Source organism: Nicotiana tabacum, chromosome 23 (assembly GCF_000715075.1).
Source record: "Nicotiana tabacum cultivar K326 chromosome 23, ASM71507v2, whole genome shotgun sequence".
In the NCBI taxonomy this organism is placed as follows: domain Eukaryota; kingdom Viridiplantae; phylum Streptophyta; class Magnoliopsida; order Solanales; family Solanaceae; genus Nicotiana; species Nicotiana tabacum.
Genome location: NC_134102.1, coordinates 68,554,989 through 68,627,077, shown reverse-complemented (window position 1 = coordinate 68,627,077; position 72,089 = coordinate 68,554,989). Strand labels below are relative to the sequence as shown.

The 72,089-nt window shown below is 39.0% G+C and overlaps 2 protein-coding genes across 3 annotated transcripts; both read right to left on the bottom strand.

Annotated features, from left to right (window-relative positions):
- Nucleotides 1-22,392: 22,392 nt before the first annotated feature.
- Nucleotides 22,393-22,815, bottom strand: LOC142177203 (uncharacterized). The gene has a single exon (XM_075245669.1). The coding sequence runs from the start codon at nucleotides 22,813-22,815 to the stop codon at nucleotides 22,393-22,395; it is 423 nt and encodes a 140-aa protein (XP_075101770.1).
- Nucleotides 22,816-38,177: 15,362 nt separating this feature from the next.
- LOC107793031 (hyperosmolality-gated Ca2+ permeable channel 1.8) lies at nucleotides 38,178-47,976 on the bottom strand. 2 transcript variants are annotated; one of them, XM_016615303.2, is made up of 11 exons: nucleotides 47,277-47,976; nucleotides 46,313-46,465; nucleotides 44,357-44,492; nucleotides 44,083-44,184; nucleotides 43,835-43,954; nucleotides 43,594-43,674; nucleotides 42,630-42,970; nucleotides 41,339-41,584; nucleotides 39,851-40,175; nucleotides 39,273-39,506; nucleotides 38,178-38,735 (listed from the first exon to the last, which is right to left on the bottom strand). In XM_016615303.2, exons 1-11 carry the CDS (start codon nucleotides 47,588-47,590, stop codon nucleotides 38,358-38,360), a joined length of 2,430 nt encoding a protein of 809 aa, XP_016470789.2. In that variant the 5' UTR covers nucleotides 47,591-47,976; the 3' UTR covers nucleotides 38,178-38,357. The 2 variants fall into 2 exon arrangements, with proteins under 2 accessions (XP_016470789.2, XP_016470790.2); XM_016615304.2 differs by lacking the exon at nucleotides 43,835-43,954 and having other exon boundaries at nucleotides 47,277-47,970.
- Nucleotides 47,977-72,089: the final 24,113 nt, after the last annotated feature.

The window sequence follows — 72,089 nt, the reverse complement described above, 5'->3', positions numbered from 1 at the left end:
AAACTAGGTGGCAATGCGAGCTTGTAAGCCACCTCACCCACTCTCTCCAGAATCTCAAAGGGTCTGATGTACCTAGGGCTCAACTAGCCCTTCTTTCCGAACCTCATCACACCCTTCATGTGTGAAACCCGGAGCAACACCCTCTCCAACCATGAATGCAATATGACGAACTCAACGATCGGCATAACTCTTCTGCCTAGACTGAGCTGTGTGAAGTCGATCCTGAATAATCTTGACCTTATCCAAGGCATCCTGTACCAAATCTGTACCCAACAACCGAGCCTCCCCCAGCTCAAACCATCCAACTGGCGATCGGCACCACCTCCCGTATAATGCCTCATAGGGAGCCATCTGAATGCTCGACTGGTGACTATTGTAGTAGGCAAACTCTGCAAGTGACAAGAACTGATCCCAAGAACCCCTGAAATCTATAACACAAGCACGGAGCATATCCTCCAATATCTGAATAGTGCACTCGGACTGTCCGTCCATCTGAGGATGATATGTTATGCTCAACTCAACCTGTGTGCCTAACTCACGCTGTACCACTCTCCAGAAGTGCATGGTAAACTGCGTACCTCGATCCGAGATGATAGACACAGGCACACCGTGAAGACGAACAATTTTGCGGATGTAAATCTCAGCCAACCGCTCTGACGAATAGGTAACCACCATAGGAATAAAATGCGTTGACTTGGTCAGCCTATCCACAATAACCCATACCGCATCGAACTTCCTCTTAGTCCGTGGAAGTCCAACAACAAAATCCATAGTGATACGCTCCCACTTCTACTTGGGAATCTCAAACTTCTGAAGCAACCCACCAGGTTTTTGATGCTCACACTTTACTTGCTGACAATTTAAACACCGAGCTACATAAGCAACTATGTCCTTCTTTATTCTCCTCCACCAATACTGTTGCCGCAAATTTTGATACATTTTGGCGGCACATGGATGAATAGAATACCGGGAACTGTGGGCCTCCTCAAGAATCAACTCACGAAGTCCATCTACATTGGGCACACAAATACGACCCTGCATCCTCAAAACTTCATCATCTCAAACAGTAACCTGCATGGCACCACCGTGCCGCACTGTGTTCTTAAGGACAAGCAAATGAGGATCATCATATTGTCACTCCCTGATGTGCTCAAACAAAGAAGACCAAGCGATTGTACAAGCTAGAACACGACTGGGCTCTGAAACATCCAACCTCACGAACTGATTGGCCAAAGCCTGAACATCTGATGCAAACGGTCTCTCACCAACTGGAATGTACACAAGGCTGCCCATACTCGCTGCCTTTCTACTCAAGGCGTCGGCCACCATATTAGCCTTCCTGGGATAATAAAAGATGGTGATATCATAGTCTTTCAATAGCTCCAACCACCTCCTCTGCCTCAAATTGAGATCTTTTTATTTGAACAAATACTGTAGACTCCGATGATCCGTGAAAACCTCGCACGACACGCCGTAAAGGTAATGCCTCCAGATCTTTAGCTCGTGAATAATGGCTGCCAGCTCTAGATCGTGAACATGGTAATTCTTATCATGGACCTTCAACGAGCGCAATGCATATGCGATCACCCTGCCATCCTGCATCAATATTGCTCTGAGCCCAACACGAGATGCATCATAATATACCGTATAAGATCATGAACTTGTGGGCAACACCAACACCGACGTTGTAGTCAAAGCAGTCTCGAGCTTCTGGAAGATTGCCTCACACTCGTCTGACCATCTGAACGGGGCACCCTTTTGGGTCAATCTCGCCAATGGGGCTGCTATAGATGAAAACCCCTCCACAAACCAATGACAATAACTTGCCAAACCCAAGAAACTCTGGATTTTTGTAGCTGAAGTAGGTCTAGGCCAGTTCTGAACTGCCTCAATCTTCTTAGGAATCCACCTAAATTCCCTCTGCTGATACTACGTGCCCCAAGAAAGGGACCGAGTCCAACCAAAACTCTCACTTTGAAAACTTGGCATACAACTTGCTATCTCTCAGAGTCTAAAGTACAATCCGAAGATGTTGCTCGTGCTCCTCTCGAAAGTAGGAGTAGATCAAGATATCATCAATAAACATAATCATGAAAGAATCCAGTTAGGGCTTGAACACCCGGTTCATCAAATCCATAAATGATGTTGGGGCATTTGTCAGCCCAAATGACATCACTAGAAACTGATAATGCCCATATCGAGTCTGAAAATCTATCTTAGGGACCTCAACTGATGGTAGCCATACCTCAAATCAATCTTCGAAAACACCTTGGCACCCTGAAGTTGATCAAATAAGTCACCAATTATCGGCAATGGATACTTGTTCTTGATTGTGACTTTGTTCAACTGCTGATAATCTATGCACATCCTCATTGACCCATACTTCTTCTTCACGAACAACACAGGCGCACCCCAGGATGAGACACTAGGTCTAATGAAGCCCTTATCAAGCAAATCTTGCAATTGCTCCTACAATTCTTTCAACTCTGGCGGGTCCATATGGTATGGCGGAATAGAAATGGGCTGAGTGCCCAAAGCCAAATCAATACATAAGTCAACATCTCTATCGGGTGGCATCCCCGGCAGATCTACAAGAAACATCTCTGGAAATTCACAAAAAACTGGTACTGAATCCATGGAAGGAACCTCCGCATTAGAATCACGGACATAAGCCAAATAAGCTAGACTCCTCTTCTCGACCATATGTTGAGCCTTCACATAAGAGATAACCCTGCTGGTAGAATGGCCAGGAGTCCCCCTCCACTCTAATCGAGGCAACCCCGGCAAGGCTAAGGTCACCGTCTTGGCGTGACAATCCAATATAGCATGATAAGGTGACAGCCAATCCATACCCAAGATAACATCAAAGTCTACCATATCGAGAAGTAGAAGATCTACACAAGTCTCAAGACTCCCAATGTTAACCTCACACGAACGATAGACACAATCTACAATAATAGAATCTCCCACATGTGTGGACACATAGACAGGAGCACTCAAAGAATCATGAGGCACAACCAGATATGAAGCAAAGTAGGATGACATGTAAGAATAAATAGAGCCCGGATCAAATAGAACTGAAGCATCCCTATGGCAAAGTGAAACAATACCTGTGATAACAGCGTCAGATGAATCAGGCTCAGGCTTGGATGGGAAAGCATAACATCGGGGCTAGGCCCCACCACTCTGAACCTCATCTTTGGGATGACCTCTAACTGGCTGGCCTCCACCTCTAACGGCCTGAACTCTACCTCTAACATCCTGACCTCCACCTCTGGTTTCCTGACCCCTACCTCTAGCTGGCTGAGCAGGCGGTGAAGCAACCAGTGCCGGAACCATGGCACAAGAACCCTACTACTATGAGCTGCCCGGTGCCCGAGGGCAAAATCTAGCAATGTGCCTTGGGTCACCACAAGTATAATAGAATCTCGACTGCTGTGACTACTGACCCTGAAACTGACCGTGTCGACCTGAGTAACCACCCTGAACACTCTAGAGCAGAGGTGCACTAATAGGAGTTGGTGGTGCATTGTAGGCTAGCTGATCGGGATGAGACATATGAGGGCCGCGACCACCTGAAGCACTATGAGATGCCTGGAGCGCTGAATGATACGGCCTGGGAGGATGGCCTCTACCAAAAGTACCCATGCCTCCAGATAAGGCGCCACTGAACCCACCGGAATGACAAGGCCTCTTATCATACCCCTACCCTCTCTCCTGAGCAAGAACCACCTCGATCCGTCTGGCGACATTGGTAGCTGCCTGAAAAGATATCTCACCCCCAGTCTCCTTGGCCATATGAAGCCTGATAGGGTGAGCGAGTCCATCAATAAACATCCTCGGCCTCTCTCTCTCTCTCTCTCTCTCTCTCTCTCTCTCAGTAGGAAGCAAAATAAGAGCATGACGGGCTAGATCCACAAAACGTGACTCGTACTGAGTAACAGTCATACTGCCCTGCTGGAGACGCTCGAACTAACGATGATACTCTTATCTCAATATGATAGGGAGGAACTTCTCTAGGAAGAGCTGAGAGAACTGGTCCCAAGTAAGAACAGGCGACCCAGCTGGTCTGGTCAACATGAAATCCCTCCACCACCTCTTGGCGGAACCCGTCATCTGAAATACAGCAAAATCGACCCCATTGGTCTCAACTATCCCCATGTTCCACAGCACCTCATGGCAACGACCAAGATAATCCTGTGGGTCCTCAGAAGGTGCACCACTGAAGTGAAATGGGAAGAGCTTTGTGAACTTGTCCAATCTCAATGAGCCCTCAGAAGACATGGCGGGCCTATCACTGGCCTGTACCGTAACAACTAACTGAACTACCCCAACTGGCGGAGCTGCTGGAGACTGATACTGGGGAGACATCTACTCCAGAGTGTGAGTAGTGGGAGTCTGTGCTCCTCCCCCAGCCTGAGAGACGGCTGGCGCCACAGGAAATGCACCGGCATGGGCCACACTCCCCATAAGGCCCACCAAACAGACTAGAGCGTCCTGAAGCACTGGGGTGGCGATGAACCCCTTCGGGACCTGAGCTAGTCCAACAGGTACAGTCTGAACTGGAACCTCCTCATCAAAATCTACCTGAGACTCCACTACTGGTGCTGCTGCTCGAGCACTAGGCTGAGCTCTGCCTCTGCCTCGGCCTCTGACGCGACCTCGGCCTCGTCCTCTGCCCCTAGCAGGAGCTGCCACTAGGGGCTCCGGCTGCTGTCCAGCTGAAGATGTTGCACGTGTTCTCGCCATCTGCGAGAGGACAAGAATAGAAGAGTTCAATCAACAATGATAGAATAAGACCGCACGACAGAGAAGAATAGAAGTGAAATTTGTTCTTAACTTCATAGCCTCTAGAAGATAAGCTCCGTACCTATCTTTCAGACTCTATTAAGCTTGCTTGTAACTTGTGAGACCTAGGCAACTTAGTGCTTTGATACCAACTTGTCACGACCCGGAATTTCCACCTTCGGGGCCATGATGGCGCCTAACATTTCACTTGCTAGGCAAGCCAACGTTAGAGGATCTTTAAGCCAATTTTTAATCAATTCAATTAAGTAAAACCAATTAAGTTGAAAAGAAACTAAAACAGAATACAAATTACATAAAACCAATAATATCTAAGTACAACCTGGATCTGGAGTCACAAGTTCATGAGCTTCTAGAATCTCTACAAAATAGGGTTTGAAATAAATACAACTGTCTCGAATGAAAAGAAAAGTAAATAGGGGAAATGGAATGGGACTTTAAGGTCTGCAGATGCCAGCAAATCTATTTCGAGTCTCTAAATGCCAATCTGAGCTGGTACGCCTCACAGATAGCTAGGACCAGTACCAAAATCTACATAAGAAGTGCAGAGTGTAGTATGAGTACAACCGACCCAATGTACTCCGTAAGTGTCGAGCCTAACCTCAACGAGGTAGTGACGAGGCTATGACAGACACCCACGTAATTAAACCTGCACAGACGGAAATATATGTACAACATAACAACAAATAAAGAATTAACAAGTACTATTTGGAGGGAACACGCTAAAGGGGTACAAGATACGATAACTACAACAGGGAATGATTATAAGAAACAGTCAATAAACCTTCAACCAACAAAATGAACAAACATATTGAATAAAATGGCACGGCATCACCCTTCGTGCTTTTACTCTCAGCCTCACCATGAAACAGTAATAATGGCACGGCATCACCCTTCGTGCTTTTATTCTCAATCTCACCATAAAATGATAAATACGGCACGGTATCACCCTTCGTGCTTTTACTCTCAATTTCATCATGAACAATAGATACGGCACAGCATCACCCTTCATGCATTAACTCTTAAATATGGCATGGCATCACCCTTCGTGCATTAATACCCAAATATGACACGACATCACCCTTCGTGCATTAACAATCTCCCTTACTATGTAACAATAAACATATAACAACAGGGAGATAGAATAAGCAAGATCAAGTCTTATGTCAACAATGGTTCCACTATACCAATCTCTACTTCAAAAACAATGCTCAATTATCACAGATAGTCCATAAGTGCGGAAAGAACAATCAATTTAGTAATTAACTAGTCTAAGCATGGATATTAAGATCAAATAAAGAAATAAATTACAAGGAACAAGTCCCACCCTCATGCCTTAACCCAACAACAATGCATAAGTACTCGTCACCTCACATATACGTTGTACCCTAAGATTTGAACAAGTAGCACATAACAAACAAGTCTTAATCCCTCAAGTCAAGGTTAACCACGACACTTACCTCGCTCCCAAAGATCAACTCAAAGCTCAACCACGGCTTTGCCTTTCAAACAAGCCTCCAAACCAACCAAATATAGCAAATAACAATCAAAAGATTCAAAATAAGCCTTAGGAACTACCCACGAATAAAAAAGGTTCAATTTAGGTAATTATTGAAAAACAACAACAAAAGTCAACTCCCAGGCCCTCTTGGTCCAAACCTGAAATTAGGACCAAAACCCGATTAACCATTCACCCCCGAGCCTGGTTATGTAATTTGTTTCGAAATCCGACCTCAATTTGAGGTCTAAATTCCAATTTTACAAAAATCACTAATTCTTCCCAAACCCCCAATTTCCACCATGAAAATCCTATATTTTAGGATGAAATCTTATGAAATGTAATGGAAAATTGAAACAAAGTAGGTTAGGATCACTTAACAATGAATTGGGGAAGAAGAACTCTTGGGAAAATCGCCTCTAGGATTTCTAAGTTTGAAAATTTGAAGAATGAGAGAAAATCCCGTCTAACTCAGATTTTGATCAGGCGCAGATGTCGCAAATGCGAAAGTCCACCCCCCCAACCCCTGCTCGAAAATGCGAAGACTTCTTCGCAAATTCGAGGCTCGCAATTGCGAGCCAGACCTCGCAAATGCGAGATCTGCAGACAACACCAGAAAACACTCATGCACCAGCTATGATTCCAAGTCCAAATTCACTCCGTAGCCTATCCGAAACTCACCCGAGCCCTAAGGGCTCCAAACCAAATATGCACAAAAGTCCAAAAACATCATAAGAACTTGCTCACGCGATCAAATAGCCAAAATAACACCTAGAACTATGAATCGGACACCACATCAAATGAAATTTTCAAGAAAACTTTAAAACTTCTATTTTAACCACTGGACGTCCGAATTACGTCAAACCAACTCCTTTTCTCACCAAATTTGATAGACAAGTTATAAATATGGTAATGGACCTATACCGAGTTCCAGAACCAAAATACAGACCCGGTATCAACACGTCAAACACTGGTCAATTCTTAAAAGTCATTAAGCCTTTAAACTTTAAAATTTCAAGAAAAAGCGATAACTCGAGCTAGGGACCTATGAGTTTGATTCCGAATATACGCCCAGGTCCCAAATAACGATACGGACCCACCGGAATTGTCAAAATACAGATCCGGGTCTGTTTGCTCAAAATGTTGACCGAAGTCAACTCAAATAAATTTTATGGAAAAATTTCATATTTTAATAATTTTTAACATAAAAGCATTCCGGAAAAACACTCGGACTGAGCACGCAAATCGAAAAAAGCTTAAGGAAGCTATTGGAGGCTTCAAACACACATAATTAAGATTTAATACTCTAGATGACCTATCGGGTCATCACAACCTCGGAACTCGACAAAACTCTTAAATTCCGAACACTCATTCTAATATGAGTCCAGATATATGTGTTTCATCCAATTTCAACCTCAAATCGACCCTTAAATCATCAAATCTCACTCTCCAAAATTATAATCCAAAACCTCCAAATTTCACCTTTAATTCATATACATTAGGTGTAATAATCTATGGGTAATCAATATCTAACACCAAAATCAAGTAAGGATTAGTTTCCCCTTCAATTGTGATGAAAAGCCATCCAAATATGGCCTCCAACCAAGCTCCATAACTCCAAAATTGAGAAAATAGACAAACCCTTCAATATAAAACCTGCCTAGCTAAATGCATATGCGGTTACTTGACCGTATATGTGGCTCCTCTTTTGCGGACAGAAGCCCTCATCTGTGGTCTAACTCAATTCCCAGACCTTCTGCTTCTGCGGCCAACACTTTGCACCTATGCTCACGCATCTGCGATCCTTCTCCGCAGATATTACCTCGCACATGTGCCCTGCCTTCCGTATCTGCGGACCCATCTCCCAGCCTTCTCCTTTATATCTGCGCTCAAATATTCTGCACATACGCTATCGCATCTACGAACCCCTAACCTCAGGTGCGATTTCACCAAACTTGAAATCTTCAACCAAGTTCAACATAACCAAAATGATTCGAAACTTATTCGAAATACACCCGGGGCCCCCGGGACCCTGTCCAAACACACCAACCAATCCCAAAATATAACACGGTCCTACTCGAGGCCGAAAATCATGCAAAACAATATAAAAACTATGAATCGTACCTCAATTCAAGCTTAAGAAAACTAATGAATTTACAACTTTCTAAACCCATGCTGAACCTCATCAAATCAACTTGGAATGACCTCAAATTTTGCATGCAAGTTCCAAATGACACAATGAACCTCTCCCAACTTCCGAAACCAAAACTGGAACCCGATATCAACAAAATCAACTCCCGATCAAACCCATCAACTTTCCAAACCTTCCGACTTTTGCCAATTCAGGCCAAAATGAACTAGAAACCTCCAAATCCAAATCTGGATATATGCCTAAGTCCAGAATCACCATATGAAGCTATTTGGATCTTCAAAATACTATTTTGAAATCGTCTATACAAAAGTCAAACTCCGATCAACTCTGATAACTTAAGCATCTAACCTTGATACTAATGTCCCAATTCAATTCAAAACTTTCCCAAAACCAAACTAACCACCCGACAAGTCACATATCCACCAATACACATGTAAATCATCAAATAGGAGAAACGGGACTGAAATACTCAAAACGGCCGGCGGGGTTGTGACAGTTAAGGATATAGCATCCTCTTTTTCTCCAAACTGTGCCACTTACGTCGCATATAGGTGTAAAACTCATCCACGGACATATTCAGTATATGTCCTAGCATCTTGGCATCAAGAACTAGGCCCTCTCCTTTTATCTTAGAACTCACTTTGTAATCGTCAAGCGCCTTAAAATTCTTGTAAAAATGAAGCATTGCTTCACCGTACATTACTGAGAATATGCATAACAACAAATGTGTCCACTTCTGATTCTCAGTTCTCTCCATCAAATCCTTCATCACAAACATCTCAATAGTTGTTAGGCCAATGACTCTTCCTTTTAAAATTATCAGCCCCAAAAACCAGTTTTCCCTGCCCACAATAGCAACTTTCCTTTAGGTTTTCTTTCAGCATTTGGATTTGGTTCCTTTCCCCTTTGATTCATCTGCCTTCCTCTTTCTAGAAGTCCTCTTCTTCTTATGTGTGGCTAAGGATGATCCATCATTCTCTTTTTCCTTTCTCTAAAGAGGAACCTCCTCCTCCTTTTTTCTTCTTCTTTATCATCCTCTTTATCTTCCTAACTTACCAAGTCTACTTCCTCCACATCCGACTCATCCCTCAAACAAAACTCTTCAAGAGTAGCCTTGATCAATCCTCTAGTGTTTGGTGTTCTAGACTTAAGAGTCCTAGTTATCCTCGACTTCACTACCTTCTTTGAAATTTTCTTAACCCTCTTAGGCTTCTCCACACTCTTCTGTTTTAACTGTGAGAATATCGTAGCAAAAAACACATTGTCACTATCATATCCCTCCTTGTTCACCGCATATTCTCCCTCCTTTTCTTCCTCAGTATTACTGAACTGTATATATGGAAATGATGATTTTTTTGTCAAAGTCTAAAGAACCAAGATCTTGAACCTCTTCAATTCTTTTTTCATCACTTCCTCTAGTTCTTCTCTAGAATCAACCATCCCCACAACAGTAGTACCATCAGTACCAACATCATCAGTTACTTTTTCACTCTCTTTATCCTCCGCCTGCTCACCCTCTATAACTTCTTCCCACTGAGTTTTAGAATCCTCTATCACATTACCTGCATGTATAGATTCTTCAACCTGCTTTGCTTTAGAATCACTAATAGTTTCTATGGTAGATTTTGGGGTTTCTTGAATGAGTTTTTAGTCATACTCAATTTGAGTGGGTTAGAAAGTAAGGGTATCAACAGTTGGGATGATTTTAGATTCTAAAGAACCAAATGTGGGAATGTTTGGTGAACTCAACATAGTTATAAATTTCAGTTTCTTGGAGAGAAATTAGGGTTTGGAAGTTCTTGCTTTGTTACTAATTCGAGAATTTTGAGAGAGACTGAGAGACAGTGGGTTGAGATTTAGAGTAAGGAGTTAAATAAAGGACATAATTTGACAGTTACAAGACCTAATAAATTAAGGGAAATAACTCCTAATCAGGTTCCAAGTGGGAAAGAATGGCGCCCAACGTTCAAATTTTAAATGAGGCAATTTCTAATTGGCATTCATTGGACGGTAGAGACGTGTTCAGTAAGGTTTTAGGAACCTGGTCCATTTTAATTACTTGAATTGAAGGAAGTCATGATTATAGGATATGATCAGGCGACTAGGAACCTAGTTATAAAGACATGGCAATTTAATAGTTTAGTACAACTTATCCATTGGAAAGAGGGTACATATCTAGATGTCACACAACAAGGTTCTTTGACGGATTTCCTTAATGCGGCCAAAAAATCCTTTACTGATCCAGGATTTTTATCATCAGATTAAGAATCTAATCCCTCAAAACCATACCATATGTGAATACTTGTTACAGTATAAGACTGAGTTAGATATTTTATAATGCTAATATGAATACTTTATTAAAATATAGCCAATCATTAAGGGAAATTAAGAATGTTTTAGTTCATTTTGATCAAACCAAGCTCCAAGCAATTTTTTTAAATTGATCCTTGCTCAAATTCTTGGTAAATATGTCTGCAATTTGATCCTCTACCTTGAAAAATTTCATATAAATGTGGCCTTTTTATACAGTACCCCTCAAAAAGTGATGCCTCAAATCAATATGTTATCTTGTAGTGAACCGGGTTCTTTGTTATGTTCATCTGCACATGTATTGTTATAGAATATAGGAAAACGTTCAATCTATTCCATAATCTTCCAAATGATGTTTGATCAACAATAATTAAGAACAACATGAGACAACATCTACATATTCAATTTTTGCAGTTGACAAAGCTATAGAATTTTATTTTATGAAAGCCCATGAGATCAAGCACGAACTTAGGAAGTGATCCATCTTTGATGTGCTCTTTCTGTCTACAAGAAAACCTGCATAATCAACATTTGCATACCAATCACTAGATGGGTACCAAAGGACTAGGTATTGAGTACCTTTCAGATATCTCAAGATCCTTTTAACAGTTTTCAAATTTGACTCCTTGGAATTTGACTGGAATCTTGAACACAACCCACACACTATACACAATGTCTGGTCTACCTGCAGTTAGGTAGAACAAAGATCTAATCATACCTCTATACTTCTTTTCATCAATATAGGAACCAGGTTCATTTATATCCAACCTGATTGCAGTTTTTACGGGAGTATGATTGTAGTTGCATTGTCCATCTCAAACCTCTAGATAAACTCCTTGATATACTTTTGTTGATGTATCATTGTTCTTTTTACCATCTACTTGATTTTTAGTCCAAGGAAGAAATTCAATTCTCTCATCATATTTATCTCGAATTCACTGCCCATGAGTTTAGCAAACTCATTGCATAGGGATTCATTTGTAGCCCCAAAGATAATATCATCAACATATATTTAAACGATCAGCAAGGTCTTATCACTTTTCAACAGAAATAGGGTGATTTCAATTTATTCATGTGAGAACTCATTCTCTAAGAGTAATTTTGACAACCTTTCATAACATGCCCTTGGCGCTTGCTTTAGACCATACATTACTTTGTCCAATTTGTACGCATGATATAGAACCTCATAGCTCTAAAATCCTGAAGGAAGACACAAAAACACTTCCTCTTTTAAATACTCATTTAGAAAAGCAATTTTCATATCTATTAGATACAACTTAAAACCCATGTAGGATGAAAATGCAATGAGCATTCGAACGGCCTACATTCTAGCAACTTGAGCAAATTTCTAATCATAGTCGATGTCTTCTTCTTGATTATATCCCTGCACAACCAGCCTTGTCTTATTTCTAGTGATATTGCCTTGTTTATCTAGCTTAATTCTGAACACCCACCCAATTCCAATGATTGTCCTATTATCTGGTTGAGGAAACAAGTTTTATATCTTGTTTCTTTCAAATTGGTTAAGTTTCTCTTGTATAGCCACTATCCAGTCAGCATCTTCAAGTACCTCTTTTATGTTCTTTGGCTCAATCATAGATATGTAGGCTATGAAGGCATTCATATTTCTGAACTTTTATCTTGTCACTATTCTAGAGTCAACAGGTATGAGAACATTTGTGAGTAGATGAGAGCTCTGATGCTTTTAAGCTCTTTCTTGAGAATCCTGAGGGCCATTATTTCCTTCATGTTCTACATCGGGACCAGGGTCACTTACTCCTACATTATTTTCCTGGATTGTTCCCCTACTTATTGTACTGCGCTCAGCTTCAAGAGGATTAGGTTCTTGAGTTTCTTCTGCAACATCCCCTGGAAGTTCTTGGTTTATCATGCATCAATGTGAGTCCAAATTCTCTATCATCGACAGCTTGTGTACCTTTCATAGTGAAGTCGTTAGTTTCATAAAAAAAATCACATGCATGCTTTCTTCAACAGACTTGGTTATTTTATAAAATACTTTATAAGTTTTACTATGTGCAGAGTAACCCAGAAAAACACTCTCATCACTTTTAGCATCAAACTTTCCTATAGCCTTTTTACCATTATTATGCACAAAATACTTACTACCAAAAGCTCTTAGGTGAGTTATATTAGATTTTCTTCCCTTAAGTAACTGATAGGGGGTCTTTTCAATTATTGACCTAATCATGCACATATTAATAATATAACATGCAGTATTCACAGCTTCAGCCCAGAAAGATTTAGGAAGACCACTAAAAATCAACATAGTTCTTTCTATATCCTCTAAGGTCCTATTCTTTCTTTCAACAAAAGCATTTTGATGTGGGGTCCTAGGTACAAAAAAGTAATGATCATGCCATTATTCGCACAAAACTCAATAAAGTTTGCATTTTTAAATTCAGTTTCATGTTCAAATCTAATGCTAGCAATGTGAGTATCCATTATCCTTTGAAATTTCTTAACGAAAGTTACAAATATGTCAAATATCTCATCACTAGTTTCAAGAAATATGGTCCAAATAAATCTAGAGTAGTCATCAACAATCACAAGCACATATATCTTCCCTCCTCTATTTTGAACCCTTATAGGTCTACATAAATCCATGTATAGCAGTTCTAGATGTCGAGACGTACTTACAACTTTCTTTGATTCGAAGGATGATCTAACATGTTTACCTAGCACAAGCATCACAAATTTTATCTTTCCAGAATTTTGATTTTGGCAGCCTAAGGACCAGGCCCTTGGTAATCGGTTTATTCAACAATAAGAAACTAACATGTCCTAGCCTCTTATTCCATAGGAAGGAATCAATATCAAGTGCACTAAGACATGACAATTTATTTTCAGGTGAATATATAATACCATCTTTGTAAATATTTTTGTGCCTTTTCCCTTTGCGAACCAGGCTCTCAGAATTTTTATTTGCAACCGTACAGCTTCCAAAAGTAAAGAGAACCCGGTTTCCTTTATCACACATTTGAGAAATACCTAGCAAGTTGTTCTTTAAACCTTTAATATAGTATATGTCATGACCCTGATCTGTCACCGTAGGATGTCGTGATGGCACCTAGTCTCTAAGACTAGGTAAGCCTAACATGCATGGAGAAATAGCGGAAATAACAATAGAACTTCAAATTTAAACCATCTAGCTATCATAATAGAACCCAACAATACTACTGACAATAACTCCCAAAATCTGGTGAGACTGAGTCATAAGATCTACACGAATATACCGTAAAATCCCTAATACATCACTATATAAATAAACAGTAAGCAGTAGATAAACAAGGACAGAGGGTGACTCCGAGACCTGCGGACGCCAAGCAGGTATACCTTGAAGTCTTCGAGGTGTATAGCCAAATCATTGATGCCTAGCCTAATATGAGGTACATGGATCTGCACAAAAAGATGTGCAGAAGCGTAGTATGAGTACACTACAACGGTACCCAGTAAGTATCAGGCCTAACCACGGTAAAATAGTGACGAGGATAGGTCAAGACACCTACTAGGATAAACAAAAAAAGCCTAACAAGTATAGTACAGTCTAATAATGGAAACGAGGAAAATAAGGCAATAAAGAAATACAACAAGATAAGCTACAACTGAATTTAAAGCAATAAAGGAAACAAGGAAGAAACGCATAATAAGAACATCAAGCAAACAATGGGGACAAATACAAGTGAGGTAAATGAGAGATAACAACAAGAATCACAACTGAGGTACCACCTCATAATCTCATTTCACAATCACAATCACTATCTATCCTTATATCACCACGCGAGCCTTACATTTAGTTTTGAAAATCATTTTTCCCGAAATAGCTACCCGTGTTTTAGCCCATCTTATCACACTGCGTGGCTTCAAGTTGTTCCCCCACTAGCAAAACGCGTATCAAGTCCACCTTATCTCACCGCATACGTATCAATCCCTAGCCTTATACCACCGCATGCATATTAATATCACAACTCGCACCTCAAGTGTCCAAATACCACAACTTGCCAAAATAATCAACAATATCAATGTTTTCACAACAAATAGCCCATGCTCAACCACAATGTGTACAGGAATCTCAACATTAGCAAATTGAAAGTGAATATCTCAACAAGATTGGTATTTAAACCATTAACAACCTTGCCTCAATCTGATCACGAATTTTACAACTTCAACACCAATAACTCATTAAGAAGATATTAACGTGAAATCAACAACTCCAAGTAAATAATTCAACAATTAAGGAAGTAACAAGACAATAAGGAAGACGATAACTTCAACTAAAGCAAATAACAAGTAAAAGGTGGAACACGTGTTAACAATGTCAAATAAGGCGTGTGAGGGTAGATTAATAGATGTAAGGGTAGACTAACAATGATAAAATATAAAATGCTATGATAATTCAATTAAAGGCATGAAAAGAGTCCAGATAGCCTAAGACAGTAAAATACCACATATAGCCCGTGTACCCACTCGTCACCTTACGTACACGGCTTTCACGTATCACAAATAGCAAAATTAACCCAAATCCTAAGGGGTAGTCCCATCACACAAAATTAGGCAACATACTTACCTCAACAAGCTAACTCAATCCACTCGTAAGCCTTTTCCTCGAATATCCAACTCTGGACGGCCCAAATCTAGCCAAAACAACTTAATACCATAAATATAAACCATAGAAAACTATTCCGGATAATAAAGTTACAATCTTTAAAGAAAATAAAAAAGTCAACCCCGGGTTCGCGCCTTAGAACTCGACCAAACATACAAAATCCAAACACCTATTCAATAACGAGTCCAACCATATTAAAATTATCCAATTCCTACCTCAAATCGACCTTCAAATCCTCAAATTATAGCTTAGGAAGTTTTTACAAAATTTCCCAATTTTTTCAACTCAAAACACGAATTAAATGATAAAAACAATGATGGATTCATGTATAATAATTAAATCCGAGCCAAAAACACTTACCCTAATCAACTCCTTGAAAATCTCTGTCATGCCCCGACCTCTGGGAGAGCGACCGGCGCTCAACCGAGATACCCCAGTTAAGCAAGCCTGTTAGATGCCTTCTACCCAACCTTGCCCATTAACAATATAAGAACCAGTGCAGGTGATAGGCATGAGAAGAGTGAAGTGTTTCATAATATTTTCCAATACTAAAGGATATTCATTTATGATTTCCAAAATATAACAAGTTTACTGATATGATAAAAGCATGTTCGCCCAAATACCAACACTTACTAATTTAATTCCCAACATCATATACCACCCACAGCCTATCTGTGGAGCCTCTAAGTACAGCAGAAGAGTAGTATGGATGTGCCGGCGACAAGGCCCGGCTATACCTCAAAATGTAATATACAACGTCAAATAACATGAAGCCCGGAATAGAGTATGGCTCACCAAAATCTGTTGAATAGAGAGTAACTGCTAACGAGGGTCGAAACCACCTGCTGACGAATTACCTGCATCCATTGAAGAGGCAGCGCCCCCGAAAAAAGGAGAGACTAGATGCCATCACAACATCCTAAGGTGTGATATTGGAGTCATGATACAATCAATCCAGGCAAACAGATTAATTATAATAACATAGGTATCATAATGAAGTTTCAGTTTAGATATATTAATAGCATTGTTAATCCAAGAGATTATATAGCACAAATGTAACAAGTATAACTTTTAACAAGACTTTTAAGGGAAAGTTAAGGACATGGCTTAAACTAGGCTAGTAAACATAGTAGTAGCTGACAGAATACACATAGAATCACCACAGCCTTTAAACTTACAACAGAAATTCATTAAAACTTAGGTTAATCACTTTAGGAAACGTTTATCTAGTGGGGTTCATGAGTGTAGCTAAGCAAACACATAAACATGAGGATTAACATAAAACCATTACATAAGGATATTTTTGGGAGTTACAAGATTACAGAATATATTTGAAGAGTAGGCAACCTAACAACATAAGCTGGTGAGTTTAGACTTATAATAAGAAGCTTGCATTGGACCCTTAAGTGTACACAACAACCATGATTCTAACATTATCATGGCAAACAAGTCAAGTATATGACATGGATCAGCAGGTAGCATTTCTAATCTAAGGTTAATGTAAGACTAGTGCAGCAGACATGAACTCTCATTAGGATATCAGAAAAGGTCTAAGATCATAATTTAAGCACAATAGACAACTTGAGAGAACATATGTAGAATCATTAAAATCCCTTAATTAACTGTAGAAGTTCAACAAGGCATAGATTGTTCATTTTTAAGAAGCATTTATCTGGTGAAAATTATTAAGTTCACAGAATAATCGACCAACATTAAAATAGTTTCAGATCATCAGGAAAATAGTTGGCTCAAACAACGAGGATAACATACAATATCAAGGCGTGATAATCAGTCATAGACCAATAACATACATCATAAACAAAGATAATCAGCAAAAGAAAACATGGTAAACATGATTACAACTTAAACAATCAAAGAAAGGGAGGGTCTTTCATTTCAAAGATGAAAGCTTTTGTTTAGCCGTTAAGAATTCAAACTCAAGCTCGGACAGTAAAGAAACTCAGAACCGGAGAAAGAAAAGAAAAATTAGTGAGAAATCTAAAGCCTTTTAATTCTTTTAAGTGTTTTTCTTGTTTGCTATATTGATTCTTGGTGGTGTTAGGTGAGAGCAATTAAGCCACTATTTATAGTGCCATTGAATGCCTAGGATTCCAGCCGATTTGAGATTTTAGTGGAAGATCACGATGGGGTTGATGACGATGGGGAGGGAGTAAAAATCAGTGAAGAACAGGGGAAAAGTACAAAATGATTTATCTGGGCACGAGGGAGGCCTTTGAAGACGGAAAACCATCGAACAAAATCTTAATATCCAGAGGTCACTACGTTTGACCTCTGGACAAAGAATAATGATGATGATGATGATGCTGAAGAGATGACCATGCATGCCATGGATTTGAAATATCACAACGACGAAGCATATGATTTGAAGTTTCACTTTAGGTCTAGGGTGTTTGGATTTGGGATTTCGAACTTTGGTGATGATAATAGAAATATACCGGCGGGATTCACGGCTTAGGGGGCAAACTGGATTATTTGAGGTGGAATCTTGTGACCTTGGACAAATTTGTGCAAGGTTTGATGATTGATGGTTCATGGCGTATGAGAGATAGTAGAGAGGAAAGGGAAAGAGAGGCGGTCAGGCAGGGGAAAATGATTTAGGGTTTAGGGGCTGTCTATGAGCTAAAAATGAGAGATGGAATGCGAGCCGTTGGATCGTTTGATCAACGGCTCTGATTTTTTGGTGGATTAATATTGATAAAAAGATTAATATGTGAAAAACATTGATCATAGGATTAGTGTAATCCAACGGCTGGGATGAGATCTGGTAGGCGTTAGAAATAAAAAGAAAAACGGAGATTAAATATAGATCGTCGATCAATTGGATCAACGGTTCAGATGCATGTGTGTTTCTTGTGTGAATGACATTGGAGAGCTTACGTGGAGGGTTTTGGTTAGTTTGCATGGGCGGGGGAGGATTGCCAACATGAAAGGAGAGGGGTGGATCTGGACCGGGTCAAAGGGTGTATTGGGTTGGTAATTGGGCCGCTTTTGATTTAACAAATGGCCATATTCTGCTTAATTGGGTCTTTTGCAATTACAGTGTTTTAAACTTTAAACCCTCTTAAAATTAATTTAATTAAGCTTAATAAATCCTAATTGAATGTGATAAAAATATAATCATCAAATGCTTTATATATTAAAATAATTATTTTATAAGATACTTAAATTATCCAAATTATAAAATTAATTTCAGATTATTTAAACAATGAACGAATTGATTAAAAACAAGGATTAATTTATTGAATTGGTTATAAAACTTGTGTATCAAAATATAGAAATTATTTTAATAATTCTAAAATAGTAAGAATAATGTGTTGTACGATTGTTTATTACCAAATCATTTATTTAACACCATTAATTACTAATTTATATTATATTTTTATAAAAATATGTATTATTGATAAGAAAATATTTTTAACATGTTTATTATAAATTATTTTATTTTAAAAGGGAGTGTCAAAATTGGTCGTCAACAGCTTCCCCTCTTTGACCGGAGACAATGAAAGAGTTTCCGGGCAAAGAAATTGACCCAAGACCAATTTTGTCCCTACTTTAGGCATGTATTGTATGAATGGCATATGGATTTGAGAAAGATTATGCGTTGTAGGATTAAGGAAAGATTATGGAAGATTTCATGGGAATTTAAGGAAATTGGGGCCGAATTCTAGCTTTGAATCGCCTACATACATCGGGCTTAATAAGGATAAGGCCTCATGTAGTTCTGGAATGATGATTTAGGGAGGGTGATGCTTGCAGGAGGTACCCCAGTGTCGTGTTATGGCGATACTGTAGGACGAGAAGATCTTGGAACCCAGAATGATTTTACGGATTGTAGCTTGATTATAAGACTTAAAAGATTCGATGATTTGGAGTTCTACTGATTGGACCCGCTTATGAGTTTCTTGTCCCTCATAGAGTTGTAGCCTGTTTTGCTGCTTAGAAGAAGTTAAACGTCGTAATGTTCGATCCTGCAAAAGTAAAGTACACACATACCCATATATCGTAATGCAGATATGTTAAGATATGATGTAAATAATGTAGGAATGATGATGCCTATCTACTGGCTAGCCGTTATTTGGGGTCGGCGGAGAATATTTGAATATGAAGTCTCCGAGCTCTGGAGCATTATTTGGGATGCCAGGGATGGGCCTTTGAATTTGACTTGATTGTTAGGCAGGCTGTGTACCGTTCCGCAGTTGTCAGAGCATTAAGTCTCCACATGATGGGAGTCGTAGACTTGAAAATGTAAAATATCTTCGCACGATGGGAGTAGTTGTCTTTGAATGTAAAATATATCCGCACGGTGGGAATGCCTCCACGCGATGGGAGTAGTTGACTTTGAATGTAAAATATTTCCGCACGATGGGAGTATATGACTCGAAATATAAGGTGCATGTAAGCTGCATAAGTGAAACGTCAAAACATTCAAGATAAAACAAAGAAATAAAGGAGCATGCCCAAAAGATACTCTTGACTGCAAAACTAAATTGCAGACGTCGATTGGCGGAACGTATGGCAGAATGGAATGGTCCATCCTTTTATTGGCGAATATGGAAACGAAATTTTCAACTATCTACTTGGAATCTCCGATTTGGCGGAGTGACGATGCGACCTGTGCGAAGTGCTCTAGTTGACGAAGCGAACAATTTGCTATATACAGGGCTTCGATTGGCAAAGTCGACGACTCGATATTTACAAGGCGCTCTAATTGGTTGAGCAGACCATTTGCTATATACATGGCTCCGATTGGCGGGGCCAGCGGCTCGTTATGTACAAGGCTCTCCTCTTGGTTGAGTAGAAAGTTTGCTATATACAGCATGCTCCGATTGTATCAAAGACTTGGTTCCAGAATACCTGCAAAGAATTTGGAGTTAGTCCTTAACCTCTGAGAAAATGAATTGAATAATAAATGAGAGATAAGGGCTTGTGAGATTGTATCAGGTCTGTCATTGTTCCGAGTGTGCCCCAGCATTATTTGTTTCCTGTTGGTCCTGATTCAAAGAAAAATTCTTAGTAGAGGGGGGGTGTCATTTTGTGTTGATCGCAGGCCTGGCCTTGCCCCAGATCTGGAGAATTATGCCACGAAGTTTTGTAGGTGGAATGATAGAGTTTTCTAAAACATTTTGAAAATTATTTGTTTTTATAGCAAGTGTCGTCGTTCCGAATTATGACATGTTTAGAAGTTTCCTATGTCACGAATGTTGTTTCTGGATGGCTATGTCCTATTGGTGATGATTTCCGGAGATGCCTCTGATGACGTAGCTTCTTGCTGTCATGACTGCATCCTAATCTAAAAAATACATTACAAAGGCTTTCATATTGTTATGACAACCTTTTCATCTTGACTATGTATCCGAACGGAATCAGGTCTGAACGTAGTTCGAGGGTAATAAAATGAAATGAATTATAATGATAACCGAGCTTGACTCAGACAGCCTACGTGTGCAAATGGAATTAGGTCAAAACATAGTTCGATTACAATATATGCAAAGTGATAAAAAATTGAAATGAAGTGGCCGAGTCTGACTTAGACTACCTACGTATCCAAATGGAATCAGGCCAAAACATAGTTCAATTACAATAGATGACTGAACACGATGTGGATTGCCTACGTATTCTTACCAAAGGAAATCAAGTCGTGGCATAGTTTCTAATACATACAAGAATGATATTTGGATTTTCTATTAAAAAGGGGAGAAGGAGAGAAAGGAGACTGGACCCTATATGGGTTGCCTACGTATCCCACCGTGGGAAGTCAGGTCTGGCGTAGTTCTATTATAACCAAACCTTAATTCTACTGTCGTCAAATGCAATATCTCTTTATTATGTCTGAGTTGATGGGCTTCATGCTGACTCTACCGTCCATTTCTGTTCTAGGATCAATGCTCCTCCCAACAACACTCGATGGACCACATAAGGGCCTTGCCAATTTGGTGCGAAATTTCCTTTGGCTTATTCTTGATGAGGGAATATCTTCTTCTAAACCAACTGCCCCACTGTGAATTACCGAAGTTTCACCTTTTTGTTGAATGCGCTGGCCATCCTATTTTGATATAACTGACCATGGCATACTGTGTCTATTCTCTTTTCATCGATGAGCATGAGTTTCTCCTATCTGGCCCGTATCCATTTTGCGTCATCTAACTTGGCTTCTTGAATGACCCTTAAAGATGATATCTCGACCTCTGCGGGTATCACATCTTCAATACAATATACCAACATGTATGGCGTTTCCCCTGTGGACATTCTCATAGTGGTATGGTAACCCATTAAAGCATAGGATAGCTTTTCGTGTCATTGTCTGCGATTGTCCACTATCTTTCGTAAGATTATTTTGATGTTTCTATTGGCTTCTTCAACTACTCCATTCATTTGTGGCCTGAAATCTGTGGAATTACGATGGATGATTCTGAACTTATCGCAAATCTCCCTCGTGAGATCGTTGTTGTTCGGATGCATTGTCAGTGATGATTGACTATGGATCTCGAATCTGCAGAATATGTTACGGACGAAATATGCCACCACCTTCTTCATGAAGGCTTTGTATGTAGAGGCTTTGACCTATTTGGTTAAGTAGTCGATGGCTACTAGGATGAAGTGATGACCATTTGATGTGGAGGGCTCTATAGGTCCAATCGCGTCCATGCCCCAAGCAGCGAATGGCCAAGGAGAACCCAGTACATTTAGCTCATTAGGTGGAACCCATATGAAATCCACGTGAATCTGACACTAGTGAAACTTCTGCACATAACGGATACTATCACTTTCCATAGTGATCCAAAAGTATTCGGCTCTTAAAATCTTCTTGGCTAAAGTGAAACCATTCATGTGAGGTCCGCATGTTCCTGTGTATATCTCTTCCAGTAATCTGGTCGCTTCAGAGGCATCCACATACCTTAACAGACCCAAGTCTGGGGTCCGCCTATACAGGACTTCCCCGTTAAGGAAAAAGTGATTTTCTAGCCTTCTGAGTGCTCGCTTCTAACCATTGGTAGCATTCTCTGGGTACTCTATTTCTTCGAGGAACCTTTTGATGTCGTAGTACCACAGCTTACCGTCTGGCTCTTCATCTACATAAAAGCAGTGCGCATGCTGATCTCGAACCTCTATCTCGATGGGGTCAATGTAATTCTTGTCTGGATGATGGATCATGGATGACAAGGTTGCAAGAGCATCGGCAAACTCATTTTGGATTATAGGAACATGTTTGAACTCGATCTTGGTGAAATTCTTGCACAATTCTTTCACGCAGTGCAAGTATGAAAGAATCTTGACATTCTTGGTACTCCACTTGCCCTGAACTTGGTGTATTAGCAAATCAAAATCTCCTATGACCACAAGTTCCTTGATGGTTATGTCGACGACCATCCTAATCCCGAGGATGCATGCTTCATACTCTGCCATATTATTGGTGCAAAGAAACTGTATCTTAGATGAAGCCGGGTAATGCTGTCCTTACTCAGAAATTAGGACTGCCCCAATCCCTACACCTTTGAAGTTTGTTGCTCCGTCGAAAATTATTCTCCACCCTGGGTATGACTCTGCAATGTCCTCCCCTGCGAACAACACTTCTTCATCTGGGAAGTATGTGGTGAGTGGCTCGTAATCCTTTTCCACTGGGTTCTCTACAGGATTGTCGGTTAATGCTTGTCCCTTGATAGCTTTCTGCATCACGTACACAATATTGAACTCAGTGAGAAGAATCTGCCATTTGGCCAATTTTCCTATGGGCATTGGCTTATGGAAGAAGTAATTGAGCGAGTCGAGTCGAGATATAAGATGTGTGGTGTATGCTGACATGTAGTGCCTTAACTTCTGAGCGATCTAAGTCAAAGTGCAACAGGTCCTCTCTAACAAGGTGTATCTAGCCTTATACGGTGTAAACTTCTTTCTCATGTAATAGATAGCTTGTTCTTTCCTTCCAGTCGAGTTGTGTTGTCCCAACACACATCCGAATGCGTTATCCAAAACGGACAAGTATAGCAACATCGGTTTCCTGAGTTCGGGAAGAACTAACACCAGTGGATTTGACAAATATTCCTTAATTATGTCAAAAGATTTCTGACATTCTTCTATCCATTGTGTAGCAGAATTCTTCTTTAACAACTTGAAAATAGGCTCGCAGATTACCTTTTATTGGGTGATGAACCTGCTGATGTAGTTCAATCTTCCAAGGAAGATCATCACGTCCTTTTTGATCTTAGGCGGTGACAGGTCGTGAATGGCTTTGATCTTTGAAGGATCCAACTCTATCCCTTTCTTGCTAACGATGAAACCTAACACTTTTCCAGCGGGGACTCCGAATGCACATTTCACAGGATTCAACTTCAAATTGTACCTCCGCAAACGTTCAAAGAACTTCTTCAAGTTGCTCAAATGATTCGCACTTCTATGAGAATTGAATATGACATCATCCATATATACCTCAATTTCCTTGTGGATCTTTTCATGAAAGAGGGTCGGCATGGCCCTCATATAGGTAGCACCGACATTCTTGAGGCCAAATGGCATGACCCTATAGCAATAAACTCCCTATGGCATGGTGAACGTTGTCTTCTCCGCATCTTCAGGATCTTGTGGTACCCAGCAAAACAATCCACGAATGACTGCAACTTATGCTTCACACAATTGTCAATAAGGATATGGATGTTTGGTAGAGGAAAATCATCCTTTGAACTAGCCTTGTTGAGATCTAGATAGTCCACACATATACTAATCTTACCATCCTTCTTTGGTACCGGTACGATGTTTGCCAACCATGTAGGATAATTGGTGACTTTCACCACATTTGCCTCTATCTGCTTGGTGACTTCTTCTTTTATCCTCAAACTTAAATCTGCTTGAATTTTCTGGGTTTTTGCTTAGCTGGTGGTCTGGCAGGATCGGTGGGCAGTCGGTGCAAGACAATGTCTGTATAATCCAGGCATGTCGTCATATGACCAAGCGAACACATCTATGTATTGTCGGAGGAGATCGACCAAACTCCTCTTTATGGTCATCCTCTATATGGATGTTGATTCGAGTTTATTTCACATCTTCTTCGCTTCCCAAGTTGATTAATTCTGTTTCTTCAAGGTTGGGATTTTCTTGGATCTCTAACTGCTCGATCTCTTCTGGGAGGTTTTCAGGCATCATGCTCTCATTGTACTCCTCATAGTCTGGATTATTTTGCTCGAGGGTTTCGTTACATGTCATAATCGCGGAACGCGGGTTTTTATCGATTTGATTACTGAAAAGAAAAACTGAGTATAAATAAGAGCTAAAAATTAATTTACAATGACTTCAAAAAAGATGATTTTATTTCATCAAAAGGAACGTCTTAGCGTTCAAAAAGGCAATTGACGAAAAAGTATAGGCACGGTTCCGGCCTCAATTGACCATTCTTTTTTTCAAAATTACTACAATTTCACACTACCAAGACTCCCGGTGAACTAGAGACAGCCTAGCGGTCTAATTCTGCAAAGCGTCTCCTAGTTCGACGTCCCGAATAGCCTGTGTCTTGATATCAGCTTCATCTCGGCATTCCTCGATCATAGTCACAAACAATCTTCCCATTCCATCAACAATTTTATCCTCTGGTGCTGAGCTCTGACCTTGACCTGGAACACGCTTTGGTACAAAAGCCTTCTTCCCAAGGCTACCAGTATAAGTCTTCCCAATTGTAGGTTGATATCCTAAGCCAGCGGTGCCCTTATGCCATTTTGGTTCAATAAGCTCTGTTATCCCGTCTGATCGGGCTCCCAACCCGGTCCCTGGACGGTACCCATACTTCATCATCTCTCTCATTGCCATCTTTGACCCGTATGACGACTGCATGTCCGGATTCTGTTCATTCATCTCCATCTCCGTGGTCTGCATGATCTCGACTTCATGAAAGGCAACCACATCCAATCCTTCTATGAAGGGGACTGCATGCTCTAGGTAAGCTAACTGGCTCCATTCACTTTGAATTACAATCTCTTGGCAATCCCACTCGAACTTCATACACTTATGAAGGGTGGATGAAACTGCCCCTGCCATGTGTAACTAGGGCCTTCCTAGCAACAGTTTGTATGAGGACGAAATGTCCATGACTTGAAACAATATTGGGAACTTAGCTACTCCAATCTGAAGGTCTAAGTAGATCTCTCCAATGACGTCCTTCTATGATCCATCGAAAGCTCTCACTCTTACATGGCTTTCCTTCACCTCTCTCAAATGGATACCCAATTCTCGTAGAGTAGAGAATGGGAAGATATTAACTCTAAATCCTCATTCAACAAGCACTCGAGACACCACTTTATCCCCACACTTGATTGTGATGTGCAGGGCTCTGTTATGATCCACACCCTCTACGGGAAGCTCGTCTCTTCAGAAGGAAATCATGTTTGCTTTGACCATCTTTCTAGTGGTTTCTGCTAACGCCTCGCTGGTAGTATTGCTTGGCACACTTACTCCGCTTAGCACCTTTGCAAGGCATATTTATGATTGTTGAAACTCATCAGCAAATCCATGATCGATATGTGTGCAGGGGTCTTCCTCAACTGTTCCTCCACGGAGTACTCTTTAATTGGAATATTCCTCCAAAACTCTACCGCCTCGCCATCCGTTATGTTTCTCTTCTGATTTTGTTCTGTGCTTGGATTTCCTCGGTTTATCTCCTCTGGGGCGTAATACCTTCCTGACCTGGTACCGTGAGCAACTGCGGAATCTGTCATTTTACCCTTTCCTTTCTGCTGGTGCATCCATGGACCTATTTTGTACTCTCAAATTTCCTCATTCTTTACAACAGTGGTGGACCATTATTGGTATGTTTGGACCATCACCGGAGGTTTCAACTGTATAGTAATCAATGGATTTTTTAGGGTGGAACTCTTGCGGCCTCGGCATTCCCAATCATGACGATGGTCACCTTCAGATCATAATCTGTGTCCAAAGCAATCATACTAGCTCCTTGATTTCTATGGTTCGGTGGTGGGTTACGATTCACATTCGGTGGAGCTGGAGTACATTGGATGGCTCCACTCTTGATCAGCAATTCAATCTCATTCTTCAGCCTGAAGCAGTCCTCAGTATCATGCCCATGAACACCTGAATGGTAGGCACAATGCTTGGTTGAGAGAAAGTATTTGGAAGGTTGGTCGGTAATTCTCTCTTCCATCGGGTATATCAAACCGGCTCTCCTCAGCCTTTAAAACAATTGGGCTAAGGGTTCAGCAATTGGGGTGTAGTTCCTGGGTTCCTTTCTTCAAAATTTGGGTATGGGCGTGGTGCATAGGTGGGTCGATTTTGATGGGTGGTGGTTTGGACTGAAGCATATGATCGTGGTGGGTTTGAATTTGTATGGGCGCGAGGTGGGTTGTATTGAGGTTGGGTGTTATAGTATGGTTATGTGTTGTATATTGGAGCGTAGGTAGGTTAGTGTGAAGGATGGGTGTTCATGGGGTAAGAGTTGTTTCTACAGGGTGGACTGGACTGGTAGTCAGGAAAAATTGCTGATAATTCTTTATTCTTCTTCCCACTGCTAATAGAACCGGATTGAATTGCCTTGCTGGTAGCTTGCAGTTCGGCCATTGACTGTACCTTGCCTGTTTTGACGCCTTCTTCCAAAAAGTCTCCCATCTTAACCAGTTCGGGGAACTTCTGGCCCATCATGCCCATCATCATTTCAAAGTAAATTCCCTCTTGGGCCTTGACGAAATACTTGGTCAGCTCATTATCGTCTAGTGGGGGTTGGGTCCTGGCAGCCTCCGACCTCCAGCGGTGGGCATACTCTTGAAATGACACTGATGGTTTCTTCTACAAATTCATTAGGGCGAACATGTCTGGAGTGATCTCGGTATTAAACCGAAAACGGTTCATAAAGTCCTCTGCCATGTGTTGCCACTCTATCGAATTCTTGGGATCTTGGCGGGTGTACCAAGTGAGCGCCTCTCCTTTCAAACTCCTTATAAATATATTCATCCTCAGCTTTTCATTTCTTCCTACCCCGACCAACTTGTCGCAGTAGGACCTCAAGTGTTCTTGGGGATCACCCGTTCCATCGAAGATGTCGAACTTCGGAGGCTTATACCATACGGGCATGTCTACATCAGGATTTATACACAAGTCTTCATAATCCAGACTCTTGCTCCCTCAAGCAACCTGGAGATTCTTCATCTTCTTTCTCAATACTTGCAACTGCTCTGACACTGACTCTTCTTCCATGTACTTTGCTTCTCACTCCATCTCAGCATATTGATCAATATCGTAATGCACTCTGACCCTGACGGGTGCTGTAAAGGTAGGTTTTGAGGTGTCATATACATGTGGAACATATCGCTCATGTGTAGCGGTGTGTGCCGCAGGTATGTGCTGAGTCTGATTGTTGGAAAAAGTGACATTGTCACGAGGAGGGGTGTGAACTGAGTTAGTTATGACTGGTGGATTTTGCGGCGTTTGGACATAGTTTGGGACATAAGAGGTATGTATAGGAGGATTTTACGGATTTGCGGGGGTTACTGGTGGTATAACTTGGGTTGTAGGACTTGAATGACTGTGGTTGGGTTACTGTTTGTTTGTCGGGTAGTTGAAAGGGAGTGATCGTGGATTGATTCTAATGAAGGGAAACGGGGTAGTTGCGGAAGCATCTTCACGGCCAAGTGCGCCAGCTCCCGAATATGTTGTACTTCTTCTCTCAGTGACTCCATTTCATGTGCCATTCTAGCAACGTTCTCATTATTTCTAGTATCATTCTTTACCCCCCAATTGCCATGGGTTGTCGGCTATTACTAGAGCATTTTCGGTCGGGTCGTCAGTTACAGACATCTTCCCTTTTGATCTCAGGTTGTATGGTGGTTCAGCCAGTTTTACGTATCAACACAAACCAACCTCTGTTTTTGGGGAATAATAATAAAGTAATGCAAAAATAAAAAGGAACGAAGAGTAGAAGTTAGTTTTAGTGATTGCACAAATATAAACACATAGAGCAGTTAGTTCACGTATTCAAATAAGTGTGATTCCTAATATGCGAGGGACCTCTCTTTGCCGGAGGCAGGCCTATTTCGTGAATGTTTGACAAACAATCATATTTTGACACATTTAGATCCGAAACAAACTTTGTTTTTTCATTAATAATCTTTGGATTACAATAGGCGGGAGCGATGGTTAGAACATTGTTTCTCAACATCCACAAAGGTTACATGGGCTCATAGGCTTTCCCTTAGGAAAATGAAAAGGGGTACAAGATAAAGGGTGCAAGATAGAGGGAAATCAACCAGCCACTAATAATCATCCCCGGAGTCATCTCCTAAACATTCTTCTTCAGGCTCCTCCTCAGGGTCCTCTTCAAATTCTTCTTCCTCCTCATCGTTGTTGTACTCAGGCTCTTCTTCAGGATCCTCTTCCAGCTCTGTTTCTGATTCAATATGTATGTACTCAATCACTCGATCATCGTCCTCCGAAGGTGGCAGCATGTGGTCGACCGACCCTGGAACCACTTGCCGATGCATGGCGATGGTAACGAGATAGTGAGGCAAAATCTCTCAGCTCGGTCGAGCCAACTAATCCTCCTCATTGATCAATATGAAGTATTCAGGAGTACACCAGGAATTCTGACCCAACGGCATCATGATCAAATCATTCCATTCATCTTGAAGTCTCCTCACCCTGGGATCAGGATTTGTCTATTGTAGTCATCTTCATATGGAGTTGTCCTCGACCACTTGGATCAAACCAAACTACCTTAGAACGCGCAGAGGCGCATATGGATGAATACCTTCAAGTCCCACTAGCTCGATGACATATTTTGTAGGGCTCCTTAGGATTGCTCTTCCACTTAACCATGAAAGCTTCCAGTTCACCCATTCTCCACTCAGATGTGTCAACATATCTCTCCACACTTCTTGTCCGTGCAATGAGACCTGGTGCCTCATTCTCTTTTTGTGGCTCCTAATCATGATGCTGACTCTCACAAAATAGTCAATGGTGGCCTCCCTCTATAAGAAATGTTCCGTGGCCTATATCTAGAGTAGCGGGTTGCAGCCTTTGAAAAGGCCATACTCTCTGGAACATGCTGACAATGCTCGGAGTGTTTCTGCTAATATCATGGGAACTAGGGTGACTTGGAGATTTCCCCGAAAATTTGCCAAGACCACGGGCAGCAAGTTGATATTGATTCACCCTTTCCTTTGTGGGAAGACCAGTAATCATAACAATACCAAGGAAAAGGTTAGAGGGCGCATACTCTCCCAGATCGCTTGATCACATTGAAACTTCTCCATATACCACTCGTAACTTTCTCGATGTCTGAATTTGTCGAACAGTTGATCCAAGCCCATCCACCTGTCTTCAATGTTTCTCAGATTCCAGATGTTGGTCAGACCAAAAGCATGGAGAAACCTGTTGTCCAGCATGGTAACTGGCAGTATCGGCTTTCTCCATTCAAATGGCAACTCTCTGAAGCTAGTGACTTACTCAAGTGTTGCTACCAATTCATAATCGAAAAACTTGAAAATCACTTTAGCTATATCTCAGAATTCTACCAACAGTCTAGTAAGGACTTTGTCGGCCCAGACGTTCATTAAAGCGGTCAATGCTCCCAAGTGCGTTCTAATCTCATCTCCATGATCTCAGCGAATGTTTCTCCACCATTGTTTCAGCTTGTGTGGCGCTCCCATGACCATATTTATTTCAAGGATGTTACGGTTGATTTCCATTCTGAAGAGGTAAAAGGGATTTGGTAAGTGTTTTCTCTAGATCTTTAGCATTTCATTTGGATTGGTTCGTCGTTCCACAAAAGGCATGCCGTTGGGTGCATGACCCGTTGACATTAGGGTGTCTTTCCTAATCGTGAGTCAATTGCAAAGACTAGCTCACCTACGATTTATGCAGTATGACCTATGTTTGCTAGAGTAGAGTGTTTCCTAATTCCTAGAGTTGGACTGAATACTACGAGATGTTATGTCAGTTGACCTGACAAAGTCATTCTCTAAAACTAGAGAATTTTTGAAAGAAGGTTCGGAGGGGTGTAAAAGACAACCCTCGCGTGCCATTGTGTGTGATAGTGTACGGTCAAGACTTGATAGGAAAGAATGTGATGACAGAGTATATAAAGCGGTAACAGATAGTTGAGTAATAGTAATAGTATTAAAGCAGGCAGATAAGTACATGCTAAACAAGTAAGACAAGTAAGCGCATATTTAAGCGTAGTTAAAGCACTATATAAACAAATATCCCTGAATTCCAGATCTAGTCTAAGGCTGCCAAGGTTAGAACCTAAGAGTAAAATCCTCAACAGAGTCACCATGTTGTTGCACCCTATTTTGCATGAGTCAAAACAAGATTCAACTAGTAGTTTCCTTGTTGTTGATGAAAGAGAGTCACCGCCTAATATTTAAAGGTATACTAGGGTACCTATTTATTTGTTAAATTATTATCCTATTAATCTGCTAACCAGTGAGATAAATTTAGTTAAGGGTTCTTGTTCATCTAAGGGGAAGGTGTTAGGCACCCCCTAAAATCTACCTGAAATAGCTCCATAGGACTTAGACTAAGTTAAGGGAATTAGATGTCTATATTCTACTTAGTTTAGTGTTTAAAATTTGTGGCTTACTCTACGTCTTGTTTAAAATCTACTATTTCGAAAGAAAGTGGCATATGTACTTTGAAAAGAGAACATAGGTTTTATAAAATTTGTAAATTGTAAAAGTATTTTGAAATGTTTACATCTACAAAATTGAAAAGACTTGTAAAATATGGCTATATTTTAAATACTTTGTTCTTTGAAAAATAAGATGACCATTTGTGTAAGTTAGTGAAAGCAAAAACCATGTTATGGGTATGCCTACAAAGAATTGATTTCAAACCGGAACCATCTTTGAAGAAAATTATTCGAAGTCATTTGTTCACAATGAGAAGCTTTGTAGATTTTGTTTGGTTGAAAACCAGCCTCGTAAAATATCCGATCAGTTTTGAATCTTTTCGAAAGAGGAAATTGTGCCTTTCTTAAATCTGTTCAAAACTTCAAAGCTTCAAAGCTTCAATGAAAGGAGGTTAGCATTAATAGAAGTAAAATCTTACGCTGTTAGAAAAATTGAAAATACTTTAATAATCATGACACATGAACTCATATTCCATTTTATTATTTTTTCTATGGGGTTTACTTTGCCTATATTTCCTATACAATCAAAGGTATTAAAACATCCAATAGCAATTGTTAGTCATTCAAGAAACATATATACATATATGACACATTAAAATAGTAACGTAATGAATTTAAAAGGGATAAGAGTAAAGAGCTGGAATCTTGATGGTTCGGGCCCAGTATTTAAGCAGGCCCAAGATCTCATGCACGAACAGCGGATACAACAGGGACACAGCAACCCAGGATCACGACAATGGGCTTAAGCTCCAGATAGGGGCTTGATAGGCCCAAATGGAGTTCATGCGTACAAAGAGATGAAAATAATTAGTGAAGTCCATATGTGGTCCAATAGAATAAACTAAAATATATAAATATGACTAAGATTGCAATAAAATATCACAAGGTCCAAAGAGACAAGACTGTGACTAATAGATACTAATGCCAACTTTTATTTGTATTAATTCTAAGAGGATTAATGAGAATTAATGACCAAGTGCTTAAGATAAAACCTCATTCATGAAAAAAGTACTCTTGGAACCCCTGGCACTTGAGAGTTCACAAGGGTCTCAAGGACCCCGAGCAATGCTTGTGTCAGGGAAGAGCACCTCAACCATAAACTAGGTCCTAACCCAAATACCTTTGGTCACTCATACTCACTTTTTCCCTAAGGTTTAGACACATATGAGGCATCCACTTAGAAGTCAATAGCAGCAGGCACAAAAGTACAAAGTTCAGGGTCTATAGAGAATGCAGGGACATAAGCACATAAGGAATCACATCATTATCCTTAGAATCAAAACTCAGAATTTAAAGGTCAATCACTACAGATACTAATAATGGCCAGGAATGTTGATCCTTCATTTATAGAATGTATTAGAACATTCAGAGAGATTAATCATAGGTACAAAACAGGGAGATTTTTAGAGCAACCAACAGTAGACTATCCCAAGTTTGAGATATTGAGTTTAAGTGATCCGAAAGGTAGGGAAAGCATGCATATTGACTTCTTTGGTTATGTTGGAAAATTCAAGCTTACAAGAGTCCATAATTAAGTTCACAGTACCTCAACAACCATTTAAACTGTATTCAAGAAAATCAGAAGTTCACACCTATAATTAAGTCCTCACTCTGCTAGGTACAGGGACTAACAATCCTTTTTAGATTTTTCTAAAGAGCAATAATACCAACAGAGGTACTTATATAGGCAAGAAGGTCAATCTTAATATAATCCAAACTTAGTAGCATGATAACTAGCCTATCAGGTTCCCCATCCAGATTAACATTATGTTATTAATAGCCAAGATATTCAGTCAAGCATAGTGCAGTGTTAACTCAAACAGGGCAAGCAAATATCAATGAGTTTCCCTTAAGTTCATAAGTGATAACAACTAACCTTACATTCCAAATTCTATGTTGTTAAGCTATCAAGATTCAGCTTCTTCTTTATAGGATAATACAGTTTTAAGTGAAGAGTATGAGAGCACAAGCATGAGCATCTCTTAATTGAAAGAAAAACAGAAAGTCTGTTAACAAAACACCTAAGTGTAGAGACTCAACAAAGGATACTCGAATATGTACACAATGATGTTTCTAATGGACTATAAGATTATAGAATATAGCAGATGAGCAGATGATCTAATACCAGACTAATATGTCCATTACAGAGGTTCAGATCATAAGAAAATGTAAGTTTTACATATGTTAAGTAGATATGGTTCTAATAGCAGATCAATCAATCCAGGTAAACAGAGTAAGTGTGATAATATAGGTATCATGATGAAGTTTCCGTGTAGATATATTAATAGCATTGTCAATCCAATAGATAATATAGCACAAATATAACAAGTATAACTTTTAACAAGACTTTTAAGGTAAAGTTAAGGACATGGCTTAAACTAGGCTAGTAAACATAGTAGTAGCTGACAGAATACACATAGATTCACCACAGCCTTTAAACTAACCACATAAATTTATTACAACTTATGTTAATTACTTTAGGAAATGTTTATCTATTGGGGTTCATGAGTGTAGCGAAGCAAACACATAAACATGAGGATTAACATAAAACCATTACACAAGGATATTTGTTGGGAGTTACAAGATTACAGAATATATTTGAAGAGCAGGCAGCCTAACAACATAAGCTGGTGAGTTTAGACTTATAATAACAGGCTTGCATTTGACCCTTAAGTGTACATAATAACCATAATTCTAACATTATCAAGGCAGACAAGTCAAGTATATGACATGGATCAGCATGTAGCATTTCTAATCTAAGGGCAATGTAAGACTGGTGCAGTAGACATGAACTCTCAGTAGGATATCGAAAAAGGTCTAAGATCATAATTTAAGCACAATAGTACAACTTAGATCATGATTGATGGCCCATGACGTGTGAGAGACAGTAGAGAGGAAAGGGAAAGAGAGGCGGCCGGGTAGGGGAAAATGACTTAGATTTTAGGGGCTATCTATGAGTTAAAAACGAGAGATGGAACCATAACCGTTGGATCGTTTGATCAACGACTCTGATATTTTGGTGGATTAATATTGATAAAAAGATTAATATAGAAAAAAATATGACCGTAGGATTATTGAGATCTGGTAGGTGCTAGAAATTAAAAGAAAAACGGAGACTAACTGTAGAATGTCGATCAATTGGATCAACGGTTCAGATGTGCCAACATAGAAGGAGAGTGGTGGATTTGGACCGGGTCAGAGGGTTTATTGGGCTGGTAATTGGGCCGTTTTTATTTAACAAATGGCCATATAGTATTTAATTGGGTCTTTTGTAATTACAACCTTTTAAACTTTAAACCCTCTTAAAATTAATTTAATTAAGATTAATAAATCCCAATTAAATGTGATAAAAATATCATCATCAAATTCTCTATAGATTAAAATAATTATTTGATAAGATATTTAAATTATCCAAATTATAAAGTTAATTTCAGATTATTTAAACAATGAACGAATTGATTAAAAACAAGGATTAATTTGTTGAATTAGTTATAAAACTTGTGTATCAAAATATAGAAGTTATTTTAATAATTTCAAAATAGTAAGAATAATGTGTTTTACAATTATTTATTTCCAAATCATTAATTTAACACCATTACTTACTAATTTATATTATATTTTTGTAAAAATAAGTATTATTGATTAGAAAATATTTTCAACACATTTATTGTAAATTATTAAGTATAAATAATTTAATTTTAAAAGGGAGGGTCAAATTGATCGTCAAAACTTATTTTTGATAGTCTCTTTAATGAACTCTTTTAGTTGATCGATTGGAATCATCCCTTCAAAAGAGACGGGAATTTGCTTTGATGATGCTACTTATCTTGGGGGAAGATCAGTCTCTTGAACTTCTGTGCGTTTGCCAGATGCATGGATGGATTTTCCTTCCATCAAGACTTTCACTATATCCATTAACTTGTCGATTCGAGCATTTTTATTTTGCATGCACTGGGTCAAGCCAGCAATTACTTCTGTTTATCATTATTGTTTGCATGATTGTTGTGGATGACGGAGAGTAACATGAATTATCAGATAGATTGATCTTTGATTGGCTCACGTTATGAGGTTTAAATGGGAGGAACCTTTACTTGAAGTACTGTTATCTTCCTTCATAATAGAGTTCTTGGATTCAGAGAGGTTAAGATGAGCTAGAGTCTCTTTAATCTTTTCAGCAACATTATTTCCCCCTTCTTATGCGTTGGTAGAGGATCTTTCTTCTTTTGAACATGAAGATATGAAAATAGGAACCGATGTGAACGGCACTTGGGGTTGTTGTACCAGCAAGCTTGCTTTGCTCCTTTGTGTCCGGTCCAAGGCTTCCAAAAGTAACATCGAGGATGCTTTCGACATCAGCATAGAACTTGAAATTACCAGTCTTAGAAGAAGTTGATTTGGAGTTGATCTTCTTTGAAGCCATTTTGGTGTTCTTGAACTTTGACGATTGAAAAGATGGGATGAGAGGTAAAGATTATCTAACTAGGCATGCCAAAATTTGTAAACAATAAATTTGCGTCAAGAAATTAATCTAGGTTGAATAATATTACAATATTTGTAGTATTTTATTGAAAATAATATAAGTGTTATATTTTCTATGATTCTTCTTCTTCCTTTCTAAGATAAATTCAAGGGCCTTTGAGTTTGGTCTTGAATTTGAATTTGATCTATCCATCACTAACGCCTTGATGGTCGCCATGAATAATGAGTTTATAAATAAATAGCCTTGATCTTGAACGCCTTATATTTGATTTGACTTCGTTCGTAATCTTGATTACTTAAAACTTGCGTTGAAGTGCTTGAACACTTGCAGTTTATAGAGAATTGTGGCCTTTTGATCCACGAGCTCCCCTGTGTCTTCTTGTTAGATCTCAACTTCTCCTCTCTTCAAATGAGAGGTATGACCCCTTTATATAGGTATGGGATGGAGTAGCCTACAAGGAATGGGAAGTTGCACATTTGGCCGATCGGCCAAAAATAATTAAAAATAATAGCCAAATATATATATATATATATATATATATATATATATATATATATATATATATATATATATATATATATATAAAAGCTATATTCGATAAGCTCGGGGTAGGGGTAAGGTCTATGTACACAGTAGCCTACAAGAAAAGAAAAGTTGCACATCTGACCGATCGGCCAAAATAATTACATCCAATATATATATAAAAAAAAATATTTGCCGACTATTATTTTTATGAGCGGTTATACTGTGTAATTTTTCCTACAAGAAGGTTCATGGGTCATTGGGCTTGATCTTTGTGGATCGACCCAGTTAGTAGTAAACCAACTAAATGGGCTAGTCCAGTAGCATTGGACTTTTATTTGAATTAATTTACGTAAATTTAAATAATTATAATAGTCCATAATATTTATTTGAACTAAAATTTATTTAATTTTGGCAAAACCCAAATTTCTTATGAATTTAATTTTATTAAAATTTTCATCGCCTACGGGTCAAACAGGGAAATAAATTCATACTTGAAACACAATCTGATAAGAAAAATTATTGCTTTGTACCAAGTTTCTACTATCCAAGTACATTTGAACTATTTCTTTGCTCCAAGCATCAAGCACTCAAGCCCTGGCGGAGCTAGAGTGTCGGCTTCGAGTTAAATCGAATCCAACAACTTTGGTTTAAATTTTGATTTTGTATATCTTTAAAAACTTCATTGGCTATGTGCAAATTTTAAATATAGTTGTCTGTAATTTATTCTTGTCTCTATTTTCAAGTGTATAACACAAAAATAATTATATTTTTTATATATCACAGCTTATAACATATCAAATAACGTGTATACTAAAATATATATCACAACTTAATTTTTCTTCTTTGTGTATATTAAAATGTATATCAAAAATTTATTTTCCTTCCTTGTATATCTCAGTGTATAACACATAATTTCTTATGGATATACATAATATATATGCTAGAAATACATTGATATACAAGATGAGAATTCCTTAAATAAAATCAAATCTCAAAAGAAGAGGGGGTAGTGACATTGATCCACAAGAAGCTCAGCAAACTCTTGAACTAGCGGAAGCTAATGTGAAAAAGGCTGAAGGAAGGAGACAAAAAATTGAGGCAAATCTAGCTCTCCGACGAGCTAGAACATGGGTGGAGGCTATCAATCCGATTTCATAACTAGTTGGTACGTTCGAATAATAACTAGTTCTCTTTTACTTGAAATAAGCTTTATTCCTCCTGGCCAATTCACCACTTCTCACTTACTTACTAGTTACTCAAACAATACCGGCTTGAATAAGGAAAGTGGTCCCTTACCTTCTCTATTTCCTGGGGGAGAGGGGGGAGGGGCAAACAAGGAAAGAGGTTGGGGAGCAGCGATCAAAAGGAGGGGGGACGCAAGCAAAGAACAAGGGAGGGGGTAGCAAACAATGAGAGAGAATAAATAAGAAAATAGATTTTTTAGGACTTGGTTATATAATGTCAATTTGTTTGGGGCTGTCTTTGTAACCCTATATAAGTCTAAAAATTGTCAATTTCAACCCTAATATAAGGCTAAAAATGGTCAATTTCTCTTATGGATCGTCACCTGGTGTCTTAATCCACAAGTTCTTGAATCCTAGTCCACTGAAAGGATTCACATGGAGGACTGAAAGCTCCAGTCGACGTTACGAAAAGTACCTATTTGCAGTGATCGATACACATCGCTTTAACTTGAATCTCAATTACATCCATTAATCAGGGGCAAATACCATTTGTAGTGATCGAGATCAGCGCTTTAACTTGAATCTCCATTACATCTATTAATCAATATCACATCTATTAATCAAGGGCAAATACTATTTGTAATGATCGAGATCAGCGCTTTAACTCAAATCTCTATCACATTCACATCTATTAATCAGTATCACATCTTTCATGTGAATTCCCAAAAATGTCTACAAATATTAGATTTGAATCCATAATTTTAAAAGTACAATGAATTCAATATTGAGAACTTTAACAAGTTAAAACCCTGAATCCACCTTTCTATTTCATGTCTGCTTGTAGCAGTTAGTTAATCTAGGTTAGTTAAACCTCTCTGCAATTCTTGATGAGGATCAGAATTGATAGGAGATTGCTGTTCATGATTTCTTCTCAACAAAGAAAGAGGCATATAAGACATGTATTAACTTCTCTATGAAATTCGAAAAGAAAATGAAAGCAACCAAAATGCATTTACATTGATGGAGAAAAACTGCAACTAAAAAGGCATGACCTGGTTAGCAAATGTTTAGCTGGGCTAAGTATGGCGGTTAGGGCAATTGAGTTGCTAAACATCAGTCAAACTAAAGGATAAAACCTTCAATAATGATATCCGTTATGGTGATATTGTGACTCGACATCATAGTGATATATGTGACTGGTTTGTTCATATTCATAATGAAACAAGTCCCCGGGTTGTCCAACTTCATAATGCTGGACATTATGAGATGTTTGAGACACCTGAGATGGCTCGTCTTCTTCATGATGTTTCGTGTGATGAGTTGGAGATGGAGAACTAAGTTCGCTCAGCGGGGGGCTTGAGCTGTTGGGAGGTGGCTTTTTGTCGACTTTAACTTCATCCAATTCAACCTCTTCAAATGAGCGGAAAATAGGATGCAGATATGCATCAGCCAAGTATGCTTTCAAGTTGGCATCAGATTCAGAAGATCGGTCTTGCAAGTCCTTTTCCATCGCTTCCTGAAAAGCATGAGAACTTAGAGGCATATATTTCCATTACTATTATTGGCAATATAATTAAATAAATAATTGTGTGTTTCTCTAATAGCTTAAGCTTTTATATAAGGTGTCCACACAAATCAACATTGTATCAAAACAGAAAAAGGTCCTAGTTCAAGTCTCACTGCCACCACTATCAAAAAGAATTGTTCACGTACTTGGCCAATTAAGAAAAGGAAACAGCCCTGCGCACGAGCGGGCACACTACATATATAATTAAATAAATAAAAGTGTGTTCCCTCATACAACTTAACCTTTTGGATAAGGTAGTCACACAATTTATCACTACTCAAGTCATTGATTGTTTAAGATAAAACCATATTTAAGCAGGGATCAGGTAAAGAACAACAAAGCTGAGGTAGGGCATCTAGCATAGGAAAAAGAAGGTAGGGCATCTCGCTTTTCTTTTCATCTAGTTAAAAGATGATGAAAAATTGACTCCGTGCTCTACAAGAAATGTTCACAAAGATGTATATACCACTAGCAATTGAAGCTTACCTCAACCGGATACTTTCTGAATGCAGGTTCAAACCGACTCTTACAGTACTTATGGAATGCTAAGGTTAAAAGAGGTAACACCACAAGAAATGGAGTGGACTTTGCAGCTTTTTTTGTGCTCAATAGACCCATCAGAAGCAGTTGAGATATCACTAAGCTTGCAATAATGCGTGCATGAACATGGGGCCAAAAAGCAGCAGCACTTTCATATCGTTGGTTATACACATTGATAACCTGTATGAAACACAAACTAATAATCAGAAACCATTGAAGATAAAGTTCTTCATATAAAGCTATCTTCTTGAGTATGATAAAGTTCATCATACTATTTACTGAAAACTTTTGTAAATTGTTAGTATATATCAATTCCAACACTCAGTAGAACTATCATTATGACACTCAAACTACCTTTCCGATAATATTCCACACGAATCCTTCAGTTAGTCAAAGTTATTACCAACACAATGGATTGCTCTTTTATTCAATACAAAAGACCTCCTCCCGGCTATAGACTCTAATAAGGCTAATAAGCAAATCGACAAGTTAAAAAGGAAAGGAATTACAGGGCAAGGACGAACCTGATGACGGTAAACAAGATGAGCAAAGGCAAAGAAAACCAGTATGAAAGGAAGAAGGATTGGAGTAACCACAGCATAGACTATACCCAGAAGAAAGTACAGCTGAAGAGTTGGAAGTGTCTCCGGAAAATCTACACTACCAGGGTCCATTGCCTTCTCCACATCCCTTTCAGTTTTCACAAGGAACATGTTCTTAAGATGAAAAATAACCAGAGGTTTGAATCTGAGAATTTCACCAGCAATACCAGCCCAACCATCAACCATTATGTATGTGATAAAGAAAGTTGCTTTCATTGGTATTGAAACCCCTATATTTCTCGGTATCCTGCATGAAAGATTATAAAACTCAAGGAAACAGCTTTGTAGAACAGAAAGAAACTTCTGTAGCGGAAAGTGTATTTACATATTTATGACTAGTAAAGAAACACTTCTTTTCTCGAGTTAACAGCAACTATGTACAAAAATCTTACAGAACTTTTTTTTCTTTTCTCCACCTTTGAACCCTTCAATTTTAATGTCTTACTAATTAATATGAGTATTTTAAATGGAACTCCATCTAATTTAAATTTTGAAAAAATAACAATCCATAAATTACACCAAGGGGCAGAAAGCAAATGAGAAAAACAATACAGTTGATTCTTGAGTTACGCATATTATCTTTTTTAAAGGCGAAAGCATCATTAGGGTCTAGAAGGCCCATATGGAATTTGACTATGCTATGATGATGTTGGCTATAAGACAACCCGAGTTCTATTATAAACTCAGCATTCCATTCTGATGCAAGAATATCATCAAGGTTATTGGAGGTACAAAAAATAAGTAAATGAGAGCAAATCAAGAATTTTAAAACATTCCAAAAATGCAATGAAACATAACACAAGTTCACCAGATTTTACGTTCAACTACACAACACAAGGTCAACTAGGTAAATTTAATAAGCATCTTTTTTTCTTTTTTGTATAAGGAAAGGAAATATAAGAAGCATAAAACTGAAAAACTTCTAGAGATGAACTCCAAGAGGTTCAAAAGCGTGTCGTAAATAAGCATCAGTAAGCTTCAAGCAATTGGCATACTGCATAGTGCATACTGTTTTATAATACTTGGATGTGTCAACAGAGCGAAGGCATATGACAAAAAAAAATCCCTCCCTCCAGCAATAAGCTTAATTTGAAAACTTCAAAGATCACACAATACTTGATTTCTTCTCTTCAATACTAGATCTAATCTGGTGTCGCTCCTTCAACTCAAACCATGTGTTGGTCAACATTCAAACAAAATTCTAGTTTTATGTCTCACAATCTTAGCCATTGTGAGAACTTTTATAACACTAGAATTATATTTACAAGCTTTACACAGATAATTCCACATCATCAAAGAATGAGGCTAATGAACATAGTGCAGTCATCATAATTTTGTGAAATGAGCAGAGAGAGAGAGAGAGAGAGAGAGAGAGAGAGAGAGAGAGAGAGAGAGAGAGAGAGAGTGTACTGAGTAGCTGATTGGTGAAGGAAAGCATGAAGTTGCTGGAAAGCTGTCCCTGCTACTATGCTCCCCAGGAATACATTGACTAGCATAAAATAATAGTATTTTGCTGCTGTTCTCCTCTCGAGCACTGATAACGCCACATGTCCCTCAATCTTTGACATAAACATCAGAATGGCAGGAAGAACAAGCAAGAAGACTTTAAGAGCTAAACCAGGAAGAAAACCCTGTAGAAACGACTTGATAATCTTCCTGCAACCATTTCCAGAAATTTTGCTTCACAAGTAACTCTTTGAAAAAATACAATAAATGCAGATATGAAGAATTAAAATACTTCTAGTAAATAAAAACAGAAGAAACGAACTTAGCCAGGAGTTGGTGAAATATATAACATGCACATTTGGATAAAAAAGAAGCTTTTGAAGGGGAACCTATATATAATAACTGAGTCCTTTTTCTTTTTCTCTGACATACTACATAAACTATTAAGCATTCATACACAACAAATACAATCTATTAAATTTGCAATTTAGTCTCAAAAAAGCTGCTTATATATTATATATTCATCAAGCCTACTGTGTCTTCGAAATCTGAAATCTATCTGCTAAGATCAAAAGAAGCAGCAGTCAAACACCAAGATCATCTTAGATGCAATTTCTTAGGGAGATCAAACCAGCTGATTGACTATAAGCACTAGTGAAAAACTATAATGTGTAAAGAATACTATGGTTTTACTGTTTCTTAGCACCTGCAGATGAACTAAAGAGAAAGATATGCACGATGACAACCTGAAAAAGGAAGATGATCCATTTTGGAAAAGGTCCAGCGAAATGCTAAATATTTTGAAAAGTGATATTAATGCAAAGTAATGTGTTCATGACAAGTATGGTTGCGAACTTAATCACCAGCCAATCCAGGATGTGACACTGCACACTGATATTTCCTCGTTAAATCAACTTTTTGCATAAGGCAAGAATGAAACAAATTACTGCAATACTACTGCATTCCAAAGGAAAGACAATATATGCATTCTTCTTTGAAAGCAGATAGACAAGAGTGGGTTGCTCTAGTAGTAAGCACCCTCAACTTCCAACCAAGAGGTTGTGAGTTCGAGTCACCCCAAGAGCAAGTTGGGTAGTTCTTGGAGGGAGGGAGCTGAGGGTCTATCGGAAACCTCTTTACCCCAGGGTAGGGGTAAGGTCTGCGTACACACTACCCTCCCCAAACCCCACTAGTAGGATTATATTGGGTTGTTGTTGTTGTTGTTGTTCTTTGAAAGCAGAGAAAATGTTCTTACCATTCAATTAGTGGTCTCAAAAAAGGTGCAACCTTCTCTAAACCTTCCAGATTAGCCAACGATTGCACAAAGGTAATAGGTATCATGTAAAAGAATACCAAAGCAAACACTGCCACAGAAATCAAAAGCTTGCGGAGGCTGAGAGAAAAAAAAGATATAGACAGATTGTTCCAATATACATCTCGCGGTTCAGGGGCCCAATTAGTCAGCCACAATGTGGGGTTCTTGCTTTGCTGTGTTTGTGCACAAACAGCTGCCCCGCATCTTGAATTAAACGATACAAAGGCGGCAGGCATGATAGATTTTGAGTTCTTGAGAATCCCTTCACGTTCCATTGTCAACTAGAAAAGGCAACATAAATACAAAGGATAAGTAAATTGGTGAAAAGTAGCCCGTATTAAAGCTTGACTTAAGATGCGTGCAGAGTAGTCAAAAGTGAAAAGCACAAAAAGGAGCTAAAGTTTGTTGGAGCTTTAAGCGCAAAGCGCAATTGATGTGTGGACTTTAGCAAAGAAGAGTGTTAATGAAGAAAAAATAATAAAAATAGAAATGCAATGCAAGAAAATATAACTACAAACACAAACAATAATTATTTAGACAAATGAATGGAAAAACTATAACTAAGCTTGATATATGATGTTGTACCCTAAAGATAGATCCATTGGTGAAGGTGTGCATGCCTTAGCACGACTACACGGACTATTTCAGGACACTGAGTATAACAATAAGTACATGAGTCCTAGAGATCAAAATAGAAAACACCTATGTGTGTGTGTGTGTGTGTGTGTGTGTAGAGAGAGAGAGAGAGAGAGAGAGAGAGAGAGAACAAGCTGGATCAAAAAACATATAGGAGGGAGGGAGAAAAAGGATAACTTTATGCAACAAATATAGTAAAGACGTTGACCAGAATTTTCATTTGGTTATGGACAGCAAATAAGCTAATCAAACTAGCAATTATACTCACTCTTCTATCAAGCTCCTTAAGCTGCTGTTTGTAGTAGTCGATAGAATCAACTCTCTCACCCCAAAGTCCGAGGAAGCCTTTCTGCAGAAAGAGGACATGTGATATGGTGTTAAAACATTAATTAAAAAAAGGTGAAAACCATGGCAAGAGAATTTTCTCCTTTTTTAAATCCGTAGCAGTACCATGAGAAAGTTCAAGCCAAAATGTCGCGTTTCCTGAGTTCTATCAGCTAAAAGAGTACCTTTTTAGTTGGCCTCTTTTCTGGATTTCTTTCAAACTTAAGCTGGTTGTAGTCCAGCCAATTTTGAAGTCTAGCCTTTTTTCTGACAAGTTTGGCAAACTTGTTGGCATTGTAGACAGCCTAATAGAGATAAGACCAACGCAACCACATGAAGTAAGCAATTCCAGCTCAAGAAAAGCTAGAAATACTAGGTAAACACCTTCTCACTAAAAAAGACCAAAACCTCCAGCTGTTAGGTGCCATGTTACCTGGTGACAAAGATAGTGGTCCGGATGGTTCTTCTTAAAGAAATTTTCAACACTATCTGTTATTGAGCGCTTAGATTCATGAGGAACATTCCTAACAAGAACCTGAAAGACAAGATATGCAAAGGTTTATTGTAGAATGGACTAAATTTATCTCAAATACAACAAAAATAGAATCTGTAGGCACAAATTTTCTGTCCATGTTTGATAAGCTTTTCAGCTCATGGATTGAGAATTTAAAATTTATGAACAAGGAAACTGATCCTTGTTTACCCACCGTGAACTGTTCGGCATGCCTGTCTTGTGAAGCCAAAAATTTTAATCTCATTGCAGCTACTCTACCATATTCCTTGTACAGCATAAAACAGGTCCAAAACGTGAATAAATATTCCATTGCTATGTGGACAAAGAACCTGATTCATGTGAATAACCAATTGAAGCTCCTTATTAGCAAGTGATCCAACAGGAACACACACACAGAGAAAGGAAATTCAGATGAATAGAGGACGATACAAGTTACATTTCTATTTTGAAATTGCCATATGCATATCTTTGTTCCTCTTGAAAATTATCAACTAGTTGCTCAGTCAAAATTTTCGTTCATTTTACCTTTTAGCATGAACATACATTTTCCTAAAAAGAAGCATGTTGTTAAGAGAACAAGTTCAATCCACATTGTATCATTGTTTCTCCGTGTCTGAGCGTAACCTTCTCACCTAGCCAATCCCCTTGTGGAAAAGTCTCTAGTAAAATTTTCTCCCGTCTGCAGACAGTTTCTAGCAGAAATAAGATCTTCCAGTACCAGAACATCAACATCAAAGGACACTTCTATCACCCAATCTCCAACTCCAAAAAAGAAACTAAGGCAGTTGAAAACTTCCAACCATATTTGAGACACCCAACTGCAGTTGCGGTCAATCTAGGTTTCTTTGCTATGGCCAGTTAAATACATAATTCCAGCAAAAGGTTAAAGGATGTCCCAAAGACTAGACGCTTGTGCATGAATTCACAAGAAAACGTTTAACCCATAAGTCATACTGGACCACAATATCAAAATAGTAGGCTTGTTTTCTTGACCTTATAAACCAAGGACTAACTAACTAATGGCAGTCAGTAGTTAACTCAACCGAATAAGTATGTTATTATATTAAGTCAAATCTGTCAACATATAACATTCAAGACATCATCAACTTGAGCAGTTGGATGAAATGAAATCATTGAATTACAGATGAACTCAGAATCAGATGTTAAGACAACAAAGCTCATACTAGAAAGCACTGCCATAGATGTAAAGGAAATCCGAATCATACCCAAATCACTAGCTTGGAATAACAGTAGTTCAAGGTGCTTCTACTCGCAAACAAGCGCCTACCCGTGTTATTTTGTTAACAGGACAAAGACGGGCGGATTTAAGCCTAATTTGGGGCACGTGAACCCATGGTCTCGCTGCAAAACTAGATATTTTATGTATATATTTCTAAAATTGATCTAATATTATATGCTGGCACCCATGCTCCAAAGAGGCTAAATGGTGCACTTGGTTGAATGTTGAGTTATTTACCTAGAGGAGCAGGGATCAATTCCCACTTACTACTTTTTTCTCTCTTTTCTTTAATGGTGCACCCATGTTATTGAAATTCTAGATTCGCCCCTGGACAAAGATGGTATTTTATTAATTTGGGACCCAACGTTTCTAAAAGACAAATTCAAGTATCATTCTTCTAAATCTATGAACGAGCAATGCACACATAATTTAGATTTGGCTCCTAAAGAACGAACTTTGTGAACACCATTCCCTTTTTTCAGGAACTTAATTATGCCGTTGTATTTTAACATACTTCTGGTACTCCTCAATAATTTATCAATAACAACAACCCAGTATAATCCCACTAGTGGGGTCTGGGGAGGGTATTGTGTACGCAGACCTTACCCCTACCCTGGAGTAGAGAGGCTGTTTCCGATAGACCCTCGGCTCCCTCCCTCCAAGAACTCCCCACCTTGCTCTTGGGGTGACTCGAACTCACAAACTCTTCCTAATAAGAAAATCTTCCCCTGTATTATACTAAGCTTTTAGACAACAGAAATCAAAGAACACAATAACAGCATATAAGGAGAAGAATCAGAATAAGCAATGGTAAGCACAAATTTAGCAGTCATCATTCCTCGAAACATATATACATATATGTGCTTATTGTATATCAAATGAGAGGTAATGATACAACAGAAGACTTACTTCCAGGATTTGGGTTTAATATTGGATATAGAGAGCTTGTCGATATCACTGACGACCAAATCTTTTCTGAGGAAGAACAATGTCCCATCTGACACGTTAACTGGAATAAGAACCAAAAGTGCCACAAGTGCAGTTGGCCCAAATATTTTTAAGCTGTCAAGGAAAAGAATGCAGGTATATCAGATAAATTTAAAGAAGCAGTTTCCATTGAACCCAAAGAGCTAATCAATTTACATGAAATTGTGGGTACTGGTAGATGTTTTTCACTCTGTTTTTCGGTTCACTCTAGACTACCGTATCTTATGTGGTCAAATATGATAAGTTGTTCTACTAAATTACAAACAAAAATGGATCAGTTGCAACAGGAAAGAAAAAAAGCGAGTTAAATCATATACCACTTGATACTAGACTCTGGATAAGGGGAAAAATTGCAAAGCAAGCAAACAAATTAATTGCCAAAAAATTCTTGAGGCACAAGGTAGAGTTTAATTTATAGAAATTTTTAATAATTAAAAAAAACATTTAACAACTGAAAGGGACTTTTGCATTGGTAGGCCAGAATTGAATTGGGGAAAATTAAACTTTTCATGGTCAAACCTTTCTTCTGAAAAATTCTAATAGAGGATTTTAAAGTCTATCTTCAGATATGTAATTCTTAAGCAAAGGAAGAATCCCAAGTTAATTTCACCATCAATAGCACCCTCCCCTTCCCTCTCCTCTCTCTCTCTCTCTCTAAAGAAAGGGGACAGAGAAGAAAAGGAATAAGCACCATATCCAGATTAAGTTCAAAATTCCAAATTCTGAAACTTTTAGGCAGAAAGACCATTGCAATAGATAAATTGAAAAGGTTTAGGCCTAAAGCTTGGATTTTTACACCACCCCAGATAGACCATAAAGTTGACAACTTTCAACAGCCAAAAACAAAATTGCAACATTCAATCAACAAAAATAAAATCGGCCATACCCAAGAGTGTAAATCCTCAAGAAAACAGCAGAATCAAGGCCAGCATGTTCAATAATTTTAGATTCACTCATCTTCATAGCTTGAGGCATCCAGTTGAGAAAAGTAAGATAAGTCTTGAAATTGAGATTAACAAATTTCCCCACAAAATTACCACCATGCCTAGGAGCACTTCTCTTCCCAGTAATGTACCACTTGGGAAAGTAAACCCTGTCATTGATAGGCTGAATTCTAAGCAGAGCAAAAGCCAACAAGAATGCAAAAGCACCAAGTATGTTTATAAATGCAGACACCCCAATATCACTAAGAGTTGCCATTACTCCAAACAGAACTCAAAATGCAGAATAAAAGTTGGTTAAAAAGGAGATTGGTATATAAACAGCAAGTAAATAAACGAAAAGAAAAGAATAATTTTTTTTCCTTTTTTTCTGGATATAGTACTTTTGCGTTTTATCTAGTGGCAGTGGTGGATGGCCTACTAGGTTTTTTCAGTTTTCAACTATAGTAGTAGTAATTTATTTTTCCCCATGATTTGTATCTTTGTGGGGTTCAAGAAAACTGTTCCATTTTTAATATTGGGATTGTGTGCGAGAGTGGTTTTCTTATGTATAGCTTATTTGGATTCTGGGCAACTCAAGAAAATACCAAAAAGAGACCCCTTTTAAGTTGTTTGCTGACTCAGTAGGCTTCTGGTTTCGTTCATGCTCAATGCGCTGTTTGTGTCGTGTTTTAATTTATTTTGTTTGGTTCTTATTCGGTGTTCGATACCCGTATTGGTATTTGACTAAATTCGGATTTGCATCGGAAAATTCGCATTGACGGTTAAAGCTCTTTCTAAGACCCTTCCTACATCAAATTTACTCCACGTAAAGCCTATAAAAAAAACCATCCTTTTCAAAAAATTTCATTCTCAAAACTCGGCAGAACAACTTATATATATATATATATATATATATATATATATATATATATATATATATATATATATATATATATATATATATATAAAAGTATTTTTAAGATTAATTCGGTCATCAATATGTTATATAGTCCTATAAAATCATATCGTTAAGAACAAAATTAAATTAAAAGAACTTATACGGTAAGGTGTCAACTTTCCCGAAACTATTCTCACAGTTGGAACTTTAGAGTTATCCATATGTTATTTTAAGAGCCTTTTGGAAAGTCACTTATAAATTAAATTTTGCGTGTAATTGTGTATAATTATATAATTTGGAATATTTGCTTGGCTAGTAATTACTTAATCAGGTTACAATTAGGTATAATCATACCCTCCAATTCTCAAGAGAAAGGTGAGAAATAGTGATAATTATATTGTATAATTACAAGCTAATGTAATTTTTCTAGTTCTCTTTTATTTTTAGTTTTTCAAATATTACGTACTATTTTTTTACACTATTTCTCTTTTATTTCTTTTGTTCTCATTCCAACCCTTCAGCATGTTGCTTATGATATACTTTCATATAATTTTACAACTTCTCATATTTTGCTCTTTTTCCCCTTAGTTGTTAGATATAATTTTGTATTTTACTAGCTTTATCTTCTAGTATTTCATTAGCATAAATAATTATTTAAAAAAATACCTTCTAAACTCACATCTAACTTTTTATTATTTAAAAAGTATAATAAATCATAGATTTCATATTATATTCATATGAATTGGTGAAAAGCTAAATTCACACTGAAATTTTTAGTAATTATTTTTAAATTGAGATATTAATTATTTGAAAGATAATCAAGATACCGATTATTCTTTACGATATTAGTTACCAACTTGTAATTATTTATTAATTTTGATTAAAGAAAAACATGTAGTTTAAATACCTAGTACACATGTATTTGTCTCGCATGAAAATTGCTTACTTTGTATTCTATTAGTTTTATTTTCTAATCATTAGTACAAATACTTATTATAGTAACTATTTTCTATGCTCATATTTAACTTTCTTATATTCATATATGAGTTGGTTAAAAAATTAAAATTGTTATTAAAATTTTATTAACTAATTTAAGTAACAGTTTTATTGACATGAAAGATACTGTTTTACGACATTATTTATCAACTTATTTGCATGTTAATTTGGAAAATAAATTATTTAATAATGTAATTACATAGTCCAATCAAATATGACAGTGCTAATACACTATAATTATATTGTGGCAAATAAACCGACTATTGTAATTACTATATTATGTAGTTACCATAATATGTAATTATTATTCTGGTAATTACACATGGCTTTTCAAAGAGACAATAATAAATATCGGTCTTCTTTCTGTCAAATTGATAATTATTACAAATCCCTGATTATTCGCCGTAACATTGGCTTCAATTAAGCACTAATATAGGCACAAATATTAAAGTTTTCTTTTAAATTCTCTTCTTTCCTTTTATTTTTTTCTTTTTTTTTCTGAGAAAGTTCTCTTTTTACCTTTTATCAAAAAGAACATGCTCAGGTTCCAATAGTAACCAGAGAGGAAACAAGAAAAAAATAAACCAAAAGCTGTAGAAACTACCAAGTTCTTTGCAGTAGCTTTTCAAAGACAAAAGTAATATTTCTACAATGGTATACGAACATCTCATCATATGACACAATTATTTTATAATTCGTGACACACTTTTGAGTTTTTAATTTAAAAATTTAACCTTTTATGGAAAGTTTGTTTTATTATTAATTTAATAGAAGAAAATTGTTCTGTTAAATAAGTTAGTTATTGGTAATTTTGGTACTCAGATGCAAACTGGTAGTTTCAAAACTCTGAACTTGATGTCCCAATTGACTATCGAAGTCTAGCAAAGTCTAATAGAATACAACGCATACTAAACAACATCAACAAGCCACCATATTCTTACAAGTGGAGTATGGGGAGGGTGAAGTGTACGCAGACCTTACTCCTACCTAATGAAAGTAGAGAGGTTATTCCCGAAAGACCACCGGCTCAAAAGAAGTAAAAATGAAGTAATAAATAGACAATAGCAACAACCAAGTAAGTAGACATGGGAGCAAATGAAGATACGTGCAACAACGGATATTTAAAAATATGACACTATAAAAATCGATTCAGTCTTGTGGGAAATAATGACACAATATGAAATAGAAAGGGGCTAGGCATAGAAAATACAAGACTAGGACTAATACTACTGGGATGCCTAGACGAAACTCTAGACTACTTGTCAACCCACAACCCTAATCCTCGACCTCCACACCCTCCTATCGAGGGTCATGTCCTCGGTAAGCTCAAGTAGCGTCATGTCCTGCCTAATCACCTCGCCCCAATACTTCTAAGGCCTCCCTCTACCCCTTCTCTGATCCGTCATGGTCAACCTCTCACGCCTCCTAACCGGGTCATCGGAGTCTCTCCTCTTCACATGCCCGAACCATCTCAGCCTCGATTCCCGCAACTTTCTTCTATAGGAGCCACGCCCACCTTGTCCCTAATATACTCATTCCTAATCTTATCTCTCCTTGTATGCCCACACATCCATCTCAACATCTTCATTTTCGCTACTCTCAACTTCTGAACATGAGATTTCTTGACTGGCCAACACTCGGCTCCATACAACATGGCCGGTCTAACTACCGCTTTATAGAACTTGCCCTTAAGTCTAGGCGGCATATTTTTGTCACACAAAACACCATAAGCAAGTCTGCATTTCATCCATCCCGCTCCAATAGGGTGTGTGACATCCTCGTCGATCTCCATGTTACCCTGTATCATAGACCTAAGATATTTGAAACTGTCTCTCCTAGGATGACTTGTGTATCCAGCTTCACGTTCACTTCTGCTTCATGATCCCCAACACTAAACTTACATTGCAAGTACTTTATCTTCGTCCTACTCAACTTGAAACTTTTAGACTCCAGGATCTATCTTCACACCTCTAGCCTAACATTAACCCCACAACGCGTCTCATCAATCAGCACTATATCATCTGCAAATAACATACACCATGACACATCTCCTTGAATATGTCACATCAACACATCCATCGCCAGGGCAAATAAAAATGGGCTAAGAGTTGATCCTTGATGCAACCCTATCTCCACTGGGAAATAGTCTGAGTCACCTCCCATAGTCCTCACCCGAATCTTAGCTCCATCGTACATGTCCTTAATCACCCTAATGTACGCTACCGGGACACCGCTAATCACCAAACATCTCCATAAAACCTCCCTAGGGACTTTATCGTAGGCTTTTTCTAAGTCAATAAATACCAAATGCAAGTCATTCTTCCTCTCCCTATAATGTTCTATCAACCTCCTTACCATATGAATGGCTTTTGTAGTTGATCGTCCTGGCATGAAACCGAACTGTTTCTCTAAAATAGACACATTCCTTCTCACCCTCCTCTCCCAAACTTTCATAGTGTGACTCAGCAGCTTGATACCTATATAGTTATTGCAATTCTAGACATCACCCTTGTTCTTGTACAACGGGACTATCAAACTCTGCCTCAACTCTTTGGGCATCCTCTTTGTCCTAAAAATAACGTTAAACAAATCAGTAAGTCACTCCAAGCCTGCCTGGTTCTACCAAAATTCCATCGGAATCTCGTCTGGTCCGGTCGCCATACCCTTCCTCATCTTTCGCATAACCTCCTCAACCCTAATATGTCTACAAAATCCGAAATCACGCTGGCTTTCCAAGTCTTCCAACTTCCTAAGCTCAATGGTCCTATCCTCATCCCCGTTCAAGAGTCTATGGAAGTACGTCTGCCACATTCGCCTAATACACGCCTCCTCTACCAAGACCTTACCTTCATCGTCTTTGATGCACCTCACTTGGTCCAGGTCCTGAGCCTTTCTCTCTCTAGCCTTGGCTAACCGGAATAGTTTCTTGTCACCACCTCTGCCCCCCAGCTCCTCATACAAGTGTGCAAATGCTACAGTCTTGGCAGTCATGACCGTTAATTTCGCCTCTTTCTTAGCCTTCTTATAAAACTCCATATTCGTCCTCCTCTCCTCCTCATCGGCACTCTCCATTAGTTTTACATACGCTGCTTTCTTGGCTTTCACTTTTCCTTGCACCTCTCCATTCTACAACTAGTCCTCTTTGCGGCCCCCCGAGTAGCCCTTCGTGACCCCTAGCACCTCTCTAGCAGCTTGCCTAATGCAGCACGCAGTCGTGGTCCGCATACAACTAGCGTCCCACTACTCCTCCAGGCCCCCATAGCCAACAACTTCTCCCCTAATACCTGAGTTTTGTCGTTAGTCAAGGCACTTGATCTTAGGTTACCCGTACACTGCACTCCTCTTCCTTTCTCTCCTAATCTCCAACTCCAGTACCAAGAGCCTATGCTGGGTCGAAATTCAATCACTCGGTATAACCTTGCAATCAGTGCATAAGCCTCTATCACCCGTCCTGCAAATAAGGTAATCAATTTTAGACCTGGCCACCGAACTCTGAAACGTGACCAAGTGATCCTCTCTCTTCTGAAAGCACGAATTAGCAATTACCAAATCAAATGCTTTGGCAAAGTCCAACAACGAGGAACCACCCTCGTTCCTAACTCCAAAACCGAACCCGTTGTGCACATCTCCATATCCCCCAGCTAACTCCACAATGTGTCTATTAAAATCACCTCCTATGACTAGCTTCTCGGTGTGCGAAATACCTCTCACCACCTCACCCAAATCCTCCCAAAAGTGCCTTTAAACCTCCTCGTCCAAGCCCGTTTGTGGAGCGTAAGCGCTAATCACACTTAAAGTGTTCCCACCAACCACTAGCTTAATATACATCAACCTATTGTTCACCCTCTTAACATTTACCACCAGCTCCCTCAGATCCCTATCTACTAAAATTTCTACCCCGTTCTTGCCCCTAACCCTTCCCGAATACCATAGTTTATATCCGTTAACATCACGTGCATTAGCACCCACCCACCTAGTCTCCTGAACACACGCGATGTTGATCCTCCTCTTCTGGAGAATCTTCCCTAGTTCTATAGACTTCCCCGTCAACGTCCCTATATTCCAAGACCCTACTCTCAGCCTAGAGGAAACCTTACCCCTTACCCCACGCCCCAAGCCTAAACCCCGCCCGAGGATATGACCTCAGTCCACCATCACTCACCCCAGCCACTCTAAAATGAGGAAATACTATGCTAGTACCACTACAAAATGCAACAAGATACACTAGGAATAGAAAGTAGTCTACAGTTCAACGCACTAAATGAATGCAAGTACAGGGAAGAAATTAAGTGATGCAAGTGAATGTGACAAATAAAAAAACACAAGGAGAGGCAAATCGAACTAAAAAAACTACAAATTAAAGGACGACAGGCAAATACTAAACGTATCAATTACCAAAGGCAAGAAAGGTGGAACCTGGACTACGCCGGAGATGTCGAGGTGCTGCCCATATAGATGGAGAACCTGTGAGAGGGATGCTCGGTACCAGAATAATAGCTGGAATGATGAATGGCCTGCCGAACACACGTCAGAGAGACTGCCGGCAAGTCTACCTAAACCCACATCGGCATAACTGCAGGAAACACCCTCACTGCAGTAGATAAAGAAGAGGAAAGAGTAGGAGTGGGGGCGCCAGTGACAAAAGCAAGCAGCCTCCCTAGAATTCGACCAGAAGAGGGAGAGAAAGAATGGGGAAGGGGGGGAGAAGAAGAAGAGAGAAAGGGAGTGAATGAACGGACGTCGGAATACCCACCGGCACCGGAAAACCAGAACATAAAGAGGAGAGAGAGAATAACGGAAAAGAAAAATAAAAGAAAAGAGAGAAGGAGAGAGAGAAGGGCTGATACTCTGGGAAGAGAGGAGAGAGAACTTAGCTTTTATCCGTCAGTAACTCGACGGCGACGAGCGGCGACGATGGGCTAGGGCACATGTGAACGTTAGAAAGAGGGATGGAACATTACCGAGGGCAGAGAACGTTAGAAAGAGGAGAGGAAGATCGAATTTTTCAGAATACAACGCATATACTCTCAAACTTAATTAAAAAAATGTAATAACACTTTATTCACATGACTCAAATTCGAAACCTATAATTAAATGTGAAAAGATTAATTCATCTCACTACAACCTTTGGTAGTTAATATACTTACATGGTGTTAGGATTGACTTTTAAGCTGGTCAAATTAGCTTTTAAGCTCTTTTTAGTTTTTTCAGTGTTTGGCAAAGTTAAAAAGTCCTTAAAATAATTTAAAATTGCTTAAAACAAGCCAAAAGCGATAATCTGAGCAATCCAACTTATTATTTTTTGGCATAAAAGCTATTTCTGCTAAAAAAGTCATTTTTTTAGTCAATCATATGATGACCCAAAAGGTCATCTTTAAATTTAATATTTATTTTGTGTTCTAAGACCTCAAAAAATACTATTTATCATTTCTCGACTTGCGTGCACAGTCCGTATAATTTTCTGATAAGTTTTTATATGAAAAATTGATTAAAATGTGAAATAGAGCCTTAAAACTCAACTGAGTTTATATTGGTCAACATTTTGAGCAAACAGATCTGGATCAGTGTTTTGACAGTTTTGGTAGGTCGGTATCGTGATTTGGGACTTAGGTGTATGCCCGCAATTTAATTTGGAGGTCCCTAGATCAAGTTATAGCCATTTAACGGAAACTAGGAATCTAAAGGTTAAAGATTTTCAAAGTTTGACCACGAATTTGACTTTTTGATATCGAGGTCGGAATTCGATTCCGGAAATTGGAATAGCTCTGTTATGTCATTTATGACTTGTGTGCCAAATTTGAAGTCATTCCGGATTCGTTTAATATGTTTTGGCACGAGTTTTGCAAAGTGAAAAGTTTGAAAAATCAAAAGTCCGAATCGAGGTGTGAAGTGCAATTTCGATGTTGTTTGACGTGATTTGAAATCCCGAGTAAGTCCGCATTATGTTACGGGACTTGTTGGAATATTTGAACGAAGTCCCGAGGGGCTTGGGTGAGTTTCATACGAGTTTCGAACCATTTTTGTAAAAAGTTGCAGGGCTGGTTCTGATGTGTCGCACCTGCGCAATTTTGGCCGCAGGTGCGAGCCCGCTTATGAGAAGGAAATGTCGCTTCTACGACGTTGAGGCTGGTAAGGAAGCTTCGCTTCTACGAAGCTTTGATCGCAGGTGTGATACCGCTTATGCGGCCAGCCGATCGCAAATGCGCACCTCGTCGCTTCTGCGGCTCCTTCTTGCGCTTCTGCGCTGCCGCATCCCATTTTCCGCATATGCGGAACTGGGCAGAACATTAAGGGGTCGAAAATGGCCATTTTTCTTCATTTCGTTTGGGTTTTAAAACCTCGGTTTTTTGGGCGATTTGAAGGAGTTTTTCACGACTTTGAATTGGGTAAGTGTTCTATAACCAAAAATGATTATATTTCATAAATCTATGTCTATATTCATCCTTTATTTCGGATTTAGATGGAAGAAATTGGAATTTTTGCAAAACTTTCTAAAAACGAAAAGTTAAGATTTGAAGGTCCATTTGACATCAGAATTTGATAATTTTTGTATGGTTGGACTCGTCTTGGAACGGGTGTTCGGATTTCGTAAGTTTTTTCGAGATTCGAGACGTGGGCCCCACTGTCAATTTTTGAGATGAATTTCAGATTTTAATCCGGAAAATTAGTAAATTCATATGGAATTAATTCCTACGATTTGTATTGAGTATATTGAATTGTTTATGATTAGATTTGAGGATTTCGGACACGAATTCGCGAGGCAAAGGTTTATTGGATTCTTGAATTTGGTTGCAAAGCGAGGTAAGTATCGTGGTTAACCTTGACTTGAGGGAGTAGGACTTATTTGTCTATTTGCTACGTGATTTAATGTGCGGGTACAACGTATATGTGAGGTGACGAGTACTTATGAGTTGTGGTTGAGTCAAAGCATGCGGTTGGAATTTGTTTATTGTGAATAATTGCCAATTTAATTAAGATATTCCTGCTTAAGTTTATTATTGATTATTTGATCATTATTCATAAAATTATTATTCATTTAATTATTGTTGAATATTTTGGAAGGTGAAGTCAGTATTCTGGTATTGAATTAATTGATAAGTGTATATCTCCGCATTTAAATACTCTTCCAAATTTATATTATTATTTTTATGGTAAGGAAGAGTGTAAAAGCACGAAGGGTGATGCCGTGTCATTTTCATTATCTATAATATCATTATCATGGTAAGGACGAGTGTAAAAGCACGAAGGGTGTTGTCGTGCCACTGGTGAGTGTAAAAGCACGTAGGGTGATGCCGTATCAATTTCAGAGAGTGTAAAAGCATGAAGGGTGATGTCGTGCCAAAAGAGAGTTAAAGCACAAAGAGTGATGTCGTGCCAATTATTATTATTTATTTATTATTTTATGGAAGGAATGAGAGTAAAAGAACGAAGGGTGTTGCCGTGCCATTTTTATATTATCAATTGCTCATTTTATTGTTGATAAATTAATTGGCTACTATGTGACACTTCTCCTACTAAAATTTATATATCACTCCCCTTTGCATGTTGCGTCCCAATTTTATAAATTGTTATTTATTGTGTTATTGTTGTTTCGTATTTGTATATACTTGTACATGTTATTTACTGTAACGACCGGTCGGTCGTTCCGAGAGTTGTAGCCTAGTTTTCCCTATTTCTGCTTATTTATGTGTTATCCAGTTGTGTTAAGTTGTATCGAGTTGGTAGGTTTGGGTTCGGAGTAGTTTTGGAGTAAAACAAGACACTTAGTCTCTTAGTTAGAAAGCTAAGTTTGAAAAGTCAATCGGAAGTTGACTTATGAGTAAACGAATTCGGATTTGGATTTTTATGATTCGGTTTGCTTCGTTGGGTGATTTTAGACTTAGGAGTGTGTCCAAAATGTAAATTGGAGGTCTGTGGTAGAATTAGGCTTGAATTGGCAAAAGTTAGAAATTTGGCGATTTTGGTTGGCAGTGAAAAAATTAGGTATCGGGGTCGGAATGGAATTTCAGAAGTTGGAGTAGGTTTGTAGTATCATTTTTGACGTGTGTGCATAATTTGAGGTCATTCGGACGTGATTTGATAGGTTTCGGCGTCGTTAGCGAATTTTGGAAGTTTAGAAGTTCTTAGGCTTGAATCCGGGGTTGATTTGGTGTTTTGGTATTGTTTTGGGTGTTCCGAAGGTTCGACTAAGTTCGGGTAGAGGTATATGACTTGTTTGAATCATTGGTTGAGGTCCCGAGGGGCTCGGGAAAATTTCGGATGGGTATCGGGGAGTTTGGAAGTTGGAGCTGCTGTTCTGGTGTGGCCGCACCTGCGGATGGGGAGCCGCAGGTGCGATGATCGCAAGTGCGTGGGAGGCTCGCAGATGCGGAGATGGAGGCCTGGGGCTTAGTCGCAGATGCGAAGAGAGGATCGCACCTACGAGCCCGCAGGTGCGAAGGAGGTTGCGCAGGCGCGAAGCTTGGCATTTAAGTGATGTCCGCAGGTGCGCACCTGGGACCGCCGGTGCGGCAGTGCAGGTGCGAAGAAGAGGGTAGCAGGTGCGGAACCCCTGAGGCAAAACCTATAAAAGTAACCCTTCGCGAATTTTTGCCCTTTTTCCACCATTGTTGAATGGTTTTGAGCTTTGGGGCAGTGTTTTTCAAGGGAGAATCATGAGACATCAGTGAGATAAGTCGCTTGGGTTTATTTACATGCGTTTATGATATTTTTCCACTGATTAGCCATGAAATTAGTAGAGGTTTAGGGTGAAATTGAGAGAGTTAGGGTTTGAGTTTTGGAGAGTTTTATGTGAGAATTTGAGGGTCCAAACGGAGTACGATTTTGACGAATTTTATATGGTTAGACTCGGTTGAGGACGAGGTTTATTATTCTGCCATTTTTGACCAGTTGCGAGACGTGGGCCCGGGGGCGGGTTTTGGTCGATTTCGGAGTTTTGGCATTTTTATGTAGTTTTTATTGTGGAATTCGATTCTTTAGACTATGTTGATAGTAGTATTATGATTTTAGTTAGATTCAAAGCTTTTGGAGATTGAGTCCAGAGACGAGGGCATCCCGGAGTAGGATTTTACGCTGTTAAGGCAAGTAATAGTTTTAACTCTAGCTTTGAGGGTATAAACACAGATATTTGACATCACGTGATTATTTGAAAGTGATACCCACGCTAGGTGGCGGCGTGTGGGTGTGCACCGCAAGGGATTGAGACTTGGTCCGTCCCGTGAGGATGTGAGGCCTAATGGCTATTATCTGTGGTTATGTGTTTATTTGTTGTTGAACGTGTTTGCCTTCATGTTAGAGATCATGCTTAGGCTTTATTCATGCTCATATTTTTTGGACTCAGTCATAGATATTATTGTACATGTTTACCTCAGTCCCTATTATTTTGCTGATACGCTGTGATACTTGACGTGGGTTATGTTTCCCTTATTTGTTGATGATGGTGAGGCTAGAGAGGTACATGACTAAGTGAGGCCGAGGGCATGTTGTGAGTTATTTGATTGAGGCACGTGAGTTGTCCATGCAGCACGTGAGTTATCCATCCAACACGTGAGTTGTCCGTGCGGATCCAGGTATTGATACCATAGCGCGTGAGTTGTCCGCGTAGCATGTGAGTTGACTGTGCAGATCTAGGGATTGATATTATGGCACGTGAGTTGTCCGTGCAGCACGTGAGCTGTCCGTGCTTAGCGCTTGGGCTTTGGGAGCCCATCCGGAGTCTATACACACCCCTAGTGAGCGTAAGTACCTATTGAGTATTGAGTGCCGAGTGCTGAGTGATGGAGTGACATTGCTGTGAGGTTGCATTTACTTTTGTTGTTATGTATTTACCAGTTAATTTCTTTGTGGCATTTGTTAGTTTTTATGGAATTTACCTGTTTATTCATGTTTATTGTAAATTGTGAAAATAAATAATTAGACTGTTTTGCTTAGCTCGTCACTACTACTCAGTTCCTTAGTTATTTCTGTTATTACTGAGTCGGTTGTACTCATGTTATACCCTGTACTTCATGTGCAGATCCAGGTGTGTTTGATTACGGAGGTCGTTGAGTCCGGGAGAATCAAGTACCGGAGACTACGAGGTAGCTTCCAGCGTCCGCAGGGCCTTGTCTCTCCTTCTATATATTTCTTTATTTCTTGTATTGATACTTAGACACTGGTTGTATTAGTTTGGTTATCTAGATGCTCATGACTTAGTGACACCCCGATGTTTGGGGCCCGTTCCGTATTTTCTATAAATATTTAGAGTTGATTTAGTTTATGAAAAATTCAAATGTTGGAAATATTTTATTAAATTCTTATAATCGATTTAGTAGTAATATTTTGGGAAATAGGCTTGCCTTATAACACGATAGGCATCATCACGACTATGGTTAGATTTTGGGTCATGACAAGTTGGTATCAGAGCCTAGGTTACATAGGTCTCACGAGCGGGTTTAGTAGAGTCTTGCGAATCGGTACAAAGACGTCTGTACTTATCTTCGAGAGGCTGTAAAACCTTTAGGAAAATTTCACATTCTTGGATTCTTGTCGTGCGTCCTGTGTATTCTAGTAACTAAACATCTGTTATTCATTCTCTCACAGATGGTGAGGACTCGTGCTACCGATCAAGAGGGACAACCACCAGTTCGGGCCGCGAGAGGCCGAGGCCGTGGTAGGGGCGGAGTCATCGCCAACGCAGCAGCTAGGGCAGCACCTACAAATCCCCCAGTTGTCCCCGCTCAGGACCAAGTCCCGGAGGTAGAGGTTCCGGCGGGACCAGCTCAGGCACCACATGTGCCTATTGTTATTCTAGGCCTTCGGGAGGTCCTTGCTCAGATTCTGACAACATGTACCGGCCTTGCTCAGGCGGTCTCTATCTCGACGGCCGCAGCCACTTCTCAGGCTGGGGGAGGCACTCAGACTCTCGTCGCCCGCACACCTGAGCAGGTTATTCGGGGATATCAAACACCGGGGGCACCTCCAGCCCAGCCGGTTGCAGCTGCTCAGGACTATGTAGCTCATGTGATGCCAGAGGATTAGCAGCACAGATTGGAGAGGTTTGGAAGACTCCAGCCTCCGTCTTTTAGTGGTGCTGAGGGTGAGGATGCATAGGGTTTCTTGGACAAGTATCAGAGGATGCTTCGGACCGCGGGTATTCTGGAGACCAGTGGGGTCTCATTCACTACCTTTCAGTTTTTAGGGGCTGCACTCAGATGGTAGGAGACTTACGAGAGGCGTAGGCCTGTTGGCGCAGCACCCTTACTTAGCAGCAGTTCTCTATTCTCTTTCTGGAGAAGTTTGTACCTGAGTCCCGTAGAGAGGAGCTACACAGGAAGTTTGAGAAGCTTTGCTAGGGTGAGATGTTTATTACACAGTATGAGACGTGGTTCTCCGAGTTAGCTCATCATGCGGTCTGGTTGGTTCCCACAGACCGATAGGGGATCAGGAGGTTTATAGATGGCATCGATTTTCAGCTCTGATTGCTTATGACCAGGGAGAGAGTATCTAGGGCTACCTTTGATGAGGTTGTCGACATTGCTCGACAGATTGAGATGGTTTGAGGTCAGGAGAGGGCTCAGAGGGAGGCTAAGAGGCCTCGTGGTCAGGGTGGTTTCAGTGGTGCTCCTCAAGGAGGCCAGTTTCAGTAGAGTCAGTCATCATTCAGTGCATTGCCAGCGCAGGGTTCTCATTATGCCCCGCCCACTCAAGTATCATCGGGTAATTCTTTTGGGCACCAAGAGGAGCAGTTTCGTCAGAGGAGGGGTTGTTTCGAGTGCGGGGATTTTGGTCACATTGCGAGATATTGCCCTAGGCTGTTGGGTGGGACTCCAAAGCGGAGTACTCGGCCGACGGCACCAGCACCAGTTCCTCCACCACCCGCCCAGCCAGCTAGGGGTGGAGTTCAGCCAGCTAGGGGCGGAGCCCAGTCAGCTATGGGTCGCCCGAGAGGGGGAGGCAGATCGGGGGGTGGTCAGGCCCGTTTATATGCCCTCCCAGCCAGGTCAGACATTGTTACTTCAGATGCCGTGATTTCAGGTATGTTCTACTGTTAGACTCGTTCGAGAACGAACGTTTGTTTAAGAAGGTGAAGATGTAACGACCCGGTCGGTCGTTCTGAGAGTTGTAGCCCTGTTTTCCCCATTTTTGCTTATTTATCTGTTGTTCAGCTGTGTTGAGTTGTATCGAGTTGGTAGGTTTTGGTTCGGAGTAGTTTTGGAGTGAAATGAGACACTTAGTCTCTTAGTTAGAAAGCTAAGTTAGAAAAGTCAACCGGAAGTTGCCTTATGAGTAAACGAATTTGGATTTGGATTTTTATGATTCGGTTAGCTTCGTTGGGTGATTTTAGACTTAGAAGTGTGTCCGGAATGTAAATTGGAGGTCCGTGGTAGAATTAGGCTTGAATTGGCAAAAGTTAAAAATTTGGCCATTTTGGTCGGTAGTGGAAAAATTAGGTATCGGGGTCGGAATGGAATTCCGGAAGTTGGAGTAGGTTTGTAGTATCATTTGTGACGTGTGTGCAAAATTTGAGATCATTCGGACGTGGTTTGATAGGTTTCGGCATCGTTGGCAAATTTTGGAAGTTTAGAAGTTCTTAGGCTTGAATCCGGGGTTGATTTGGTGTTTTGGTGTTCTTTTGGGCGTTCTGAAGGTTCGACTAAGTTCGGGTAGTGGTATATGACTTGTTTGAATTATTGGTTGAGGTCTCGATAGGCTCGGGATGATTTCGGATGGGTATCGGGGAGTTTGGAAGTTGGAAAATGCAGCTGGAGCTGTTGTTCTGGTGTGGCCGCACCTACGGATAGGGAGCCGCAGGTGCGATGATCGCAGGTGCATGGGAGGATCGTAGATGTGGAGATGGAGGCCTTGGGCTTAGTCGCAGATGCGAAGAGAGGATCGCACCTGTGAGCCCGCAGGTGCGAAGGAGGTTACGCAGGCGCGGAGCTTGGTGTTTAAGTGACGTCCATAGGTGCGCACCTGGGATCGCAGATGCGGCCGTGCCGGTGCGGAACCCCTGGGGCAGAACCTATAAAAGTAACCCTTCGCGAATTTTTGCCCTTTTTCCACCATTGTTGAACGGTTTGAGCTTTGAGGCAGTGTTTTTCAAGGGAGAATCACGAGACATCAGTGAGGTAAGTCGCTTGGGTTTATTTACACACGTTTATGATGTTTTCCCACTGATTAGCCATGAAATTAGTTGAGGTTTAGGGTGAAATTGAGGGAATTAGAGTTTGAGTTTTGGAAAGTTTTAAGTGAGGATTTGAGGGACCAAACGGAGTCCGATTTTGACGAATTTTATATGGTTAGACTCGGGTGAGGATGAGGTTTGTTATTCTGCCATTTTTGACTGATTTCGAGATATGGGCCCGGGGGCCGATTTTTGGCCGATTTCGGATTTTTGGCATATTTATGTAGTTTTTATTATGGAATTCGATTCTTTAGACTATGCTGATAGTAGTATTCTAATTTTGGTTAGATTCAAAGCTTTTGGAGACCGAGTCCAGAGACAAGGGCATCCCGGAGTAGGATTTTACGTTCTTAAGGTAGTAATAGTTGTAACTCTAGATTTGAGGGTATAAACCCGGAGATTTGACATCACGTGGTTGATTAGAAGTGATACCCACGCTAGGTGATGGGTGTGTGGGTGTGCACCGCGAGGGATTGAGACTTGTTTCGTCCCATGAGGTTGTGAAGCCTAATAGTTATTATCTGTGGTTATGTGTTTATTTGTTGTTGAAGTTGTTTGACTTCATGTTAGAGATCATGCTTAGGCTTTATTCATGATCACATTATTTGCACTCAGTCATAGATATTATTGTACATGTTTACCTCAGTCTCTATTATTTTCTTGATACGCTGTGATACTTGACGTGGGCTGTGTTTCCCTTATTTGTTGATGATGGTGAGGCTAGAGAGGTACATGACTGAGTGAGGTCGAGGGCCTGTTGTGAGGTATTTGATTGAGGCACGTAAGTTGTCCGTACAGATTCAGGTATTTATACCATAGCACGTGAGTTGATCGTGCGGATCGAGGGATTGATATTATGGCACGTGAGTTGTCCGTGCAGCACGTGAGTTGTCCGTGCTTAGCGCTTGGGCTTTGAGAGCCCCTCCGGAGTCTGTACACACCCCCAGTGAGCGCATGTACCTATTAAGTATTGAGTGTATTGAGTGCTGAGTGCCGAGTGCTGAGTAATGGAGTGACATTTCTATGAGGTTGCATTTACCTTTTTTGTTGCTGCATTTACCTGTTAGTTTCTTTGTGGCATTTGTTAGTTTTTATGGAATTTACCTGTTTATTCATGTTTATTGTAAATTGTGAAAATAAATAATTGGACTGTTTTGCTTAGCTCGTCACTACTACTCAGTTCCTTAGTTATTTCTGTTACTACTGAGTCGGTTGTACTCATACTACACCCTGCACTTCATGTGAAGATCCAGGTGTATTTGATTACGGAGGTCGTTGAGTCTGGGAGAATCGAGTACCGGAGACTACGAGGTAGCTGCCAGCATCCGCAGGGCCTTGTCTCTCCTTATATATATTTCTTTCTGTCTTGTATTGATACTTAGACATTGGTTGTATTAGTTTGGTTATCTAGATGCTCATGACTTAGTGATACCCCGATGTTTGGGGCTCGTTTTCGTATTTTCTATAATTATATTTAGAGTTGATTTAGTTTATAAAAAGCTCATATGTTGGAAATGTTTTATTAAATTCTTATAATCGATTTAGTACTAATATTTTGGGAAATAGGCTTGCTTTGTAACACGATAGGCGCCATCACGATCATGGTTAGATTTTGGGTCGTGACATTTACGTACGTGTCCTGTCATAGCCTCTTCACTACTTCGACGAGGTTAGGCTCGACACTTATGGAGTACATGGGGTCGGTTGTACTTATACTACACTCTGCACTTCTTGTGCAGATTTTGGAGTTAGTCCATCGGCGTACCATAGACGTGCTCTGATTCAGCTACTTAGAGGAGACTTGAGGTATAGCTGCACATCGTTCGTAGTTTTGAAGTCCCGTTCTATCTTATCTTAGCTGTGTATTATCTTTCAAACAGTTTGAATTTTATTCAGACCTTAAATTGTATTATTCTAGTAACTCGTGCACTTGTGACACCAAATTCGTGGATGTATTTTGATAATTCGGATGTATTTTGATAATTCGGTATTTATGATCTTCCGCACTTTATTTCAGTAATTGACTTCTATTTAATTTAATTTCCTTAAAAATGGTTAAGATTATTTTAACATTGGCTTGCCTAGCAAGGGAAATGTTAGGCTTCATCACGGTCCTAAAGGTGGAAATTTCGGGCCGTGACAAATCCAAACGGACTCTTACTATTTAGTATCATCTGATCCGTCAAACTGACATGTTAAGAAGTCCTATTATTTTTTCACGCCAATATGTAAGGCATAAACACAAAATTGGATATCAACTTATCCAACGTGTGGTACACTACTAGAAAACTACCAAAAATCGTCCACGAAAACCGACTGAAATAGGTCAAAAATATAGGAAAATCGACCGATTTCAATTCGTCGTAACAACAGTGGTCGCTAAGATATGGCGACCGAAGACGATCGTAATTTTCCGACCAAAGTCGGTCGGTTAATTCAATCTTTAGTTGACCACTTTAACTCACAACTTTTGTTGGAAAAATAAATATATCGACCGAACTCGGTCGATATTATTTAAATTATTTTTTATTGATTTTTCAAAATAGCGACCGATTTCGGTTGAAAATATAATTTTATGATAATTTTGCATTTCTTTTTAAATCTTAACATACCGACCGAAATCGGTCAGAATAATTAAAAAAATAAATTAAAAAATATATTATTTTCGATCGACTTCGGTTGGTAATTTCAAATTTATGCAGATTTCACATTGAAAATACCGACCGAAGTCGGTCGAAAAAGACAAATTTTTGGGTTTTAATATGAGAATTCCGACCGAAATCGGCAGATTTTCTGGGTAAAAACCTGGCAGAATATGCTTGCTTTTAAGCTACACCACCTGTCAATTACATCCAATAACCATCCTATAATGGCAGCATTACATTGTTGCCATTCAACCACAATTAACTAACTAACAACAACAATTAACCAACAACAACCACAACCGCAACAACAACGCTAATAACAACCATAACCACAACGCTAATAACAACAACCACAATAATAATTCTAAAAACAACCATAACAACAAAGCCAACCACAACAACAACAATAATACAAATGTTCAATAACAAAATAATATCAACAATACAATCATCAATCAAAACTATTCCAACTAAATATTCACAAGTTCAATACTTTGTTTAGCAGTACACATCATTCAATGAGTGTTTTGTATTGCATCACCTCCATCTTCACTACTAGAAGCTTCATCGTCGGCATGGTTCAAAGGATCACAACAAGAAGGATTAGCATCCGGGGAAAGCTCACGAGACCGGGGAATGGGGAAAACACCACTAGCAAGAAGATTGGCCAGCTGACCTTGAAGGAAATTAAATTGTTGGTCCCTCTTTTCTAGCTAAAGTTGAAGGGTATCAAATAGTCTATCTCTCTTTTGTTCTCTAGACTTTGTCTCTTCAAGCTCTGCTATCAGCTTTGCGATCTTCTTCTCCATATATGAGATAGTCGACCTATCAATTGCCTCGCCTTGGGCGAAATCCCCTATACTTTGCAATCCAGCCCTGTAGCGCCGAAATGATCTCTCTAGAATGCTGTATGCTATCCCATTTTTAGGACCACCGATAACATCCAACCATATCTTCTGCGCTTCTTCGTCTGAAACGGGTGGTCGCTCGCCTTGCTCATTCGGTGAAAAGCTCTGAGTGTACTCCTCCACATTAATCTTCGCTCGGTACTTGACCCATCTAATTGGATTTGTCAGTGCCTTATTCTTCCGGATGAGAGTCTCCATGAAAACCTCATCATGAGTCATCTTCCTCCCATATTTTTTTCCTACAAATATAATAAAACATGTTAACTAAATTAAAAATATAAATATAGTTTGATAAAAATAGAATTAAATATTTTAAGGAATTACCAATAGTCTCCTCGTAGTCCCCATGCTCCTTGCACCCACACAAGTGCAAGGATCCACCCTTCTTAGATGCTCGAGCCTTCTTTCCATGTTCACTCTTCTTCTCAAACTTCTCAGTGGTCCACTGCCTCATCATATTCTCCCATATGTACGGTAGAACCCATGAAGGCTTCTTGCTCTTCTTCCGAGAAGACTTCTCCCATATTCTTGTAAGTCTAGTCTAGCCTTCGGGTTATCTTTTGTCTTATTCTTATCATCCATCACTGTGTTGAACAAATTATCAAAATAGTTCTTCTCAATATGCATGACATCTCTGTTTTGTCCAGTTATGAGTATCATGAAATCTAAAAGGTGGGGCCTCGGTAACTTTAGTGAAGTTCTGAACCCTCTCCCAAATTTCCTCACCGGACAAAATTGGAGGTGGCAAATCACGTTCAAATGTATTCTTTTTTGAATGCGTTCTTTATCCTTCTGAACTCATGATCAACTGGCAAGAACTGACGATGACAATCAAACCATGATTGTTTTTGGCCATGTATTAAAGTGAATGCTTTACGATTTTCCATGCAATAAGGACATGCTAACTTTCCAGCAGTCATCCACCCAGACAACATTCCATACGCATAGAAAATCATTAATGGTCTACATTAAGTTAGCATGCAAGTTGAAATTTTGCTTAGTTGATATGTCATATGTCTGAACTCCATCATACCACAACTATTTTAGCTCATCAATCAGAGGTTGCAAATATACATCAATCAAACTCTTTAGATTATGGGACCGGGAATAACACAATTTTAAAAAATATATGGACTAGTCATACACATTTCAGGCGGAAGATTATATGGCATAATAAAGACTGGCCAGCATGAATATGGTGTTGCAGAAACAGAAAATGGCGTGAAACCATCAGCACACAAACCCAACTGAACAATCCTCGGTTCACTAGCATAATCCGGATACGTCCTATCAAAATGCTTCCAAGCTTCCCCATCTGAAGGATGACACATAACACCAGGCGACCTTCTATTTTTATAGTGACATCTCATATGAGGAGCGGAACTCATTGATGCGTACAACCTTTTTAACCTAAAAATAAGAGGTAAATAATGCATCGACTTCACAACAACCTTCTTTCCGCTGGAAACCCGCTTAAAATGAGGTTTTTCACAAAATTTATAACTTTCTAAATCTGCATCACCCTTATAATACAACATACAACCATTTTCACAATAATCGATTCTCATAGACGAGAGTCCTAACTTAGAAACCAATCTTTTAGCCTTATAGAAATCTTCAGGTATGTTGAAAGTTGGGTCAACTAGTTCACTCATAAGGCCAATGAAAGAATCCACTCCCGCTTGAGAAATATTGGTATCGGATTTGATACTTAATAATCTAACCGCAACAGACAACTGAGAGTGCATACTCCTTTGAATTAGTGGACGACTAGCGGCCTCTAACTATTCATAAAAATATTTTGCCTCTTCGTTAGGAGCTTGTTCAACACTTTCATGGGGTTCAAACTCGAAGTGCATCCCAAAAGCATCCGTAACCATTTCATGGTATCTAGGATATTGAACGTTATTCCCCACCGACCTACTACTTTCACCAACAACTATGTTATGAAATACATCATCACTACCATCAACCTCTCCATGACTAGTCCACACAAAATAATTATCCATAAACCTTTTTTTATAAAGATGAGTCTTAACATCCTCCAATCCAAAAAAAATACAAACACTTGCACTTCACACAAGGACACCTAATCATCCCTCCGATTTGAAATGGTTCAAGTGACATTGCATGCCCAATAAATTCATTAACCCCTTTTATAAATTCCTCCCTAAAAAGTTGACGATTAGGATAATTCCTATTATACATCTAACTACGATATTCCATCTACACAGAGAACAAATAAATTGCATGATATATTAATTTTAAAGTTCACATATATCCCTAAATAAGTTCTTTTAAAATTCATTTATAAGAAGTAATTTGAAAGTTCACATATATCCCTAAATAAGTTCTTTTAAAATTTAATTAAAAGAAGTAATTTAAAAGTTCACATATATCCCTAAATAAGTTCTTTTAAAATTCAATTAAAAGAAGTAATTTGAAAGTTCACATATATCCCTAAATAAGTTCTTTTAAAATTCAATTAAAAGAAGTAATTTAAAAGTTCATATATATCCTTAAATGAATTCAATTAGCTTAGATTGTATCGTTACACTTAGTATTAGATTGAGAACTAGCTTAATATATATGAGTTACACTCCTTCTGCGGCTAATAACACCTAATGATTGTTGGATAATTTTGTATTTTAGATAAAGAAAATTCAATGAGAAAGGGTCACACGCTAAAAAATTATAATAAGATTCTAAAGACCTCTAAAAAATCCATAATCATAAACTTGCTCTTCCAAAGTTACACAAAATACCAATTCACAAAGAGGGACTAGAGTACAAATATGAACTCTTCTAATATGAACAATCCTAAATGATAAATGATAACACATGAAATATTTCAAAGGTTCAATGACAAGGAAACTACATTGGGCAACTTTGTAAGTGCCATAATAAGATTGATTTATACTTGTAATTTATTTTAAGTTTTAATCATCAACTCACAATAATACAACTAAATTTAATTAAACATTAACTAAACCCTAATTTATACAACTAAAATTACTTAAATTCAAAAATATAGATAACTAACCTTGAAATGCTAGGATAGGGGGTTTGATTTTGGGTGGCGGAGGAGGTAGTGGTGGCAGAGGAGGCAGTGGGGCCGGCGGAACAATGGCGGGGGAGGGGAGGGAGACTTCTAGCTAGGTGCTTTATTTTTGGATGAGGAGGGAGATAGAAGTTGATTTTGGGTGGGGATTTGGGGGAATCGCAACTGTAAGTAGGAGAAGAAGAGGGATGGAAGAGAGATAGAGAAAAGAGGGAAATGGAAAAAAAAAACCGTCTCGTCCAGACCTAATTTAAAAATTTCTGACCGCCATCGGTCGGAAATTTCGGTCGGTATATTTAAGTGGCCTTTGACCCGTTTGACCACGATCATTCCGACCGAATTCGATCGGTAATTTAATGTTAAATTAAAAAAAATTATTTAGTTTAAATACCGACCGAAGTTAGTCGATAATTTAATTTTAGATTTAAAAAAGAAATTATTTAATTATAGGTACTATATAATATATAATTAATTGTGTATGTATATATATGTATATATTCATATACACACACGCGCGCGCGCGCGCGCACACACACACACACACACACACACACACACACACACACACACATATATATATATATATATATATATATATATATATATATATGTATCGTTTACATCCCTCAAGTTTACTCTAAAAATTAAAGTCATCCTCCAACTTTGAACAATTGTCATTTTCATCTTTTTATCCTACACAATGTCTATTTTACCCTTGACATTTTATTTATAAGTTAAAAATATTATATCTATTATATAATTTAATCTACGTTCACTAACATTATAAATAAAATAATTGTATTATGAATTAATTCCTACGATTTGTATTGAATATATTGAATTGTTTATGACTAGATTTGAGGATTTCGGACACTAATTCACGAGGCAAGGGTGTATTGGAAACTTGAATTTGGTTGCGAAGCGAGGTAAGTGTCGTGGTTAACCTTGACTTGAGGGAATAAAACCCTTAAATTATTTGCTACGTGAATTTCATGTGTAACGATGTATAGGCAAGGTGACGAGTGCCTATACTTTGTGAAATAAATTGTTTGCTTAATTATTTAAACATCTTAAATTATTTTAAGACACGAATAATTATTTCTCTCATATTCCTTGTCAAATATTAATTCTTGAATTCCTGCAATAATTGTTACATGCTTATTTGATTTATGTGTCTTAATTGTTACTTGACATTTAGCATATTAAATATTAAACTGCCTATTTTCTCCGTAATTTTTACAATTAATTGCTACTTGTCATTGTTTGTTTCATAAATAAATTATAATTATTGTATGCCTTTATGCTTAATAGTTTCTCATTGAAAGTGGTATTTATTGGAGTATTTTTATTATATTTAAGAGTTATTTAAATATATTGGGGGATCGGGTTGCACGTCGCAACGAAAATAAAAATAAATATATTGGCGGATCGGGTTGCACGCTGCAACAGATTTTATTCTAAGATTATATTGTTGGAGCGGGTTGCACGCCGCAATGGAAACAAGTTGAGGGATTATGACTACTGAATTGACTTCAATTCTTGATAATATTTACCGGTCTTACTTTCTATTCCTGTTATTATTATTATTATTATTATTATTATTATTATTATTATTATTATTATTATTATTATTATTATTATTATTATTATTATTATTATTATTATTATTATTATTATTATTATTATTATTATCATTATTATTATTATTATTATTATTATTATTATTATTATAAGCGACCTGCCTTAGCCTCGTTACTACTTCGTCGAGGTTAGGCACGGCACTTACAGAGTACATGGGGTCGGTTGTACTCATACTACACTAACACTTCTTGTGCAGATTTCGGAGTTGGTCCCAGCGGCGTACCATAGACTTGCTCGGATTTCAGCTAGCCAGAGGAGACTTGAGGTATAACTGCACAGCGTCCGCAGTTCTGAAGTCATCATCTACTTTATTTTAGCTGTGTGTTTTCTTTCAGACAACTTTATTTTATTCAGACCCTTATTTGTATTATTCTAAAATCTCGTGCACTTGTGACCCCAGTTCTGGGATGGTATTTAGACATCGTGATTATTATGAAATATTCACTTTATTTTAGACTTTATTTCCGCATTTGTTTCTTTGTTATTAATTAATTTAAAATTATGTTAAAAATGGCAAATTATATTCTAACGTTGGCTTTCCTAGCAAGTGAAATGTTAGGCGTCATCACGGTCGCAAAGGTGGGAATTTTGGGTCGTGACAGTTGGTATCAGAGCACTAGGTTACATAGGTCTCACGAGTCACGAGCAAACTTTATAGAGTCCGAAGGATCGGTACGGAGACGTTTGTACTTACCTTTCAGAGGCTATAAAGTTTAGGAACAATATCACTTCTTTCTTATTCTGTCGTGCGATCTTATTCTATCATCGATAATTGAACCATTCTATTCTTATTCTCTCGCAGATGGCGAGAACACGTAATACATCTACCGACGGACAGGGATCAGAGCCCCGGTGGCAACTATGGCCAGGGGTAGAGGTCGAGGCCGAGGTCGTGCTAGAGGTCGAGGCAGAGGTAGAGCTCATTCTAGAGCTTGAGCAGCAACACCTGTTGTAGAACTTCAGGTGGATCTTCAGGAGGAGGTTCCAGTTTAGACTATACCAGTTGGACTAGTTCAGGTCCCGGAAGGATTCATAGCTACTCTAGTGCTTCAGAACGCCCTAGTCCATTTTGTGAGTCTTATGGAGGGCGTGGCCTAGAATGGTACAATTCCAGTGGAACCAGCCGTCCCACAGGCTGGGGGAGGAGCACAGACTCCCACTACTCCCGCTTCGGAGCAGATGGCTCCCCAGTATTAGGCTTTAGCAGCCCCGCCAGTTGGGGTAGTTCAGCCAGTTGTTACGACACAGGCCGGTGATAGGCCCGCCATGTCTTCTGAGACCTTATTGAGACTGGATAAGTTTACTGAGCTTTTTCCAGTCCACTTCAATGGTACACCTTCTGAGGACCCATAGGATTATCTTGACCGATGTCATGATGTGTTGCGAAATATGGGTATAGTTGAGACCAATGGGGTCGATTTTGCTGTATTTCAGATGACGGGTTCATCCAAGAGGTAGTGGA

Coding starts and splice junctions, on each gene's coding strand:
- LOC142177203 (XM_075245669.1), bottom strand. CDS start 22,815: ATGGCAGAGTATGAAGCATGCATCCTCGGGATTAGGATGGTCGTCGAC.
- LOC107793031 (XM_016615303.2), bottom strand. CDS start 47,590: ATGGCAACTCTTAGTGATATTGGGGTGTCTGCATTTATAAACATACTT. Junction 44,493..46,312: donor ATTAAACCCAAATCCTGGAA/GTAAGTCTTCTG, acceptor CACATGAATCAG/GTTCTTTGTCCACATAGCAA. Junction 42,971..43,593: donor TTAAGGAGCTTGATAGAAGA/GTGAGTATAATT, acceptor TGCCTTTTCTAG/TTGACAATGGAACGTGAAGG.